Below are 72,089 nucleotides of genomic sequence, written 5' to 3'. Positions count from 1 at the left end.
ACTGACTTCATCAAGCAGAAACTGAGCCGAGGTTGAAAGGGACTGTGTAACGAACAACACCAAGGACCTGTGCAGAAACATCAAGCATCTGACCAGCAAACCAACTCATAGACTCAATGTTCTGAAAGAAGAAGCTGGCAACATTCTTACAGAGAGGAGGAGATCAACACAAGATGAAAACAGTATTGTTCTATTGTATAAACATGTTTGCATCTAGAGAAGGAATACACTTGAGGTAGAAACTGATCAGGACACATCTTGATGTGTGAAGTTGATCAAGCCATATCTCGGGACACCCGAGATAGATAACATCCAGGCAGAATTATTGAAAGAAAGTGATGCTGACGAGGAGTCACCATATCATACACAGACTCTGCAATAAGATTTGGAGAATTAAAGAATAGCCTGAAGACTGGAAAAGGGCAGTGATACAAGGGAGTGTGATAATAACTGTACCACATCTTTCATGCCAGTGGCAAGGTGCTGCTCCATATCATTGCTGAAAGAATTAGGGATCATCTAGAAAGTAAGTTACCACCGGTGCAGACAGGATTCAGGAAAGGAAGGGGAACTAGAAGTCAGATTGACTTGAGAACCTAGTAGAGAAAAACATGGAATTCCAGCAACCTTTATTTCTGTGCTTCATCGGTTACCCCATGGCTTAATTACGATTGTGTTTAGTATGGAAAATTATGAACCACCATGATAGACATGGGCATCGATCTCTACACATGTGGTGAGTTAGATTAGATCTCTGTGCAAAGGACAGAAGCCACACTAAGAACATAGTGTTGAGATAGTGACTGTTTTACATTGGCCAAGGATTACGTCATACTAAGTGATCTTCGAAGTACAAGTGAATCAGGGTATACATTAGGAATATTTGACATCAGAATTCTCAAATCCACATTAAGAAGAAGGCTGCTGGCTAAGTAATATTATCAAATATTCATAATAGCTGTACTTGATTGCGTGTATTAATGTTTATGTATCAGATCATTATAAATTAAATTTCTTTTTTGATTGAAAGACTCAGATATTGTTAACTTAATTAAACAGTGTGTTTTGTTGTGCATTCTGAAGTGAACTTGGGAAAAAGGTGTTTTGACCTTGAGTCATTAACGACTCATAACAACCCCATCAGAGATCTAGGACTACATAATAGTTGTGTGCATTTAACCCTAACCTTTCGTCCGGCATAAAAAAACGCGCGTACATGTAGTACGGCCAAACGTCTCTAGGAAATCGTAGATCCATCCTTTACGGTCATTTTAGTGATAAAATATTAACGTTTATATCGAAAAAAAATTATGAGATGCAACAACCTCCTTCGTGGTTTGTATTACAAAAAGTATCTTCGTGGCACAAGGGTTCAAACCTCTCTTGCCGCTTCGGTTGTTTGACAAAGACATTGTCCAATTTTTATTTTCTGTCTGTCGACAATTTAAGGAACCTCTAAACTCTGCTCGTCTGATTTTCTCAACTCCACACTAATCTGGTATTTGCAATCAACCTTCCTTCTTCTCTTTCACCTTTTTCTCTCTGTTTCTTTTTCTTATTTGTTTGATCCTCTGTTTAATTGCTTGTTTATTATCTTCGGGTAAGTTCTTTCTTTTCTAATTTGGCTGAATCATTTTTTTTATTCTACTAATATTTCTCACTACGCCTTTATTACTCGCTCACTCGTCCGGGTGGCACTCAACCTAAATTTTGATAGGGGTGTGCTTGATGAACTGAAATTAGGGCCAAATTATTAATTTCAAATTGTCAGAGTTTGAGGCTCAAAGAATTGGAGCAGATCCAAATGTGGGGCTTAAGGAACTGCCGGAGAGCCTGAAAAGGGGACCCTTGATCGCCGCGCATACCCGTACCACCTTCACATGTGAGTGCCCCCCCACCTTGGTCACTTGCTCCATCTTTCACTCTTGCCTATACCGGTTACATAAAAATTCACTTTTAAAATTTGATATCTCAATTTTAACACAGAATGTACATCACGAACACCAATTGATTTTAAAAGCAATAAAAGAAGGTATTCCATGCAGCCATACAACCAAGTCCGTCTCATCTTGCCGATAAAATCAACAATTTTCAAGAGCCCTTCTTCAAAGCGTTGCTCGAGTAGTGTGACACTTTTCTATAATGCAGTTCTAACGGTCTTGTAATAACAGCGTTTAACATCCTCGAGGCGATGGATTAGACTACGTTTTAGCTGCAGGGTAAAGTAGCGTGGCTTTCTCTTTGTGGAATCAGATAAAAGTGGTTAACTTTAATATGGGTTTATAGGAATCCTCAAATGTCAATGCAGTCAATTCATACCAAAAGGAGTTATTAATGAGGCAAAAACAGCTTGATATTTTATGTGTTTAATCATTTCCTCCTACGGAATTTAATATCAGATATATGCCCAATGGAAAACAAATATAATAAATGGAAGTAAACCAAACTTTCTCATATATCTATCAGTATTTAAATTAATTTTCAAATCGATCTCTTAAAAGTGTTGTTTTTCAATAACCCACAAACACACACTTTTCCATCAACCGCATCCAACTCCCTCACATACAAACACACATAGGCGACGGAAGCGGGGGGATGACACGTCCCCTAAAGGTTTTCAAGAGGAATCCCCCCTTAAAATCCTAATAAAATAAAAATAGAAGCAATATTTGCCTGCGCACCTTCTCTTTTTTACAAAAAAAACCGTCAACTTTTGGGTCAAAATAGGGCAAATTGTAAAATTATGCGCCTGCATTTTGAGCTAAAACAGTCTGAAATTGAAAATGTTTCACAAGCTTTGTGCAAAAATGTCCCAGTAAGACTAAAACAATATAATTATGTTCGCCCACCCCCAAAATTTTAATGTTTCCGCCGCCACTTCAAACACACCCAGGGATATTCAGAGGGGGCAGAGGGAATCGGGAAAAACCATGCAAAAGTAAAATATTTCAGTCAATCGTTATAGCTTCTCTCCCATGACATCTTCGGTACCGATGCGTCAGGACATCTACCTGACAATTCCGAATGATTATATTATACTACAGGAATATTCATGGCCGTTGCTTAAACGGTTTAAACGTGTAGGACAATTGCATGTATTATAACACGACAATTTCGTCGATGATGGTCTTGCCATCTAATCCGTTGACAATACTGTCCTTATTCATGTAAACTTACTACTTTTGGTAACCACATCATTGTCTTTATGGAAAAATAGATTTAGTTCTCTTACAGTGACATCTTACATTGAGCATTTAGTGACACAATAACCGATGACATTAAGATCACTGTTTAACATTGTCTTTGTCATGCTAATATCATAATCTAACCAATGGCTTGTTTTGGAATGTCATCATTTAACAGTGTCTTGTAATGTAGTCTTATCACTTCTTGCAATGTCATTGTATAATAATATATTTGTAAGTAATGTAGTTTACCCCCATCTTGCGATCTCATCGTTTTACAATGTATTTATTAGTAATGTAGTTTACCCTATCTTGCGATCCCATCGTTTAACAATGTATTTGTTAGTAATGTAGTTGACCACATCTTGCGCTCCCATCGTTTAATAATGCATTTGTTAGTAATGTAGTTGACCACATCTTGCGCTCCCATCGTTTAATAATGTATTTATTAGTAATGTAGTTGACCACATCTTGCAATCTCGTCGTTTAACAATGTATTTATTAGTAATGTAGTTGACCACATCTTGCGATCCCATCGTGTAACAATGTATGTGTTAGTAATGTAGTTTACACATCTTGCGCTCCCATCGTGTAACAATGTATTTGTTAGTAATGTAGTTTACACATCTTGCGCTCCCATCGTGTAACAATGTATTTGTTAGTAATGTAGTTTACACATCTTGCGATCCCATCGTGTAACAATGTATTTATTAGTAATGTAGTTTACACATCTTGCGCTCCCATCGTTTAACAATGTATTTATTAGTAATGTAGTTGACCACATCTTGCAATCTCGTCGTTTTACAATGCATTTGTTAGTAATGTAGTTGACCACTTCTTGCGATCCCATCGTTTAACAATGTATTTGTTAGTAATGTAGTTTACACATCTTGCGCTCCCATCGTTTAATAATGCATTTGTTAGTAATGTAGTTGACCACATCTTGCGATCCCATCGTGTAACAATGTATTTATTAGTAATGTAGTTTACACATCTTGCGCTCCCATCGTTTAATAATGCATTTGTTAGTAATGTAGTTGACCACATCTTGCGCTCCCATCGTTTAATAATGTATTTATTAGTAATGTAGTTTACACATCTTGCGCTCCCATCGTTTAATAATGCATTTGTTAGTAATGTAGTTGACCACATCTTGCGCTCCCATCGTTTAATAATGTATTTATTAGTAATGTAGTTCGACCACATCTTGCGATCCCATCGTGTAACAATGTATTTGTTAGTAATGTAGTTTACACATCTTGCGCTCCCATCGTTTAACAATGTATTTATTAGTAATGTAGTTGACCACATCTTGCAATCTCGTCGTTTTACAATGCATTTGTTAGTAATGTAGTTGACCACTTCTTGCGATCCCATCGTTTAACAATGTATTTGTTAGTAATGTAGTTTACATCTTGCGATCCCAATGTATTTATTAGTAATGTAGTTTACTACATCTTGCGATCCCTTCGTGCAACAATGTATTTATTAGTAATGTAGTTGACCACTTCTTGCGATCCCATCGTTTAACAATGTATTTGTTAGAAATGTATATAGTTTACACATCTTGCGATCCCATTGTATAACAATGTATTTATTAGTAATGTAGTTTGCCCCATCTTGCGATCCCATCGTGTAACAATGTATTTATTAGAAATGTAGTTTACACATCTTGCGATCCCATTGTATAACAATGTATTTATTAGTAATGTAGTTTGCCCCATCTTGCGATCCCATCGTGTAACAATGTATTTATTAGTAATGTAGTTTGCCCCATCTTGCGATCCCTTCGTGTAACAATGTATTTATTAGAAATGTAGTTTACACATCTTGCGATCCCATTGTATAACAATGTATTTATTAGTAATGTAGTTTGCCCCATCTTGCGATCCCATCGTGTAACAATGTATTTATTAGTAATGTAGTTTGCCCCATCTTGCGATCCCTTCGTGTAACAATGTATTTGTTAGTAATGTAGTTTACATCTTGCGATCCCATCGTGTAACAATGTATTTATTAGTAATGTAGTTTACACATCTTGCGATCCCATCGTGTAACAATGTATTTGTTAGTAATGTAGTTTACACATCTTGCGATCTCGTCTTTTAACAATGTATTTATTAGTAATGTAGTTTGCCCCATCTTGCGATCCCTTCGTGTAACAATGTATTTGTTAGTAATGTAGTTTACACATCTTGCGATCCCATCGTTTAACAATGTATTTATTAGTAATGTAGTTTACACATCTTGCGATCCCATCGTTTAACAATGTATTTATTAGTAATGTAGTTTACACATCTTGCGATCCCATCGTTTAACAATGTATTTATTAGTAATGTAGTTTACACATCTTGCGATCCCATCGTGTAACAATGTATTTATTAGTAATGTAGTTTACACATCTTGCGCTCCCATCGTTTAACAATGTATTTATTAGTAATGTAGTTGACCACATCTTGCAATCTCGTCGTTTTACAATGCATTTGTTAGTAATGTAGTTGACCACTTTTTGCGATCCCATCGTTTAACAATGTATTTGTTAGTAATGTAGTTTACACATCTTGCGATCCCAATGTATTTATTAGTAATGTAGTTTACTACATCTTGCGATCCCTTCGTGCAACAATGTATTTATTAGTAATGTAGTTGACCACTTCTTGCGATCCCATCGTTTAACAATGTATTTGTTAGAAATGTATATAGTTTACATCGTCCCATTGTATAACAATGTATTTATTAGTAATGTAGTTTGCCCCATCTTGCGATCCCATCGTGTAACAATGTATTTATTAGAAATGTAGTTTACACATCTTGCGATCCCATCGTGTAACAATGTATTTATTAGTAATGTAGTTTGCCCCATCTTGCGATCCCTTCGTGTAACAATGTATTTGTTAGTAATGTAGTTTACACATCTTGCGATCCCATCGTGTAACAATGTATTTATTAGTAATGTAGTTTACACATCTTGCGATCCCATCGTGTAACAATGTATTTGTTAGTAATGTAGTTTACACATCTTGCGATCTCGTCTTTTAACAATGTATTTATTAGTAATGTAGTTTGCCCCATCTTGCGATCCCTTCGTGTAACAATGTATTTGTTAGTAATGTAGTTTACACATCTTGCGATCCCATCATTTAACAATGTATTTATTAGTAATGTAGTTTGCCCCATCTTGCGATCCCTTCGTGTAACAATGTATTTATTAGAAATGTAGTTTACATCTTGCGATCCCATTGTATAACAATGTATTTATTAGTAATGTAGTTTGCCCCATCTTGCGATCCCATCGTGTAACAATGTATTTATTAGTAATGTAGTTGACCACATCTTGCGATCCCTTCGTGTAACAATGTATGTGTTAGTAATGTAGTTTACACATCTTGCGATCCCATCGTGTAACAATGTATTTGTTAGTAATGTAGTTTACACATCTTGCGATCCCATCGTGTAACAATGTATTTGTTAGTAATGTAGTTTACACATCTTGCGATCCCATCGTGTAACAATGTATTTGTTAGTAATGTAGTTTACACATCTTGCGATCCCATCGTGTAACAATGTATTTATTAGTAATGTAGTTTACACATCTTGCGATCCCTTCGTTTAATAATGTATTTATTAGTAATGTAGTTGACCACATCTTGCGATCCCATCGTGTAGCAATGTATTTGTTAGAAATGTAGTTTACACATCTTGCGATCCCATCGTGTAACAATGTATTTGTTAGTAATGTAGTTTACCACTTTTGCATCCTCATCGTGTAACAATGTATTTATTAGTAATGTAGTTTACCACATCTTGCGATCCCATCGTTTAACAATGTATTTATTAGTAATGTAGTTCACCACTTCTTGCGATCCCATCGTTTAACAATGTATTTGTTAGAAATGTATATAGTTTACACATCTTGCGATCCCATTGTATAACAATGTATTTATTAGTAATGTAGTTTGCCCCATCTTGCGATCCCATCGTGTAACAATGTATTTATTAGAAATGTAGTTTACACATCTTGCGATCCCATTGTATAACAATGTATTTATTAGTAATGTAGTTTGCCCCATCTTGCGATCCCATCGTGTAACAATGTATTTATTAGTAATGTAGTTTGCCCCATCTTGCGATCCCTTCGTGTAACAATGTATTTATTAGAAATGTAGTTTACACATCTTGCGATCCCATTGTATAACAATGTATTTATTAGTAATGTAGTTTGCCCCATCTTGCGATCCCATCGTGTAACAATGTATTTATTAGTAATGTAGTTTGCCCCATCTTGCGATCCCATCGTGTAACAATGTATTTGTTAGAAATGTAGTTTACACATCTTGCGATCCCATCGTGTAACAATGTATTTATTAGTAATGTAGTTTACATCTTGCGATCCCATCGTGTAACAATGTATTTGTTAGTAATGTAGTTTACACATCTTGCGATCCCATCGTTTAACAATGTATTTATTAGTAATGTAGTTTGCCCCATCTTGCGCTCCCTTCGTGTAACAATGTATTTGTTAGTAATGTAGTTTACATCTTGCGATCCCATCGTTTAACAATGTATTTATTAGTAATGTAGTTTACACATCTTGCGATCCCATCGTTTAACAATGTATTTATTAGTAATGTAGTTTACACATCTTGCGATCCCATCGTTTAACAATGTATTTATTAGTAATGTAGTTTACACATCTTGCGATCCCATCGTGTAATAATGTATTTATTAGTATGTAGTCATCTTGCGCTCCCATCGTTTAACAATGTATTTATTAGTAATGTAGTTGACCACATCTTGCAATCTCGTCGTTTTACAATGCATTTGTTAGTAATGTAGTTGACCACTTCTTGCGATCCCATCGTTTAACAATGTATTTGTTAGTAATGTAGTTTACACATCTTGCGATCCCAATGTATTTATTAGTAATGTAGTTTACTACATCTTGCGATCCCTTCGTGCAACAATGTATTTATTAGTAATGTAGTTGACCACTTCTTGCGATCCCATCGTTTAACAATGTATTTGTTAGAAATGTATATAGTTTACACATCTTGCGATCCCATTGTATAACAATGTATTTATTAGTAATGTAGTTTGCCCCATCTTGCGATCCCATCGTGTAACAATGTATTTATTAGAAATGTAGTTTACACATTTTGCGATCCCATCGTGTAACAATGTATTTATTAGTAATGTAGTTTGCCCCATCTTGCGATCCCTTCGTGTAACAATGTATTTGTTAGTAATGTAGTTTACACATCTTGCGATCCCATCGTGTAACAATGTATTTGTTAGTAATGTAGTTTACACATCTTGCGATCCCAATGTATTTATTAGTAATGTAGTTTACTACATCTTGCGATCCCTTCGTGCAACAATGTATTTATTAGTAATGTAGTTGACCACTTCTTGCGATCCCATCGTTTAACAATGTATTTGTTAGAAATGTATATAGTTTACACATCTTGCGATCCCATTGTATAACAATGTATTTATTAGTAATGTAGTTTGCCCCATCTTGCGATCCCATCGTGTAACAATGTATTTATTAGAAATGTAGTTTACACATCTTGCGATCCCATCGTGTAACAATGTATTTATTAGTAATGTAGTTTGCCCCATCTTGCGATCCCTTCGTGTAACAATGTATTTGTTAGTAATGTAGTTTACACATCTTGCGATCCCATCGTGTAACAATGTATTTATTAGTAATGTAGTTTACACATCTTGCGATCCCATCGTGTAACAATGTATTTGTTAGTAATGTAGTTTACACATCTTGCGATCTCGTCTTTTAACAATGTATTTATTAGTAATGTAGTTTGCCCCATCTTGCGATCCCTTCGTGTAACAATGTATTTGTTAGTAATGTAGTTTACACATCTTGCGATCCCATCGTTTAACAATGTATTTATTAGTAATGTAGTTTGCCCCATCTTGCGATCCCTTCGTGTAACAATGTATTTATTAGAAATGTAGTTTACACATCTTGCGATCCCATTGTATAACAATGTATTTATTAGTAATGTAGTTTGCCCCATCTTGCGATCCCATCGTGTAACAATGTATTTATTAGTAATGTAGTTGACCACATCTTGCGATCCCTTCGTGTAACAATGTATGTGTTAGTAATGTAGTTTACACATCTTGCGATCCCATCGTGTAACAATGTATTTGTTAGTAATGTAGTTTACATCTTGCGATCCCATCGTGTAACAATGTATTTGTTAGTAATGTAGTTTACACATCTTGCGATCCCATCGTGTAACAATGTATTTGTTAGTAATGTAGTTTACACATCTTGCGATCCCATCGTGTAACAATGTATTTATTAGTAATGTAGTTTACACATCTTGCGATCCCTTCGTTTAATAATGTATTTATTAGTAATGTAGTTGACCACATCTTGCGATCCCATCGTGTAGCAATGTATTTGTTAGAAATGTAGTTTACACATCTTGCGATCCCATCGTGTAACAATGTATTTGTTAGTAATGTAGTTTACCACTTTTGCATCCTCATCGTGTAACAATGTATTTATTAGTAATGTAGTTTACCACATCTTGCGATCCCATCGTTTAACAATGTATTTATTAGTAATGTAGTTCACCACTTCTTGCGATCCCATCGTTTAACAATGTATTTATTAGTAATGTAGTTCACCACTTCTTGCGATCCCATCGTGTAACAATGTATTTATTAGTAATGTAGTTAACCACTTCTTGCGATCCCATCGTTTAACAATGTATTTGTTAGAAATGTAGTTTACCACATCTTGCGAGCCCATCGTTTAACAATGTATTTGTTAGTAATGTAGTTGTTTAATTGTCATCAATTGTTTAATAATGTCAATAACGTCTTTTTGTGATCCATATATCAACAATTTACGATCTTACGATCCCTGTGTTTATTTTTGTTAGTGTGATGTACTCTGTATAAGTATAGTGGCAACTCCCCTGTAACCATGAAATATACTGCTCCAAAAAAGTATCCATAAACTTGGAAAAATAATCACAATTTCACAACTGAACCATATTGGGCTATTTAAAAAAAATAGATGCACTATTTAATCCTGCACATTATGATACCCCATTGAATCTAATGTGACTTGAATAGACGAAGTCTATTCAAGTGACAAACTGGCCTATACAAAGCGCAAAAAGATTCCAACAAGCGCAACAAAGAGACAACACAGTTTCTTCAATGATGATTTATTGACAGCAGTATTTATTTCAGTTTTTACTTCTCTGTACTTTTCATAACTTCCATTTTATTTGTCAGCTCTTTTGTTTCAGTTTTCTTTTGTTCCTTTTGTTTTAAATTAAAGGCACGCACAAATTAACCATTTACCACTTTTAATCCAGGTGTCTAGTCCGTGGAGTTTTGAATAGGCCAGTTTGTCACTTTTAAAACTGTACCTTCGTCTAATCAAATGCTTGCTTTGCTTCTTGAAGTCACATTGGATTCAATGGGGTGTCATAATGTGCCAGATTAGATGGTGCATCTATTAAAACAACAAATGATTTACCCCCAATATGGTTCAGTTTTTAAATCGTGATTATTTTTCCCAATTTTAAGGATACCTTTTGGAGCAGTATAGTTCGTTTACGTGGAATTTCTGGAAATCCCCTTGGTTTCAATAACAACATATGTCAGGACTATTATGGATTGGGAAAAATCCTCAAATAACGGAATGTAATTATTTGGGGAATGTCAGAAAAATCCCCCAGGCAGTGTTGATATGTAAATTGGTAATGTCTATAATTAGGCATGGGGACTTCCCGATTTTTTGTTATTATATAACTGAAATGTAAACATGATTTCGGGGCAGGTTTTATCAAAGACTGCTTTTTACAGTCTATGGGTTTATCAAATTGTTGTGTTGCTTAATATAATTGCAGCTACGTGCCTTCAAAAATGCCATTTCGAACCATTTAATTGTTTTGCGTAGTCAATGTGCTACTAATTCAGCAATAACGAAAGAGATTTGGAGTACACCAAAGTGCGAGTCTTTCCAAAAAAGGAATATACCCTTCTGTCGACATGCTGAAGTCTGGATTATGAAGGAACACATCTGTCAATGTAAGAGGAAGAGAGTGGATGAATACCTGTTCCTGGAGAAAGTGAGAGAATGGTAAAAGTACCACTGTTTTGGAAGTTGTCGTTTGTGCAAGGATTTTGTATGCACTATTACAAAAGTCTACAGCGGTCATGGGACCTAAATTCGGATAATAATTCTGAGAAATTAATCAGCAACAAGAACCTTTGGTGTGTATCAATTATATGAAGATTGTAATAATTAAGATCCTGAAGCAGTGATTATTATCCTTCGTGTTTTAAATAATTCATTTGTTGTGAATTATCTGTTTTTGCTGTGTATAATTTATTTCCCTGAATTTTGAAGAGGTGATTTTGCCCTCGGTTGTTTCCTACCCGTAACACTAGTAATATAGTTTTATTTTTCCGTTTAACAATGTATTTGCTTGTAATGTATAGTGTTACTGCTTCTTGCATTGTCATTGTTAACAACATATTTGATAATGTAATGTAGCTTTTAGCCCTTTAACAATATCATTGCTACTTCTCGCAATGTCATCATTGAACAATGTCTTTACTGTTATGCAGTTTTACCACTTTTGTGATGTCATCGTTTGACAATGCCTTCGCTAGTTTTACCATTTATTGCAATTTATCACTGTAAGCTATCATGGCTATAGTAATATAATTTTACAACTTCTTACGATCCCATCGTTTAACAGTGTCCTGCTATTAGTTTACCTTTCTTGTAATGTCATAGTTTAACAATGTCTTTGCTAGTAATGTAGTTTACCACATCTTGCAATGCCATCGTTTAACACATGATGTATTTACTGGTATAAAGTTTCTTGTAATGTCATCATTTAATTAATTGCTAATAGTTTTATCGCCTTTTGTGATGTCTTTGCTAGTAATATGAAGTTTACTACTTGATACGATTCCATGTTTTTACTAGTAATGTTTTTTCCACTTCTTACTATGTCATCGTTTAAAAATGTCTTTGCTAGTATAAAGTATTTTACCTGTTTCTTTTTTTTTCATATTGCTAACCCAATTTGTCAGATTAATGTGGAACAATGAAACACTGAAAAAGGTCAGTGCGTCATACTCATATCCCTTTAGTTAGTAAGTCCATGCGTTGAAATAAATTTCATTGATATATCTAACAAAATCTGAAATGCGACTTATACAACGAAAATGTGGCGTAGAACGTCATAAAGAAACGCAAAGAGGGAAATTGACCAGGAAAGATATAAATCGTTAAAACAGCAAAGTTTTCATTTTCAGGTTTTATTGTCTCATTAGGGTATATTCCATTTCCTCCCAACATGCGATATGGAGTTTTAAAACTGTATTTAGCAAGAGAATTAAAGATTGAAATTAGACTATACTAATGGACCGATGGGCGATGGAACTATATACAAGATTATGTTTTGATTTCCAAATTGCCTCGAGCAGACATCGATTCTTGTGCATTAATGACTGGTCACTATTAAATATTTCACAAAAATTCAAAAATTCTAGTTGTTCGTAAAAAGGGGGATGTCTCTGTGGTGTGGTGTGGAGGGACTAGGGAGGAGTGGTGGTGAGCTATAGCTGCGTGCCGAGTATAATATGTTTACATATTAATGTGGGAGTATGGGGGAGCATTCCGGTGGTTGGATATATGAATTTTATATCCGTTATTTGAAATGCAAGTATTCGGATATGGATTTTGTCGGTATTAGTTCTGCATGATTTTACCAAGGTTGTTTGTTTTATTGGTGTCCTATCATTATCATGTTTATATTTTACCTTAAAGACTCCCCTTATGGCGCAAATGGGCGATCCTTTGCTTTAGGGTAAATTTCACGTATACTTAAGTTGTACAGATAGCTTCCTCCTCTGAAAATCCCCACAGTAAAGGCTGCTGGGGGATTTTTACGGGAGGGAAATTTTAGTGCCTAAAATTCCAGTATGTGAGCCCATATTGCACCATAGGGCGAATATTTACGGCATGTATAAAGCAATTTAGCTCACTCACTCACCAACAACCAGAAATGCAATTTAAATACACCTTAACACTTCCTATTTTAGTCCAAATCATATTATACAACCAATGTCTAATTTATACTATATATAATTATGATATCTGAAATTATAAATAGGGATTCTAAATATAACATGTCAAATAATATGCATATATCTAATGTACCTAGTATAACGTATCTTTACCATTCCAACAGCACTGCCAAAGATCAATCGATTCTGTGACATTGTATCAGATCAATATTAAGAATCACTTTCCTTAATTTGTGGATTTTTTTAAATGCCTATATACGAGATATAATGTATCTATGAATGATTTGATGCATTGGAATCACCAACAGTAAGGAAAATGTTAGACAAGGCTCGACCACAATATAATATCTTCTTAACAATACATTCCAACAACTCAGTAGGAAATTTGAAATGGAAATACACATAATATGTCAAGGACTATATAATATATATAATATATATGATTATATTGAGTTTTGTTTTGTGTGTTAAGAGCATACTTGGCCTTCGCATAATCATCACTAAGCATTTATGAATATTATTTTTAACACAACAGGATACGCCTGTAGAATGTTGAAAACAAAAACACTTATAAGGTCCTTGATCCGATCGACTGCCTCATCCATTTTTCTTCATCAAACCAAGATTTTGGTATTAGAAGAAAGCTCTCATGTTTCTGATTGTCCCAGTAAAATTTAACGCCCGAGATACTTTTCGTTCAAATGGTGTTAGCAAAAATGGCGAGGTAAAATGTGGAAACAGATTGTTTTAATGGTAAGCCTCAATGTAAGATAGAAAACAGAACATGAAAGAAAAATCGGACCACGCCTCTTTAACCTAAATTATATAATGTTAATGAACTTGCACGACATCGACAAGAGACTATACAATCGCACGATACTTCACCCATCAACATCCGTCATTAACGGATTTAATTAATTGTTAATTTGCATTTATTATGGAGGGCATAATTAACCGTACATTTGTTGCCGAAATGAGTAACATGTAATTGAGAAAACAAATGGACATAGCTACTTCTGGCTCTAAGCCCTCGTTATAATTTTAAAATTTATGTGCGATTTCAGCGACATTTTGAAAAAATCGGACATTAAAAATCTACACTGTGAAAAATAAACGTTATATTTCACAACTATAACGCTTCACAATTCTCAATTAATTTATCTACTAGCCCCAGGGATCTTTCCCATGACCAGAAGCTTGGATACGGATAATAATGCTGGATAAATACCCAAATTATTTTGGGTTTATATAATTATAGAGCCATTTACAAGTATTTTTGACGCTTCATCTTTTCATTTAATCTATTATCCACGAACACCATCAACAAATATTTACCTTGATTTTTCATCCATTTTGAAATAATAGTTTTTCTTTAATAAAATGTATGGTTTACGAGGAAATGCATTGTTTCTTATCTTAAAGATCATAAAGATTTTTTTCATTCAAACAAACCATTTTGCTGCACGCTATTATAGCTTTTCTACATCATTATTCTACCTGTTTAATAAGTTCTATGAAATTGGAAATGCATTCTAGCTTTCATCATTCAACTAATGGGTTTTTTCTTTGGTCCAATCAAAAGAGACGATGAAGAAAGATATCATCTTTGATGTCACTTCGAGGAAGCACACCAATTCATTCATACTGTACCAATGTCTCACAACGCATGCGCCAAACACACTACTACTGTACAAAAGTGGTTGATAATTTCAAGCAACGCGAATTAGATGGTACTTTTTCTTGAACCGGCAACGCAAAGATTGTTTAGAATTTTCAACAAGAAGCATAATTATACATTGAACTTTCTCATCTAGAAAACAACACAACTATAATGGGACTTAGTAGAGAGCGTAACCAGTGAATCTCATGGGAAACTATATGGTATTCCGTGATTGAAGAACAACCTTTTTGTCTTGTATTGGGTAAAAACTGTGAGTGGTAGCAGTCACAGCAGACGACACACAACTATAGCGACGTAAAAAGGAGCGCGAATGTTAATTAAACTTTTTGGGTTGTTTCATAGTTGAGGTGATATCACGACCTATTAATAAACGAATTGTGTCTTAACGTTGTGTCAATCGCACATAGAGCAACCATCACTTTTGTCTGGCAACAAAGGAGCGAAATATTGGTTCTGCCGAAAGTGCCGTAACATTTTGTAGGTAAGTGAATTTATCTCTGTTTTTCTTTTTTTTTTCAATTCCAAAAATATTTCTTCTTTTTTGAGTTTAGGAACTTTCCGTTGAAAATAATTCTCGGATTCAACTGTTTTGATTTGATATTATAAGAATTGTTAGGAAAGTTTGTCTGAGGGGTTTGTCCAAAATAAGGAATTCCGTTCGTACCGTTCTAAAAGTTGATAGCAGATTATAATAAAGTGAAATCTTTAAAAAAAAATGTGTTCAGAGAGACTCAAGTTATCCCCTAAAAATGAAAGGTTTTTTCCCGTAGTATTCAAATCAATTTAATGCATGAGTTCGAAGTTATACTTATGTGACTTGGTGGACTATTTTAAAACCTTTGTTTGTTCCACGTGCAGGTTATTATGTTTTGATTTTGAACACATTTTACAGTGTCGCTGTAAGGGTACGCCTTTTGTATAACCCCTATTCACTTCGATTCTCATCACACTTCAGCCTTTATAAACAAATCCTGAACACTTATTTTAGGCGGAATCTTAATCTAACCAGGGGTACTACTATTGTAACTTGATTTTCTTTTGGTTGGCTATCCCCCTCCTCACCAAAAAAGGGAGAAAATAAAACAACAAAAGCGTTTGAATTCGTAAAATAATTTATGTCACTCCAACCCCACCCATTTCGCATATATTCATCATATGAAATAATAATATAATGTGACTTCTGCGTTACTGTAATGAATTGACTGTCAACTTCATGTTGTAAAGCTTATAAAGCTTGTAGCATCAAATTTTCGCAAACTAATCATCATTGAGACATGTCCTCTACAAATTAACTTGGTCGTAGGAATTGTAGCGGTCAGTCGAGTATTCAAGAAACTTTGATTACCTTATTGATAAAGACTTGTAATCTTCCTGATAAGACCTAACTTTACAAATGCAGAAATGAGATAACAGTTTTCGTCAATGTCTCAATTCCCATGACATTTCAGGGCTTGTCTTGCCTTGTTTGATATTTGTCTCTATTGTATAGTTATCACACCATAGCTTTTCATTCTTTCTCATTGTATTTTTTAAACTTTAAACTTTCAAAATTTATTGCATTTAGGAAATAAAGAATTGTAAAATTGTTATTGCTGTATGTGCGTATAAAAATGGTATAGTTTTATTCTTATTGTTGTTGTTGCTGTTGTCGTCTTTTTCATTTCGACATGCATTACATTAGCCGATATTCCCAAATGGTCTAACCAAAGTGAGTTTTAGCCCATGTGGAATTACGCATTGTACATATGAAACTATACGAGAGAACCTTCAGAAAAGGGAGATCAAAATAAATAAAGAGAGGATAACAGGCATGAGATTTGAAGATGATTTAGCTATAGTATGACATACGGTAGATGATCAGTTCAATGATCTGCAAGTAAAACATTAAGCAAAAAAATTCAAAACATTTTTACAACAAACTATACCAGTCAAAACAGTATTGAAAAGGTAAACCTCTCAACAAATGTTTTGTAAGTTTTTTCAAGCATCTATATCTCAGATTATTTGTTACATGTTCATATCGTGTAGCTACTTTATTCCTCTTTACAATCACACCACATTCGAAACAATCACCTTTGTCACGCCTGCGTACATGTCATGTGAATGTAGCGAGGTCTCGAACAGAATGTGCCAAAATTGACCATTCTATTCAGCAAGCTTTAATTCCATATCTTCACAATCTGAGACCTAATGCAATCCTCTAAGATGACAACGCTCGCCCCACAGAGTTAGGGTAGTCAACGTCTACCTACAGAATATCGAAGTAGAGACAATGGAATGGCGTCAATGGCCTGCCATCAGCCCAGACCTCAAACCGATTGAACACTTGTGGGACCAACTTGGTCGTGTTGTGCAGGCCGGAGTAGTCAATACAACCACATTGAATGACCTGCGACGAATCCTGGTTGAAGAATAGCTAAGAATGGAATGCCATCCCACAGCAACGTGTGACCAAGGCTGGTGAGCAGCATGAGGAAGAGGTGCTTGACTGCTGTGACTGCGTATGGTTTTTCCACCCGCTATTCAGGTTAGTGACTAGTGTTGTTTGAGCACAGAATAATGCGAGGGTTGACAAACAGAAGGCCTTAACTCAAAAAATGCATTTTGGAGAAAAATGAGTAAAATAATATTTTGCATTGAGATGTGACCAAGTATTATTGTGCTATAGATGCAATAGGAAGTTGAATTGAGTTAAGGCTTATGATTTTAAGAATCTGTGGTATTACAGATTATTTTGGTACCAAAATCTCAAAATGGCCAAAAGTGAGTTACATTCTGTTTGATACCCTACTACATTCACAAGACGCGTACTCAGCCGTGAAAAGGGTGATTGTTTGTGGTGTCATAGCAAAGGGGAATAAAGTATCTATCCAAATGATATGCAACACGATATGAACGTGTCACAAATAATCTGAGATATAGATGCTTGAAAACACTTTCCAAACTTTTGTTGAAATAAACTGCTCAAAAAAAGTATCGTTACACTTAAAAATGTCGCCATGTTTTAAAAACCAAAACCCGAGATTCATTGCTTCTTGCATGTCCCCGTTTTCCCTTGAATGGGATGACTTCTGTAGTGCTTGATACGAATCCAGATCAACTATTGAATTTGATCCTCATTAAACATTGATCAGATTTTTATTTAATAATTGTCTCTGCTTTTCTACGATTAGTTGACCATGGGGCAGTCACAAGGATTTTGATTTAAATGAAAAGGTGCACGCAATAAAGCAAGCACCGCATTGGATACTCATCCAGAAATCTACGCCGGATCCTTTGTATACTGCGACTTTACCATTCAAATGCTTGTATTTTTTTTCTACGAGGCGATATTTTAGAGTGTAACGCCTTTTTGTGAGTTTATTACGATCAAACAGTGAAGATGGATGACAAAACCAAATAATACCACTTGCGAATATTTCATAAACAAATATTTTTTGAAACAATTTAAAGATCACCTGTCAGACATACCGCTGTTTATGTTCTATTATAATATTTTTCGTCAGGCAACGCAAATATCAAAAAACTGGATTTTAGAGTCAAGTATTTTGTCGCGTCATAGTGTTTCCTATGTAAAAGCAAAATATTACCAGGAATTTTCTTGTTTATAGCTGATAATTAAATGTCAATACTGTTATTATGCATACTATCTTCTGATTGTCAAAAATGATAGCTGTTTAAACGTCGTGCAATTAATAAACTATTACCATATAAGGATGGTAATTATCGTTGGAAAATGTAATAAATAATTCATTCCATGTACTTCAAATGCATTTTACTTTTATCATGTTTATTGGAATTTTGTTATATACATAAATGACTTGTTAGCTCACGAGTCGAGATTTTATGTCTGCGCTCTAATGAATAAATCGAATCAACATGCAATCAACCTATTTGCTCACAACAGCTGGATTCAGATTTTTATAAAACTACGTAAATTAATTTTAAATGCAACAACATTAGTCGGTCAACTGATCGTGGCCGTTCAGTCTGTAAAGATCACTGGGCACGCGCTAGATGTCAAAAGACAGTTTTTGTCTACTACGCAGACAATGGGCAGTCTAGTCTACTATTCGATACTCCAAAACTCTTTTCAAGGCTACAAAACATTCAGTGAATGCTGAGGGGCAGTACACTTTTCAGAGCCACCGCTTATTCAGTATACTTTCGTCAAAGCCATCAACATATGAGTGGACAAAAGGCAGACCGCTTGAGCGGATCTTTTTAGAGCCACGTGAAAGGGGCACACAAAGCCACCGTCTCATATCGAAAGATTTGGCAACAAAACGATTCCCTTATAACACAGTTTCCACCTCGATACACCTGAGCACACACATTTGTCCAAGCACAATAGCCTAGCAATTCCTTGTCTCTACACAGTCTGTGCTCACACTACACGGTTAAGTACATAGCATCATAAGAGCAGTGTGAACTTCTATATAGCTGGTGGAACATACTGCATCTGTGATTGGTTTTTGTGTAAACCGAAATGTCCCCTTCATCCAATCAGATTTTTTTTTATATCGAACGAAAGCTATCACTTCCCGCTAAAAACAAATTTTCATTACGTAATTCAATGTTTAAGGCGAATGTGGTAAATCTGTTGAAACAGCCTATTTACGCAAACATTTTGACCCAGATGTAGGTTTTAAAAGTCAAAACCCTGGTTGATCCTTACAATATTTTGCAAATCTTATGGCATTAAATGAAAGAGCACACTTATATTGTCCATATACTGGATTCATTGGACCTTATAAGGAGTGCGATAAATGATGATCATTAATACACATGTAGATGTAAGAATATGACTGTTAATTGTTAAGGGGACTGATTTAGATCGTGAAGATTAGTGACGTAATTTTTCGTTTGTTGCACATTTTTGAAGTGTATCAACACCTTCAAAGTTTCATTTATGGATTTTCAAATTCTGTGTACAAAAACCCTATTTTTTCCAATAAGCAAGATTTCCAAAGGTTTCACTGGGTTTCATTTGTTTGTACCGCACTCTCTGTCGTTGCTACGGGCAGACAGATGACAAAAGGCTATTCACGGTACAATATTACTGCATCTTGCATAATACGGAAACTACCAGTTTGTTGTACTTCATGAACTACTGTTGTATGCTATAAATGTTTCTAACCAGCATTCGTGATATTTGTATTTTGCATGCTGGTCTTTGTATACAGTGTTAAATTGCTCCTTAAAACTTCTGAATTTCATATGACTAAAATATATATGCCACAGAAATTACTGCTGTAGTACAGTTGAATAAACTTTTTGAAGACCGATGTGCTAGTCCAACCAACATTGGCCAACATCTTTGAACTGCTATAAAGATAACTACAGCTACTGTGACTCAAGATCGACGAATGTAGGCGTGCAGAAACGAATAGCCGGGCAGATTGAAATGGATACAAAAAAGAGTAGTATACAATATATTTGATACCAAGAATAAGTACCATAATTACCATAATTCTGGAATAAGTACCATAATTCTTTCTTTAGAGTTTTCAACACACCACTTCAAAAATATTAGGAAATCGGCTCGCGGTAAATTTATGAAATGACATGGCGTCTGCCAAAAAAGCGCATGAGTTGAAATGCAACATCACATATGCAAGCATATTTACATAATTTCCTATGACCTTACACAAGTGATCATAGAGTTTGTCCTTTGTTTCACAACAACCATGGCAGACTCCTCCCATTTCTGCGAAATATTGCAAAATATCCATCATCCCTTAAGTTGACCATTTGCCAAACACGGTGAGAAATAGTGCAAAGTGTAAAACATCTCTGTAAGTGTTCTTTAGCGACAAAATCTGGTTGAAAAGCTGGTCTGTCAAAACATGTCATAAGTTTACTACAGATTTGACTTTGTTTTTGTAATTGAATGGCTGAACCGAATAGCCCAGGACAGGACCCAGGGTTGTGTTCACTTATGATATGGAAATACAAGTATTTGTCCTTTTACATTTAAAGAACGTAGCCAGTAGTCTACTTTTAAGGACCTATATCTGAACCTTCTGATAAATTTAAATGACAGAAATACGGCTGTACAAACTCTGTACTTTTTATGTTCCTCCGTCATAATAAGAACGGGGCTAAGACGAGCAGTTCGGACAGTTTTATATGAAGATTGAGTGACTACACAGATCACATTTTGAAAGGCTAACAAATTGACACTAAGAAGCTAGAGTATTTATAATAAATATATACCTTCAAATATTTGTTATAACTTCGGATGATTCCTATAGGAATTTCAACATAAAGTAATCAGTTGCTAAAATAACAATATTTTATGTTATAGTATAATATTATGTATTTACTTAAAAACGCAAATTATTTGTTGTCTATTGTGAAAAAAGTTATTGTAACACGTGTTTCATAGCAAGGAGTAATAATAATTTCATCCTTTATATCTAAAAATTGAAAGCGCGCTGAGATGAAGACCAATTTGATTAAGTCATAATATTTGACACGGAGAGAACTAGCCAATCTTCTGTCAATTCATTTGAACATTTTGCCCTCGTGTTGGCGCAATAAATTCATCAAAACTAATCATTTCGTCACTCACACAGGTGGGTACCTTTATTAATCGTCATCTCCAAACGCTTCTGATCACTAAACTGTTTGCATTATATATTTAACTTTTTATCAAAATTACATCACCTCCTTTATTAACCATGTGTACGTTAAAATAGTTTTACTACTAGGGTCGTAAGTTTATTTTTTACCATCACATCATAAGGATATGACATGCGAAGATGATTTTAGCAATGTGAGAATCATTTTTGTCATGTGACGAAGACGATACATCATCTCCGTCACTCTACAGATAATAGAGAGATTGCGAAATTTACGTGAAATGCGATACGGGAACGCCAACCGCATGCTACATTAGTCGAAAACTAGTTAGTATGCCCTCTAGAGGGTGAAATCCATTGTGAATTGGTCAGTCGTGGAATTCCCGTAAGGTGGTTACGTTGCGGTTGGTAGCAAAAAATGACGTTCCAAAATGACAAAAACACGCATTACAAAATGCAGCAAAATGTTATGTTTGTCGTGTTATGAAGCGAATGAAAGTATCCAAATAGAGCGATTAGAGTCCGACATGCAATAACATCCATTTTAGGGGTTACAATTTGACCTAGTATAGACAAGAAAAAGTGAATAAATTTCGATTTTTTTTTGACGCGGATTCGAACGGGCAGATTGCCTATTCATTTGTGTGTGGAGAATGCCGTCCAAAAGGCATCTTGCGAAGAGGCGTTTTAGGCAAGATCGTGTCGTCTTACGACATAATGCGGTATGAATTGTCTGTTTTGGACGGGGGACAGCAGTTCGTGTAACGTCATTTTTTGCCATTGCTATTTCGTTGCATTAAACAGCTGTCAAAGTGTTTTTGCTTATGGATACTAACACCAAAATGTTTTTAAAATATGATAATGCATATGTTTTTGGTTTTAGTTTTAGTTAAAACATTTTCATAACATATCAATGTCGGATTATATAAAAATCATGAAAACTCTTTTTTAAAACGTGTTATACTGAAAAGAAATAATACAACATTTTAAACCAAAATTCGAAATGCTATAGTAAAATATCATTTGCCAAACATTGTGTGTACTTAAGTCTATTATTTTAAAAGGTTTTGCAGCAAGTGTTGAACAAAATGTTTTTTTAATGTTATTAAACCCTTTTATACCCTTGACCCTCACATACCCTTTAACCCGACATTTCCCGTTTTCTGTAATATATTTGTGTTTGCTGGGGGTAGTAATTGAACTAGGCATGTTAAATTATCTATTTTCATTTTGCTTTAATAAGTAAACAGGGTACTATTTATATGATAATGGGGTTTGTTTCTCGTTGTTCGAATAATATACACCATGGCGACTTCTGAGGAATCCAACACCAAAATCTGTTTAGTTTATTTAGACAAATAGCATACACGTGTGAACAATAGGTCGATCATTTCCCAATGAGCCCGCAAACTCAAATATCGCTAATCTGGACTGATTGCTTAGAGCAATAGATACAGCCAGTCGTATTTGCATAGCAATACCGAAGAAAGTGGGTTCGATGAGAATCAATTCTTATCTTCTCTGGTTCGATGCATTCAAGGTGAATCAATGGGTGCTTCCTATATCTTAAGATATATTTGTCTCAGCATAGCGCCAACATGAGCTTATTACAACTGCGTTTAGATATAGTGTATAGTCTCCGGTCAGACTGTATGAGGCTATCACGAACATACTAGGAACGACGAGCGTTAGGACCGACACAAACTGGCTGTGTAGGAGACTAGTTTGGATGTGAACGGCACTATGGCGTTCTACCGCACAATGTCGTAATACGTAACCCGTATGGCGTTAGCAGTGAACGCCTCTTCACAATCTCTCTAATGCCCTGTTTTTACCTTAAAACGAACGGTCACGACAGCTCAGCGAGAGATGTATCTGTTTCTTCCAGGAAAGTAGTTTGACATAAATAAAGATTTTAATAATGATTTCATTTTATTTTCTAAACACTGACATTTTTTATTTTCGTTATGTTCATGATCTTTGTCTTTATATGTTTACGCGATTAGATCTTTCTGCTTATCCGTAGCAAATCCATTGAATATAAAGATTCTAACTGAATAACAGATAGTCGACCTAATTAGTTTACCTCAAGGGTAGAACCCATCGATCAAACTACATGTATCTATGGGACAACATGTATCAATTTGGGTTTTTTTCGGTCAATCATTTTTTCGGTCACTTGATTAAAAACTTGTCTCTTTTTCTTTCTTCCTTTCAAAAATTTTCACTTGGTAATCCATTTATGATCAAATTATTCCGACTGTCTGGATACCTTTTCGTTTCTTCGTTCTTTCATTAATTTAATTTAGTACATCTCTTTTGCAATTGAAAAAGTAGATAGTTTCACGTCATATATGTCAGATAAATAACTGTTATTGCGTCAGAAGTATTATAGCCTAAAAATAAAAAGTAAAAACGAAATCTTCGTGCTATTAATGTATACACACGCGTTAAACTTTAAAGATATCAAACTTTTCAATATTTGATTGACTTAGTTGTGTTGTAATCCCTTCATAAAAATATTGGTCTTACAGCTTCTTACATGACACTATCGTGTTGAATTTCTAAATACGTGCGATGGTTCCCTACATAGGTATTTTAAACCATTAGGAAGTGGCGATAAAAGTCATCCGTGCTTCAACAGAGATTATTTTAAAATGTGGCAAAAGATGATTTTTATCGTCACATTTGTGTATCATTTGATGATTGAATTCAGCGGAGTAACCATTCACCTCTTTTCTACACATGTGCCGATTTGAAAGCCGACAATTTGTGCCATTAATATTCATGAATGTGTACAACTGACGTACAGTTTACAAAATTATATGACTTGATATAAGTAGGTTTATGGTTTCATTGACATGATTGATATCCGACTGCAGGTTTGCTTATAACTCAAAAAGGCTTTTGGATTACCAAATTCATTCAATTTATAAATGCAACACCTATAAAAGCAGATGGTCGGAACAAGCCGTGCATTGAAATGTTTGAGTCTGTTTTGTGTGCTGGCGACCACTCAAACACAAGTTTGTGTTACGTCTGAAGTCTGAACTAAAGGTATAACACTTTCTCAGGTATAGGCGCTCACACATGACTTTCTTTACTTGTTGTTGCTATTGTCATTGATTCGTCAAATTAAGCGCCAACAATCCAAAGAAAAATATACATATTAATATAAACCTGCAACAAAATATGAAGTGCTCACCATCTTGCCTAAAAACAACATATCTGACGGCAGTAGTTGGAATTACTGTCTCCCTTCATTCTCTATCATTGAACGTTTGTGACAAAATCACATACACCTTGCAATCATTTCACGCTAAAATTAAAATGATTTTGAACAACAACAACAACAACAACAACAACAATGTATACAGCGCCTATATACAAAAGGTCAATTGTTCAAATGCGCTGAAAGGCAGACACAAGAAATCAAGTCTGATATAGGCTTGTTGGAACAGATATCAAATATGTCGCTTTTTATAAAATACAAAGAATAACAGGTTGTTTCGTTGTGAGTCATTGTTATCAAATTCACTTCAGGTAAAGTACATAATATGTTCAAAAATAAACGTCACGATTTTGACATTGTCCATACTTAGATACTGTGAGAATAAGCACAAATAATTGACAACTGAATAATAATTGTATGAAAAATAAATGAATGTATAGCAACTGTTATAAAGGCAGACACAAGTATCAAACAGTCTAGGTGTAGTTGATGTCAGTGTCAAAATCAAAATATTTGGTTAACGTGTTCACACCATGAAGCTGTTGGTTATAGGCCGATTTATTCAAGATTCACAATGACACCTTTTTTACGGCCGTAACCACATTTTGTATAATTATGCTCTGACATATAAAAAGCATCTTTACGATTGGAAAAGAGATTATAATTTTAATTTAAACAGTAATTGGGTAAAGTTGTGTGTGCAATTGATGCAATATCTTAGCTGCATATTTTGACACCTCTTTAGATCTGCAGTGAACTCTTGAAGCAAAGCGAATTATGAAACTAACAACAAACAGAAAAGGTTCCAACAAGCGGAAGAATACGGCATAACACACTGTTTTAGTTCTTTTGTTTCAGTTCTTTCGTTTCCTTCAGTATTTGTGTGTGACCACCATTATTTTACACAGCGATATCGCATGTTCCTAACCTACGAAGATGGTGTCGGACTTGCTCTTATTTACCATGTTTTTACCTTCCTCATTAGGATGTTGCAAAGTTCTCCCGGGAATGATCTAAACAGTACTCCTTGAAGGTCAGTTTAGCCTCTCTATACCCGCTTGGTCTTGACTTTGTCATTAGTGATGTGGTATCCCCTCTTTACTCGCAGAAAAGACCGGTGAAAAGAAAACTTGAAGCAAAGACATATATACGGCTTCAATAAAGATTGGCTGATGTTTTTTGTTTTCACTTCTTTGTCATTTTGAAAATTCGACCTACGCCCATTTAAATGCCTGTTATTCTGCTTCTAGGTCGCAGTGGATCCAAAGAGAGATCAAAATGTGCAAAATAAGTAACATTGCACCAAATGTAAACACACACTTTTCTTAAGTGTTGGTTTAAAATATACGGGTTCTTTTCCAAGTGTAAAGATGCTTTTTATGCGCAGTATACTTTACGCATCTGCAACTGTCGCCACTAAGCACCAAAATGTACTGAAATTCGTAATGAGAAACTATTTCTTGAACCGTCAGTGGTTGTGTGTTTTAGTAACTCGAGGTTACCCGACCCAATACAGATAAGACAGGCTGTCTTCTTCATGTTTTTGATCTATTACGATTCAAACATTATTTTAATAGACGAGATATGAAGCTAAATGAGAATCATGCACGTATCCACTCATACCGAAGAGCGATTTGTTTCATATACATGTTTTATAGGATATGATCTACATGTAGTCTTATTGCCTAATTAAACCCTGGCCTGCATCAATGCAGTGTGGTCATTGTAAACATCCCTTATTGGGAAAGTTACCGTCATTAATCCCTTTTCCTGCCCCAACTTCTTTATTTGTTTTCAGTTCTTTGCATTAATATCCCCAAAACCTTTAAAAAAAAGTTGAATCACTTGTTTTACAAATTCATTTGGAATGGGGGTAACGATAGAGTCAAGGGGGACATTTTATGTAATGATTTCGAACATGGTGGGCTTCGCATGTTTGATCCTCTTGTGTTTTCTCAGGCTCAAAAATTTATTTGGATTAAGCACTTGCTTGACCCTTTAGTTTGGTTCTTTTTCGGGCATTTTCATGCTTTTCACAGGAGTTTTTTTGTGGCTTACATCTCTGTCGTGTGTCTTTTTCCCCACCAGTCCCAAGTATAGGGAATAATAATAATAAAAAACATTCTTGTTTTGTTTGTTTTGGTTTTTTTGGGGGGAGGGATCAAAGTGAGTCATTGTTATCAAATTCACTTCAGAATTCAAGTATAAAACTAAACCTTAGTAAAGTTGAACAAGAAGTAACAAGCCATATTCATATTAAAAAATAAACGTCAAAATTTTGACATTGTCCATACTTAGATAGTGTGAGAATAAGCACATAAATTTAGAACAGAATAATATTGCACGAAAAATAAATGAATGTATAGCAACTGTTATAAAGGCAGACACAAGTATCAAACAGTCTAGGTGTGGTTGATGTCAGTGTCAAAATCAAAATATTTGGTTAACGTGTTCACACCATGAAGCTGTTGGTTATAGGCAGATTTTTTCACGATTCACAATGACACCTTTTTTACGGCCGTAACCACATTTTGTATAATTATGCTCTGACATATAAAAAGCATCTTTACGATTGGAAAAGAGATTATAATTTTAATTTAAACAGTAATTGGGTAAAGTTGTGTGTGCAATCGATGCAATATCTTAGCTGCACATTTTGATACCTCTTTAGATCTGCAGTGAACTCTTGAATCATATCAAAGTTATAAGTATTTTAAATGGCGAAGGGTCGAATTATGAAACTGACATACAATCTGGTCTATACAAAGAGAAAAGGTTCCAACAAGCGGAAGAATAAGGCATAACACACTTTGTTTTAGTTTATTTAATTCTTTTGTTTCAGTTCTTTCGTTTCCTTCAGTATTTGTGTGTGATCACCATTATTTTTCACAGCGATATCGCATGTTCCTGAATCGTCTGATTTGTCCTTGATCAGCTGATTCCACTGCCTGAGAAGAATGCGGCGCAAACCTACGGTGTCGGAATTGATATTCTTATTTACCATATTACCTTCCTCTTTAGGATGTTCCAAAGTTCTCCTCGGGAATGATCTAAACAGTACTCCTTGAACTTGAAGGTCAGTTTAGCCTCTCTATACCCGCTTGGTCTTGACTTTGTCATCAGTGATCCGGCCGGGTTGTGGTGATGCCGATTTTCGTTGATGCTGAGCAGTAAATCCTCTTCCAATAACGATCAAATCGGTTTTCAAATCCCCTCTTCACTTGCAGAAAAGAAAACTTGAAGCAAAGACATATGCTTCAATAAAGATTGACTGAAAAAACGGTGTTTATTTTTTCACTTTTTTTTTTTTTCATTTTGTCTCTTTGTATTGGCCAGATTGTCATTTTGAAAAATTCGACCTACGTCCATTTAAATGCCTGTTATTCTGCTTCTAGGTCGCAGTAGATCCAAAGGGAAATCAAACTGTGCAAAGTAAGACATTGCATCAAATGAAAACACACATTTTCCTCAATTGTTGGGTTTAAAATATATGGGTTCTTTTCCAAGTGTAAAGATGCTTTTTATGCGCAGTATACTTTACGCATCTGCAACTGTCGCCACTAAGCACCAAAACGTACTAAAATTCGTAATGAGAAACTTTTTCTTGAACCGTCAGTGGTTGTGTCTTTAGTAACTCGACCCAATACAGAAGACAGACTGTCTTCTTCATGTTCTTGATCTAGAAGAGAAATTAAGCTAAATGAGAAGCATGCATGTATCCACTGATACCGTATAGTGATTCGTTTCATACATTTATTACAGGATATAGTCTGATTGCATAATTAAACCATGGCCTGCTTCAATGCAGTGTGGTCAACCATTGTAAACATTCGTGTGGTTTTTTTTGGTGTTTTTTTTTTTGGTGGGGTCCAAGTATTTTACATGTTGGTGGGCATCATGTTTGCTCTATGTTATAGTGATGAATGTGCATGAAGCGCGATTTATTTTTTTAATTGTACACTATTGGTTCAAAATGAAGGTGAAATTTTGCTGAAGGGTATTTAAGTTCTCCAATCCCTCACCACATTATGGTAGTGGCCCAAAAGCTCACTGATTCGTAAGACCATGTTGTTTCGTTGGCTAACTAACACGAATTCCATCTACCTAGCATATGCTTGAGCCAACCGTGAAATAATTGTAAGATGGTGTTACAAAAAACAGAAAAGTGGTAGCCTCCATTCAGTCTGTCATGACCATAATTATATTAAAGTAGTAAGTATGCTGGTACAATTTATTTCAATGATTTTCCCTACTGCATTCCAATAAAAGAAATCAACTCATTATGTTCTCATGGAATACAAATCAACAATATCGAAGCTAACCATTACTCCCACAGAAAGTCGCTGCCTATAATGTTGCGATCTTGTGATGCTATAGATATCAATTAGCATGATTAGGTTGAATCTGACGACCTCGTTTGAAACTTCCGTATGTTTGATTCAAAGCGTCACTCAACTGCAGTGATTCCACATTAAAATCCGCGTGACTAACTATTACAGTCACAAAGTTATCACGCACTTGGCATTTACACAGCGTCCATCCGATCCAAACACACACCGATACATATTCGGTTGACACTATGTGATCTGCTGAGCCTAGATTATGTGATGATGATGATGATATACTAGCTTAATGGATTTGAATTACATTTTTGTGTTTCAGGTTCTCTGGATAGATCCGTGGATTTGACCTTGGAGCAGCTTGACATTTTTGCGCATCATTTAGAAAACTTCTTCTCAAGCATTCCATAAGGAATCACATTTGTGCATCACCAACAAATAACAACCAAAGACTAAAATGTACAGACACATATTGCTGTCAACTTTAATCATTCTACTTATTGCTGTTTTGGCATCAGAAGCAGTGAACTATTGGCAAGTTAGAAATGGTGTCAACACTGTCAAACAACGTGATAGCAACAAAGCACTACCAATGAGACATTTTTGGGCTCGAGGTGGAAATCACAGGGAACTTGGAGTGGACCGCGGAAATGAAGACTACATCAACCCATTTGTAAGAAGGCAACTTGAAGCACCCAATGCACCTCAAGATTTTGGTTTAAAATACAGGTAGGAGAAGCATCTTTTAAACTTTTAACTCGTATCGTCCGGTTTGTTTTCTGCTATAGGACGTAATCAAAGCACACAATCGCCTAGTACCCACTATCTCCAACTCTCTCTCTCTCATAATTAACCACCCCATACAATATGCATACAAATACAAGCTCTCATACATACAACACAAACAAATAAACAAATACCACATATATACATAACACTAACAAATACAAACACCTTATACATATATAACACAAACAAATTCAAACTCCCAATACAACAACATAAACAAATACAAGCGCTCATACATACAACACAAATACATACAAACACCCCATACATATAACACAAACAAATACAAACACCCAAAACATTCAACACAAACAAATACAAACACCCCATACATACAACACAAACAAATACAAACACACATACATACAACACAAACACATACATATAACACAAACAAAAACCAAACACCCCATACAAAAACAACACAAACAAATGCAAGCACCCCACAAATGCAAGCACCCCATACATACAACACAAACAGATACAAACACACCATACATATAACACAAACAAATACAAACACCCCATACATACAAAATAAACAAATACAAACACCACATACATACAAAATAAACAAATACAAACACCACATACATACAACACAAACACATACATATAACACCATACATATAACACAAACAAATACAAACACCCATACATACAACTCAAACAAATACAAACACCCCATACATATAACACAAACAGAAACAAACACCCCATACATACAACACAACACAAACACCCCATACATACAACACAAACAAAAACAACAATACATACAACACCAACAAATACAAACACCCCATACAAACAAATACAAAACCCCATACATACAACAAAAACAAAACACAAACAAGCTACACATACAACATAAAAAAATACAAACAAGTTATACATACGAGTACAATGCAAACAAACTTGTCCGTGTCTTGACCCTCACTGATGTCATGGTAAGACAGGAAGGAACTTGTAATATAATAAAATAACAGCTGTCAATCTTTCATGTCAAAAATAATAAAAATTTAGAAATTTGACGTCTTCATTCTCGAATTAATGTCAACCCAAAGATAAGTCCCACCTTTGCAATGACATGACATTGTTTGTTCGCTTTAACCATATGCATTTTAACAGTACTTTTGAAGACTATTACCGATATTATTTATATTCAAAGCATAATGGAAAAAAGAAAAGAGAACAGTAAATGAACTACAGTTTGTCAACCCTGAAGTACAAACTGACAACACTGGCAGTCGCGTATACAGCGCGTAAACAGTGCGCAGTGATGCGTCTCTGCTGAGGTATGCGTGTCTTCAAAGTCGGCACAATGTGTGCGTCCGCGTCGGTTCTTTGTACTTCAGAGTAGACTGATCGTACCAACACAAGAACAATTATAGAAATCCATGCGGACAAAATGGTTATCTGTTGATCTTTCCATTCAACCATATCCATTATTGATTTTCAACAATTCTTATGGATTTCTCCTTGCACTTCATTTGCGATGTAGTTCATATATATTATTTCTTGCAAATAATATTTATTTGTTTAAATTTATAAAAGCAGAAAACGCGCCAATTGTAACGCAGTCGATACCGATTGACAGACTAATGTTTCTTTTTATCATTCTGTCTTATGCATAATCATGATAATTAATGAACAGATAGTGATTTACCAACGGTGTCCGTTCTCATGCAGGGCTTTCGAATATTAACACTAAAAGAAGAATTACCTTGTTCTCAAAGATATCATTCAAGTTAACGTTGTCATGGTTATCAGGGCTTTCGAATATTAACACTAAAAGAAGAATTACCTTGTTTTCAAAGATATCATCCAAGTTAACTTTGTCATGGTTATCAGGGCTTTCGAATATTAACACTAAAGGAAGAATTATCTTGTTTTCAAAGATATCATTCAAGTTAACTTAAACTTTGCCATGGTTATCAGGGCTTGCGGATATTAATACTAAAAGAAAAGAAGAATTACCTTGTTTTCAAAGATATCATGCAAGTTAACTTTGTCATGGTTATCAGGGCTTTCGAATATTAACACTAAAAGAAGAATTACCTTGTTTTCAAAGATATCATCCAAGTTAACTTTGTCATGGTTATCAGGGCTTTCGAATATTAACACTAAAGGAAGAATTATCTTGTTTTCAAAGATATCATTCAAGTTAACTTAAACTTTGTCATGGTTATCAGGGCTTGCGGATATTAATACTAAAAGAAAAGAAGAATTACCTTGTTTTCAAAGATATCATTCAAGTTAACTTTGTCATGGTTATCATGGCTTTCGAATATTAAAACTAAAAGAAGAATTACCTTGTTCTCAAAGATATCATTCAAGTGTTGGCAGATAAACAAGCAAAGTAGATTTAAACTAACTGTCATTCAACACAAACAGATATTGAGATATTTACCTCAATATTTCGATGTGTACAACACACATCCTCACCAGGAGGGGCTCCATTGATGAACTGATGGAGTTGAATGTCCTGCTCTCGACCTTTGATGTCCTTATCATGGCTTTCGAATATTAACACTAACAGAAGAATTACCTTGTTCTCAAAGATATCATTCAAGTAAACTTTGTCATGGTTATCAGGGCTTTCGAATATTAACACTAAAAGAAGAATTACCTTGTTCTCAAAGATATCATTCAAGTAAACTTTGTCATGGCTATCAGGGCTTTCGAATATTAACACTAAAAGACGAATTACCTTGTTCTCAAAGATATCATTCAAGTAAACTTTGTCATGGTTATCAGGGCTTTCGAATATTAACACTAAAAGAAGAATTACCTTGTTCTCAAAGATATCATTCAAGTAAACTTTGTCATGGTTATCAGGGCTTCCAAATATTAACACTAAAAGAAAAATGACCTTGTTCTGAAAGATATCATTCAAGTTAACTTTCTCATGGTTATCAGGGTTTCAAATATTAAAACTAAAAGATGAATTTACCTTGTTCTCACAGATATCATTCAAGTTAACTTTGTCATGGTTATCAGGGTTTTCGAATATTAACACTAAAAGACGAATTACCTTGTTTTCAAAGATAACATTCAAGTTAACTTTGTCATCGTTATCAGGGCTTCCAAATATTAAAACTAAAAGAAAAATGACCTTGTTCTGAAAGATATCATTCAAGTTAACTTTGTCATGGTTATCAGGGCTTTCGAATATTAACACTAAAAGAAGAATTACCTTGTTCTCACAGATATCATCAAGTTAACTTTGTCATGGTTATCAGGGTTTTCGAATATTAACACTAAAAGAAGAATTACCTTGTTTTCATAGATATCATCAAGTTAAAATTGTCATGGTTATCAGGGTTTCAAATATTAAAACTAAAAGATGAATTTACCTTGTTCTCACATATATCATTCAAGTTAACTTTGTCATGGTTATCAGGGCTTTCGAATATTAACACTAAAAGAAGAATTACCTTGTTCTCACAGATATCATTCAAGTTAACTTTGTCATGGTTATCAGGGTTTCAAATATTAACACTAAAAGAAGAATTACCTTGTTCTCACAGATATCATCAAGTTAACTTTGTCATGGTTATCAGGGTTTTCGAATATTAACACTAAAAGAAGAATTATCTTGTTCTCAAAGATATCATTCAAGTTAACTTTGTCATGGTTATCATGGCTTCCGAATATTAATACTAAAAGAAGAATGACCTTGTTCTGAAAGATATCATTAAAGTTAACTTTGTTATGGTTATCAGGGCTTTCGAATAATATTATTAACACTAAAAGACAAATTACCTTGTTCTCAAAGATTATCATTCAAGTTTAAACTCTGTCATGGTTATCAGGGTTTCCGAATATTAACACTAAAAGAAGAATTACCTTTATCCGTGGATGTTGTACTCGTATTCGCGTATAAACCACTGCATAGATTAATGAGAGTTGATGCTTCTTCTTATTGTACCTTATACCACTCATTTTGTTGTTTGTTCTTTGAATAAAAAGTATGAAGTCAAAAAACGAAGATGCATGCATGTAATTTAGCTCAATTTATTAAGCAGTCAAGTTTAACTTATAGTTCAATCGATAAGGCGTTCGACTATGGTGCGAGAGGTTGCGGGTTCGAACCCTTGTGGTGCCTAGTAGTACGCTCTCGTGGAAAAATTGAGTTAGTTTGAAATTCCCTTGGACAAGCAATTTACTGCTAATTGTCTCGTTATAACCCGTACGAAACTCGGGGAGCTGATCCTGGTTGCGAAGGTTATTGTGGAATGTCTAGGGTGTGCGCTCTTGAAGCAGCAAAGTCCAAGAATTGTTGTTATAAATGGTTTGTGGAATGATGTGGGGCCGAAGTGGTCAGCGACAAGTGTGCTGAGGCTTGTGGATCAACGTCTAGGCGTTGTGCATGTGCGTAGCGCACTATAAATCACTGCGCTTATTTTTTAAATTGAAAATGACATGGAAATTATGATGGTGACGAAAACTATGTCTCTGACAATTTTCCACCCGTTAATGAGGTTTTGTAATGTGCTACTATTTGCTGAAGCTCTACTATGGCAAAATATTGACCAAACTTTACGGGGCAGTATACTATCAATCCGATATACATGCCTTTTACATATAAAGTATTTTCCGACAATTCTCATTCGAACAACCATGTCAGCCATGCAACTATCCACCCTTATTCTCACGATTCATTATTCCTGAAGCATATATATTTTCAAAAGATTCACTATCTTGCAGATTCATTCCGCAAGTTTGTAACCATTCAGGCTCAATATTAATTATTTCGAATGTATACAACTTCCTGTATTACAAATTACCATCCTTCCGTATTAAACTTTTGAAACAATTTGTAAATTTGTTTTGAAGATTTCACTCAGTTCACGTGTACTTATTTAGGAAAAATTGAAATAGCAAAAATTAGAAAAAGAAGTCGCGCTTAACAAAATATAGGATTTTATTAACGTGGCTAATGACAATGCAAGCATAGATAATGTTTGAATAATAATTACGGATTCAACGATATTGTTAATTGGGCTATTCCAGAAAATAAATGCACACCCCCATAGATGAGTAACTTTTCAATAAAAGAAATGTCCGGATTTCCAAGTCTGCTTTCTAAAAAACAACTGGAATTCCATTTGCCAATGTCACTTGAAAAAGCTTGGAAATCCAATTAAGTGAATGAAAAATCACGGAAATGTCCAAATGAAGTCTCAAATTGTGGATTTCTGATTTTGAACTATTTTTCTGCTAGATTTTTTGCCGTTGGACGCTTTAAAATCTGGATTTCCAACAGTCACGACTGGACAAAAGTCCGAAAGTCCGAACTCCTCTACAGGGGTGTGCATCTATTTTCTGGAATAGCCCATTACAGGAAGCTATACTGTAGAAGACAGAATAACCAGCATCCTATATTATTACAATACCCTCGTAAGGTATGAGACAACCAAGTTTCCTCAAATTTTGCTGATATTATATAAAAAAATATGCAGAAACGCGCGTAAAATCACAAGATACAATATGACAAAGCTAGTGCGAGTCATTAGCTAAAGGTATACACTAAGTAGTTTAATGCTATTCGCTAAGTCTGCCTTCAATAAAACAAGAGATGTACCAAGATGATTAGACTCGTTTGTCAAATTATGAATTAGCTTCGACGAAGACACATTAATGAAGCATTAATCAAAGCTATTCCTACGCACGTAGTCCCACATTTTTGCTATTCAATCAATCTTTATTATAAAAACATATAAAGAAGGAACATATAAGCCCAGGACACGAGCTGGAAAACCCAACTCAGGCAGGGTTAGACAAAACAACATAAAAAAAACCGGTTAAATGTAATATAGAGTACATATTTATATATATATTATTATTAATTAAGTAGGCCTAATTATAAATTACAATAACATAATTATGTGATGCGGCACATCAAAAGGGGGAACTTAACAGGTGAAGTCAATTTTGAGTTCAGTATTTCTGCTTCAAAAGCATCGTGCAAGCTTTTTAAAATGACACTTCATTAATATTTTTGCTAAAATTGATAAAGGCATTCATATTTTATATTATATAAGTGTTAAAACATCCCAAAGTCTTGTTATTTTGCTTATTTTTCGGTCTATCTTAATCTAAATCTTGAAAAGCATTTTGCCGCAAAGTCACCCCTTTTTATGTGCTGCATTAAATCTAGTTTATCGATGCGTCAAATTGTCTTTCTCCGTCGTTTCATCTTTGAATTTCTGCAAGCTCAAGAGTATACATGGTATAAGGGAATGAATTCCAGCCATGTTGTTTAACTGTAAATGTTATTAACAAAATAAAGTTAGCATTCCGCCCTGAATTCAGACAAAGGTAGCTTATCAGATTAAAATCAGATCGAATGTTACAATTCCGGAAGCTTCCGGATGCATGTATAATCAATATTGTTCGAGGAGTGAGGTTGTAGTCTGGTTTTGTTCTATTTTTATATCAGGCGAGAACCTGCATCATCGGACGAAAAAGGAATTTCACTTCTTGCAATGATTCGATTGAAAAAGCAATTTTAGTGAAAGTTTTGAAAATCCATCATTTCAAAAAAAGAATTATTTCTATGAAAAGGGCTAGTTGATTCAGAAACGCACCACCTTCAGAATCCGTCTTAAATCTCGCCTCTTCCCAGATTGTAGTTTTCTGTCTTCCAGTATTTTATCTGCTGTTTCCTTGTCTATACTTAAAGGCGCTCTATATAAATCCCATTTTGTATGTTTATGTTTTATTTAAGAACAACACGTCTTTAAGGGGTTGTTTGGAATGACAGGTGAGTCAGGGGTCAAAAACAAAATTTTTACCTTTTTGACCTCAGCACATGTGTATGTATGATCTGCCATACAAAAATTAAAAAAGCAATACCTCAAAGTATCATTTTTTAATGTTTTTTTTTATAATCACGCTTTTCTACAAATTTCATCTGTTTGTATTGGGGGCGTGTCTGTTGCCAGGTAGGCCTACATGACAGCATAGACACACGTTACAACCTTGAATAATAATACAGAATGACGTTATATTCTTCTTAACCTATCTTAGAACTGCCTATTATTTCAATTGTTATACTGTTCTGGTTGGTTTATTGCATATACTGTATAGAAATTATGCAATATGACGTCGAGCATGACAGAGTCATCTTCATTCAAATAAAATTCAGGTACCCGTAAGGTACCACGGAGCAATTCGCACGATAATACAATAAAACAGATGAAAGGTATGAATGGTTGTGGAATCGAATTGCAGACCTGTCCCTCTGTCACCTTAGAACTGCATCTCGTAGGCAATGGTAGGTAATAAACCAACCGGAACGATATAACAATTGAAATAACAGCATGTCTTGGTCTCAATTCAAGATGTGCAATTTGGACACACCTACTCGTTGGCTGATTTATACTTCAACAGTTCCTCAAAGTGATATCAGAAAAGCCACTATCTCATTGTTCATTGGCCCGCAGTATGCATCGCCCCGGGCACTCAACTTTAGAATTGATGGGTATATGTGCCTACATTTTGTACAAGCGTCGCGAAGTAGGCGCATATCAGTACAAAACGTTGGGGTTTTTTATAAAAAAAGGGTCAATTATGTACAATCAAAATGAAAAAGGGGTCATTGGGTATAATATTTTGAAAACTGAAGGTGCCTGGTCATCGGGTATAGTAGGCTTCAAAAGAGGGGCATATATTGACAGGCACATACCGTCACCTCTAAAGTTGATGCCCCCGGGTGCTCGCATTATATTTTGTTCATGGCTCGGCTTTTAAAACTCCCACACATCACAATAAGGCTATTGAAAAGTGTATAGAATAGCTAATGATAGACTGGTCCCTGCGATTAGTCGCGGACCCGAGCGACAATATAGTAAACACATCGAGTTTATAACACAAGTGACAGTAGTCGTGAATTATGGAGGGTTTCATTGAACTTCTACCAGCAAAATATGGAATAATACTAACACAAGACACCAATCGAGATGATGATACCAGCCATAATGGAAGGCTTGTATTTGACCTTCTTATGAATCCAATTTCGTGGCGAGAAGTTAAAAAGGTAATGTATATTTCAAGAAAGTTGGGTTCAAAAATTCCGTATCAGCTCGTATCATCAATTCCGTAAATATGGCGTATAGAGGCACAACTTGACAATAAACTGAACTATTTAAACGTAAAGGACGCACTGGATACACATAAATTTGTGTTTCCTTGCTGGCGGAATAGTTGTAAAACTCTTTTTTGTTTTTTTGTTGGACAATTTATGAATTATGATTGGCAAAATAGCGAAAGGAAATAGACTTTTCCAACCATGTAAAACTACACTGGGTTGTTGACATGGTCGACATACATTAAGACATACGCATGTTCCTAAAGTAGGAGGTAAGTACTATAATTAATTGTTTAAAGTGCTCAACATACCAGCAAAAAGTCATAGGGTCATCAGAGTACAGGGACTTTGTGAAATACTGGGTACAAAAATAAAGTGCGTGAGCCGATATGCAACATCAAATATAAAAGCCGATTTACATAATTTCCCATGACCTTACAGAAGTGATCGTGCTCAAATATAAAACTATAGAGTTTGGTCCTTGATATGCACCATCAATTGTGTACTTGTGATCAATATTGCTAGGCAAACAATCACAGCAAACATGCCAAAATCCTCCCATTTCTCCTCCATTTACACACATATAAACCCATCCCTTAACCCACTCGCTACTTGAACAACAGTGCTAGTACCAAACCATGCCTGCCATGCAGCTTAAAACAATAATTTCATTCCATCATATAATGCATAATTGCTTCTATCCCAGATGACATTAAGTCCTAGCCTAAACACAACGTTACCCATACGACGTACCTTAAACCAGAGAAGATGAGTTCTTTTCTATTCTCACACTCATAGAAATGACTTGTTCGCCTTGTTGGTGCAATTCAAAAGTAGTAAGTTTGGACAACTCAAAAATAGTGTAAAAGTTGCCAAAACAAAATTTATTTTAGTTATCCGAACTTTAAAAATGCTGAAAAAGCTCAAAAAGTTCCGTCAACTAATCAACTTTGTTGGCATTACTTAAAAAGTTGACGTAAGTCGTTGCGTCAACTTTTTAAGTAATGCCAACTTCTGAATTCAAGTTCAAAGAACCAATTAGTTGAGTTATTGTAACTCAACATGTAAGTTGATGTAACTCGTTCATATTAAGTTACTGGTACTTATTGTTTTGAGTTATTCCAATTTGGTACTTTGTTACTTAATTCACGTAATTGGATCATTTTCTGCACAATTAGCAGTATTCAAATATTTATTTTTGTAATCAGTGCAAAATGTTGTATACTATAGCACACCTCATGAAAATTATGCTAACCTAGGCTACTTTCATTTTCTGAGTTGTAACAACTCAATAAAGTAAATGCAAATGAGTGCGACCAACATAATGATATCGAGTCAGCTTTACTCAAAATTGTACGCGTTGGCATTACTCGGAAAGTTGACGCAACGACTTAAGTCAACTTACTATGTAATGCCAACGAACAATTTCTATGAGTGCATCTTCTCTGCTTAAACTTAAACAAACTTCGCAATGTCACTTTATTTTTTAATACTCCATCTACCATCGGGGTGACCACATACATGTATTACAAGTTGTCATGATATAGTCAGAGGCCATACATATTCCAGATGATGGGTCAACGATTAAAATACAAAATTAGATTAGATGATCTTGTGCAGTCATAGTTGTTTATGTTAACCTTGTGGTATTCGGCTGTCGTGAACAAGCTCACTAGGTAGGTTATGCTACAGGCAATGTTTGCCTAAATGAGATATTAGTATTACCATCGACTTGACTGAATGAGATATTAGTATTACCATCGATCTAACTGAAAACGGGTGAAATATGACATATTGTTTAAGGCACTTGTAACCAATTATAGATCTGGTACAATATAATTTCGTAAGCATATTTGATTTTCTATGGTTAAAAGAATCTAAACTCCTCAACAAAAGGTTGGAAAGATTTTTTCCAAGTAACTATATCTCATATTATTTATGACATGTTCATATCGTGTTGCATATCAATGGTGGCTACTTTATTCCACATTTAAAACAATCAGCTTTTTCACTACTGAGTATACACGTCTTGTGAATGTATTGGGGTCTCAAACTGAATGTGTGAATTGACCATTATGCTGTGCCTAGCCTCAAACAACACTAGTCACTACCTCAAAAGCGGGTGGAAAAACCATATGCGACCACAATAACAGGCGCATCCTTCTCTTACTGCTCACCTGTCTGGTCACACGTTGCTGTGGTTGTATTGGCTCTTCTGGCACGCAAAGTACAACCAAGCTGGTCCTACAAGTGTTCAATCGGTTGCGGGGGCGAGCGTTGTCATCTTGGAGGATTGCATTAGGTCCCAGATTGAGAAGATATGGGATTATATCTTGCTGCACAGAATAATGGTCAGTTTGGCACATTCTGTTAGAGACTCCACTACATTCACAAGACGTGTATTCAGGCGTGAAAAAGGTAATTGTTTCAAATGTGGTGTCATTGTAAAGGGGAATAAAGTAGCACGATATGAACATGTCATAAAACAATACAGAAGCTTGAAAAAACTTTCCAAACTTTTGCTGAGGAGTTTATTTACCTTAGTCAGTCGATACTAGACGCGGACGTAAGAATGACAACATACACAATGATATAAATACATAAATTTCTTGTCATCTAACAGTAAAAATGTTAAGAGGTAGTAACCATCACGATAAAGTGCTTTATCAAAGGGAAACTACGCTGATGATCGATCATAATAAATCACTTTATTTATTTTTCTGTTTTAGATTCAGAAAGAGGCCTGACTGGAACTGGGATGATTTAATCTAATTTATATTGCCTTATAACTACAATTTATAATTCCAAGGTACGTGCTATAGTATAAAAAGTTCACTTCTCTTCAAACGCATGTAATTCTTTGTAAGTAATTTCTTCTAAATAAGTTTCTACCGCATGTTTGCAGAGGGAAAGAAGATCCCGACTTTCAAAAAATGACTTCACCAAATGATTCTGAAGCCCCTAAACAACAAAGACTCTGTTATCATCACTACTGGCATAAGATGGAAAAAGCTAAAAAGACAAAATTATTATCATTAAATAGTAATTCTCTTCATGATTGGTAGATAATACGTGTATTGCATTTATAATGGAAGAGTGCATTAATTGGCAAATGCTGTATTAAAGTAGGATCTACGAATATCTTGCATGTATTGGGTTGAGTTCTTTGGCATGTTGCATCTAATCATTTACTTAATGTTTACTTGCTCTGCACGTATACATAATAAGGGTATATAAATGCATCTTTTACTAGTTTAATGCATTATGATGCATCTAGACAAACCTGATGACAATATGGCAAACAGGATGTCTAACAAACAATTCGGTAAGGGATGCAATAAGTCATCTTCTCTTGTGTTGATGACGTTACCAAACTTCTGGTTCCTTTTGCACAAAAGTGGCGTAATGACCGAGGGCAGGGGAAACCTTCTCTTCTGACTCGAAATATGGGTATAACATTAACAACATTTTGTTATTTATAACGTCTTTTTGGCATCTTTATCTTACAAAAATTAATATAATTTTTAGCATTGAATTTGCAATTTTTCAAGTGCTGCTCGCGAATTCATATACTTCTCTGTTTAAAATAGCAGATAAAACTGATGGATATAATAATTCTTAAATAGATCTTTTCTCAAATTTTTGTTGGCGCAAGTTAATCTGGTATAGAATATTAGGCCTATCATAAAGCACATGATTTCTGCGATGGTATTTGTCTGAGCCGCAGCAGAGACAATTTCCCCAAAGTGGCGACTGTTTTATTTGAAGTTATTTATCTCATTTAATTATTAGATCAATTATTTAAAAATAAAACGCACTTGGATGAATATGGTAAAGCGGTTCTTAATATTAGGAAAAATACTTCTTGAAGAAATCTGAAATGAAATGTACAGCCAAAGCATTCCAGGACTCGCTTGTTTTAATGACGTAAATAATGTTTTATAAGTGTCTTCAAGGAAATTCGAACACGATTAACTAGAGGAATTTGGTGTATATGCAAGAGAGTGTTTACCAATATCTAGTTATTTGCTGTATAGATACTTAGCTAGTCGCCCAAAGCGTGAAATCACTTAATTCTACCTCTAAGAACCTCTCGAAGATGTGAAATGTCGCAATATGAATATACCGCTGTGATTATGCCTTTTCCTTTTCTTGATTGAGGGGAAATCGGGGCCTTTCACAGTACTTCATTTAAGAACATACAATCACATCATATATAGGTTTTACTTAATTAAACCCAAAAATAATTTACTAAGTAGGAATTCTTGATGATGTACAGTATTTCCTACTAGTTCTTTACATATTATCTCATCGTATAAATGGAATAAGATTTTCTGTATAATGGGATATGATAGACAATTTATTTTACAAGGACGGGAATTGTTTACATTTTGAGGAGAAAATCAAGTTATGATGAATAATAATGGTAATAAAATATTAATACCACTTTGAATGTCATAATAACAAAATCAATATACAAATAACAATATGGTTTAATATCATAATCTTCATATAAATACAGAAAATACAAACATGATAAAATGTAAGTAATGATAACATTAAACTACAGCTTTGGCTTTAGCCTTATCGTTGTACTATATATTGCCGAATACCATAACTATACTAAACCGTCCACATCCCTTTGCGTTATTCTGTCTACAGAGGGCGTCGTTACTTTTTTTACAATGAAAACAGACCATGTAGACAATCTAGTCAATGTGACAATATCCCAGTTTGGATCGGCTATGTATTTTCCAGGTGTATATTAACCGTTTGTCCTTACAAACAAATTAAAAAACAGTCATGGAGTTCATCAGTGTCCTACCCAAACGGATTTAGAATGAAAAAATATTGTTTGGTGACATATTACAAATGTAAGTTATGTTTCTTTTCCTCCGATCCTAATGTCAATGAATAAAACAGTTTTCAACATCTTCACTTCAAATGATTACAATCAAAATTCTGTTGTGTATTTTTTACTTCTATAAATGAAACTTATTTACTTTGTCCATGTAACACTGACAGCAGCATTTCAGTGTTTTCACCTTTTAAAGAAAACAAATCATAAAACATTATAAATATTTAAAGTGTTAGCCTCTCGTAATAATACTGTATATTATACTTTTCTCGCTACACTTTATTGGGTCATCAATGCAGGAATTTCTTATTAACTCATCTCATTTGATGGAAGTAATTATATTATTTGTTATCAAGCTTCTTTCCTTTTTAAAAAAATATTATGTGTACAAGTATTATAGCTTCCGCATCGCATCGAATAACACCGGAGGCCGAAACGTCATTATGTAATGTGAACAGTGTTATTTTATAGTTGTAATAATAATTTCGACATCTGAAGAAGATTCCATTTTGAATTAGTATGCGCCTCAAAGTGAACCTGTTGACATACATAGAGAGGCTATTAACAGGTTTGGCGAGTTATTTCAGATGCTATAGCGTGATCCGGGAGCGTGATGCGTAATATTCGATTGTCATTATTGCAAGAAGCAATACTGAATTTGAAATTCACCATTTGGTGAAGTGTTGGTACCCAGATAACAAGGCTTTATTGGCCCAATATTGTTTTAATAGCATCTTATTCAATGATGGAGTGGTGGGCCTGGGTCAATCGCTACTCAGTAAAAATCCGCCCGGCATGGGCGTGTCTGTCAAATACGAGAAAACGAAAAGAGCGATTAATTGAGGCAGGATACTCGGATCCAGATACTACACCCTTGCAGAACAATAGCTACTATGTTAAGAAATTCAAACTTAAACGATGTGTGGATGAAGCTTTCAAACTTACACCTTTTATGGGTACACACCTGTAAATTCTTGCTCAATGACTAACTGTAGAAAAATGCTCCTTCTCAAACCTCATTTTCTTGATGTCAGATCTTCTCTGTACTTTAATTAAAAAAAAACTTACACTTTCTTCAAGTTTAATAGCTTGTGTGCCAGCTAACGTGGTTCTGAAATAGAACACATTTTATCGAATGTATCTGTTTTTCTAAGGTATTTCGTCACTTTGCCACTTTTCCATTTTCGAAATACTGATATTTTGTCCGGAAGATATCAACCTTTTGTAATCTCAATGGTTTTAATATATCGTTTATTTTTGTCTTATCTTGAATTGACATTTGGTTATTCTTTGTTTAATGATCAGCTTTATTTCAAATTTAAATTTCTGGCAAAATTAGTGACGTTCAAATCACAAAGCTTGAAATCTTCGTTAAGCCATTTTAATTCGAATAATGCTTCTCCATCGAGGCACTAGAGAATTCATTAATCTTTCCGTACTTGAACAGAGTTACACGCTTCTCCTCGAGTGCAATATGGAGGGAGAAAGAACCCATGCAGGACCATCTAAACTGTATCAAAACGATACACATCTGTTTTAAACAGTTAGGGGTCGTTCTATATTTATACAGTGGCATGAGAAATTTATTTTTCATTTAACACATAGCATTCCCTTTCGTAGTCCAAACAAATATTTCAGATTCTCTCCTCAAGGACTCACCCAATTTTCAGATTCCCCTAAAATCTACCAAAATATTAATCGGTACATTATTGACAAAACAAGCAATATAAATATCGTTAGATTCAGGGCTGTCAACTCTCACGCATTGGCCGTGAGTCTCACGCATTCGGTCACTTTCTCACGGTCTCACGCCAAGGTAGTAAAATCTCACGCCTAGGTAGTAAATCTCACGCAAAGAGCTGAAAAATTAGTAAAATCTCACGCATCGTCATGAATAATTTGTTGTTCCTACTCGGCAAAGCCTCGTTGAATGGAACAGTCCATATTTTTACCATTGTACTCATGAACTTTCAATATTTGTATAATGACAAAAATATCACAATAGCAAACATTTTTTCCCACGAAAGTACAATTTAGGACCAAATTTAAATGATGTCTATACACCGCCTACCAACCAATAGCATTTTTGTCTAAGTCATATTTTGTAATTTTGAGAACAAAGTACAACATATGGTTCAAGCATGCATTTAAACATATTTATTCACCAATCTTTGCATAAGAATAAATAATAATGACACAAATGAAAGGGAATAATCCGAAATAATTAGGGTGATTACGTAACTGATGCATGCTTGGACCCCGGGCTTGGACCACATTTTGTTCTAAAAATTACAAAAAATGGCAATTAGCGTAGCAGGCTGACGATATATAAAATATTTTTAATTTATCAAAGGGACATTTAAAATATTAAAGGGGCAAACAAAAAAGTGTGTAATGGTGAATCCAACGTGATGAGGACACATAATACATCAAGGATCAATAAATGATACAAGAGGATACCTTGAATATGAACAACTGGAAAGAAAAAGAGCAAGGAACGCCAACTCCACGTGGGGAAACAAGTGCACTAGAACAAGTGATGAAAATCACTGTGCACATACACATAAGTTCGATGGCCAAAAATTGCCAATTCCAGAGCCCACATAAGTATCAGGAAAACAGTACATCAAGTACACTGGAAGTGATGAAAATCATTGTGGACGTAGCAGACAAACAAAACCAAACAAACAGTTTTTTGTCTGTTTTTTTTTCTTCTTCTTTTTTTTTGTATTCAGAATGCAATAATTATGTCTGATGTGCTCTCATGTCCCACAAAAATATTGTGCAAACGTTGCTATCCTATCCACACTATCGAGATATTTTATCTCGATGGTCACACGCTATGATTATACCGTTGGGTGAGGACAAAATGTTGATTCAGCTATCAACTAGAGCATTTTGACCAAATAACTCTTTTTAAATACACTTTTTAATCTAGTGGCATTTTTCAAACTGGTTTTGTTACGCAATGTATGAGAGATAGTTAAGCAATTGCATTTTTAGTCACACAATTCACTAAAATACACGTTATCGTCACACTTTTCAAGACAAAAATATGTAGAGATATCGAAGTGTGTGTTTTCATAAATCTCCTTCCCTATCCCCTGAAAATCGTTTTTACGCCGATATTATGCATACTTTGGTATCTATCATAAGATTGCATCTGCCGACATCCGACCCATTGACTCACCGTTGAAAGAAACACCAGACATTACATAACTGCCTGGGTAATGACTTTTCCACTATGGGAATTATTTTTATTGCATGCATTTCTTTAAGACGTTTTGAGAAACAATACGTATAAGTTTGTATCTAAAACATCGCGATATAAACTGAGCTCAAAAAGAAACTTATAATTTTTTACAACTTGTGAATCACAAGGTCATATCTTAAAATACTGTCAATCAAAATGAACCAAAATTACACACAGGATTACCTTAATACTCTACTCAAAACACATGTCAGTAACCAAGCAGTTGTCCAACTGACACAACAGCAAAATGCACTGTCATGGGACAGCTTCCTGGACTTCCTTCACTTTCACAGCCCAACATTTCGCACCCAGGACAAAAAATCTGTGAGAATGCACACAAGATCCTTGCACAGATGATAAAACGGTGCTGCTTTCTGCTTTTCATACACTTTTTTCATGAAACAGGGCTGGGCTGTGAATGTGGTCCAGGAAGCTGTCCCATGTCAGTGAATTTTGCTGTTGTGTCAGTTGGATAACTGCTTGGTTACTGACATGTGTTAAGAGTAGAGTATTGAAGTAAATCTGTGTGTAATTTTGGTTCAATTTGATGGACAGGATTTCAAGATATGACCTTGTGAAAAATTATAAGTTTCTTTTTGAGCTCAGTTTAGAAAGCATTACAAGATATAGAGAAGTAATATTTTACAAAATAAGATTGATTTATTTCATGTGAATATCTCGCATGACCATGCAACGTGTGCGTAAGATATCAATTCAGGGATTTATATGCAAACTATTTCCGGCAACATATCACGTAAATGACCAATTCTGTCCTATAACCACGATAATATTGGTAAAGATTTCTAGCACAAAATATTCAATTAGTCCGATCAGCCTCGCGTTACGTTTATAGAATATCATAAATAATACCGGGGTACACATAAAAAGGAGTCTGTAAGGCGATAGCAAAAAGTAAAATAAATATTGAATATTTGATACTGAATTGCAATACGATTGAGGCTAATATACTGCATGTAATTTGATAATGAGTATGAATAATCCAACAGCACTTGGAATGCTAAAAAGTGACAAGCATGACTTGATAGCTCAATCACTTTACCTTTTTATATTTTACTTTAGGATATCAGAATGATCGTTTAAGGTGTCGCTAATGCTGTCCGCCTTTTTTGAATGGTTTAAACAACTTCTTAAAATTCAATGAATACTGAAAGCTAACGAATTACGATGAAGTAAATATGGTCAATTCTTGTGTTTAAGACGTTTTCTTCGTTGTTCTTGAGTATCTCTCTTGCTCATGTTCTAACTCTTGTCATGCTGATTACGTCCACAAGTACTGCTGTGGTCCTCGGCTGTGGTCCTCAAGAGATTTCGCCATCCATTCATCCCTATCTCTTGCCATTGATGTGGCAGCTGACATACTTCCATCGGTCCATTTCTTGATATCTTCAGCCCATGATTTAGTTGGACGTCTTTTTCGTCTGCACCCTTCCACTATTCCTTGAACAATCTGCTTTTCAATGACATCCTTTTTGTGACCGAAGTAGCGAAGCTTACTTTCTCTGATGATACTTCTCAAATATCCCGAGCTCGATATCAAATCTGTTCCAATTCTTTCACAACACCCAGTTGTTAACCCTGCTATCTTTCCATAACACTCTGAGAAGTCGCCTGTATGGTGAAATTTCTATTATTTTAGTTAATCACATTGTTACGAGTCGTTCAGAGGATGATTTAAGCACTTCCCAGCAAGTCTTGCGGTTAGCACAGCTGTATGTGTGAGTGAACATGACACCACTGCCCGCCCACTGCATACACACGTGCATGGTGAAATTTGAATTTTGACAGATAAATTTACAATAAAAACACCTTGAAAAGGTTGGTCGATTTCACATTTTATGTTATCTACAGAAGGTGTGAATTATTCTTCATGCATACATCACTTTAGATCTGAAATCGACCACGTAATAATGACACACGGGCAATTCTAAAACAACATCTTTTGCACAGAGTTCAATGGGATTTGAAAAGTAAAGTGGCAGTTGAAACTCTAGTGATAACACTTTTACAGTGCATGATGGGGCTTCCTTAAATCATCCTCTGCGAGTCGTTAATGACTCAATGCACACAAACCACACTTTATTTAAGTTAAGAATATCTGAATCGTCAATCAAAAGTAAAGTATGGTTTATAGCGATCTGATAATATAAACATAAATACGTGCACTTTATAATCAATCTAATACATATATTATGAATGTTATTTAACCAGTAGCCTTCTTCTTGTTGTTGATTACTAAGTTCTGTTGTACTTGATATATATCCTGAATCACTTGTCTTGCGAAGATCACAGTTCAGCGAAGTCCACTGAAAACCTTTATATCCTTTGCATAAAGTTCTCGCACAGATGACAATCTTCAAAATGGTGCTCTTTTCACCTTTCACACAAATGGTAAAACAGGCCTGCCTTGCATGCAGTCCCCCTGTTTCCACTTACATTGACAGATGTGTTGTTTCATAAACCAAAAACTTCAGCAAGTCGACAGAAGAATATATTCCTTTATTAGAAGAGGTATGTACTTTAACACTCTAGATCTTCTCCGTTATTACTGGATAGTAGTACATTGACTACATAAGATATGTCTGGTTCGCCATTACATTTCCTTAGGCATATGGACTCTAAGTACATTAACTAGCCCACAACAACACTGTTATAATCTGTGCCAAAAATCATATACATTTTCTTATATACCAAACACCAAAAATGTCCCATTATATTAATAACCCATTACTTCATTCACAAGTATCATGTATTACAAATACTACTACTAGGGCGAATGGTTTTCCCGAAACACAATGGCTCTCCACCCCATAGGTTTCTGTCCTGCATCGCTATCTTCTACCTCCAGTCCCTCCACTCCTGTGACTTTCTTGAGGCTGTCAATGTATATAGGTAAGAGCTGATCTCCCAGGCTTCTTTCTCCCATGCTTCGGTATATTCAGCTGACTATAGTTTGGATGATGGGTCTTCACTCCTATAGAGCAATGTCAATGTCTTGTTCTTCTCTCCCTGATTTTATCACTTATTTTTGGGAGATCACCATAATACATCACTTGTAATGTACTGCTTCCAGTGCACATTAAGAACCGTTCTAAGCATGCGGGTGTAGCAACCATCTAACTGTTTTGCAATTATTTGTATTTTTTTTTTAATTCCTAAGCCTAATTATAAATATTAACCTTTCACATTATAACACTTCTTGGGGTATTCCCAAAATGATGTGATATCAATTTTACATTCTCGGGGATTCCCCATCCATATAGTCTTGACTTTGTTTATTGTGATTACATGGGAAAAGAGATTCCCAAGTTTCTAGACTATCCCATAGTCGAATTTTATTTAAAATATGTTATTATTAGACATGATGAACCCATTCCGTTGAACTCAAAATTATACTGATGTTTATTAAAATTAAAGTATTCAATAGTAAAATGGTCATCATGGTCAAAAAATATCAGATGATTAGTGACAATAAAAGTAATTGAATGCAACATTATCTTGCATATTATAATGGCTCACTTTAATACTGAACAAGTCTGATTTTGGAATCTACCAGTTTATTGATAGCGAACCCCGAAAAACTTGGGAAGCTAACAAACTGAGGGAGTGCGGTGACTGAAAAGATCAGATACAGATGTGAAAATCTATCGGTTGCACACAAATCAATATAAATCAGAGTTTTATGCTTAAATGTAATAGCCAGAGTATGCAAAATGGGCAAGTGAACTATGGAGAAGTCTACCAAGTTTCATGCTATAGCTTTAAAATAAGATAAATGATCAAATTAAATTACTCTGGGCACTTCACAACATGATGGCTCAGGTCCATATGTATATATATCAATGTCAATAACTGTGGACAGACGAGTATATGTTTATCTGAGACTGCTGATTTTGACTCAAACGATATTTACACAGCCGTGACGTTAGTCACGGCTGTGTCTTTTTTCTTACAGGTTCTTTCTTCTTTCTTCTTTCTTTCTTTCTTTCTTTCTGCCGACCATTACATTTGCTCTAGCACTTACATGCTTACACCGATTTTGACCTAACTTTGTCACAACCATCATTGACCATGCCCCTACATGTCATATGAAACTCGTGGGGTCAAAGGTCACGCAGGGGTCATAAGGGTCAAAAACGTGATTTCAACTCAAAATGCTTCTTCTCTCACAGATTACGTAGGACAGTGACACCACTTGCACACATGCATTGTTATTATCTTGTGTCTATGGGGTCCTCACAGATTTGGGGTCAAAGGTCATTAAGGGGTCACTTCCGGTATAAAACGAAAAAACTTCAAATTTTTTTATTTGCTAAGAGAAACATAGGACAGTAACGGTATGTTCACACATAAATTGTAGTTACCCTGTGTATATGTGGTATTTTTTAATTTAGGGTCAAAGGTCATTAAGGGGCCACTTCCGGTATAAAACGAAATACCTTTAAAATGCTTCTTATCCCACAAATTACGTAGGACAGTGACACCACTTGCACACATGAATTATTATTACCCAGTGTCGATGGGGTCCTCACAGATTTGGGGTCAAAGGTCATTAAGGGGTCACTTCCGGTATAAAACGAAAAACCTTCAAAAATTTTATTTGCTAAGAAAAACATAGGACAGTAACGGTATGTTCACACATGAATTGTGGTTACCCAATTCATATGTGGTATTTTTTTATTTCGGGTCAAAGGTCATTAAGGGGTCACTTCCGGCCTGAAACGAAAAACCTTCAAAATGCCCTTCTGCCACAAATAACATAGCAAAGTGGTGCCACGTGCACCCATGCATTAACATTAGCCAATCTCTATGGGGTTTTCATATATTTTGGGGTCAAAGGTCATTGGGGGTTACAACACGGCTGTGTTCGTGGTCTTAGACCACAGCTAAGTCTAGTTAATATTCAAATCCATTTAAAACCTCTCTCATAATTTCCTCAGAGCAGACATTGAAGAAACTTGGTGATGGTATATCTATACTGCACCAAAAAAGTATCCTTTATACACATGGAAGAAAAATCCTAATTTTAAAACTGAACCATATTTGGGGAAATTTATTTGATTAATAGATGCACTATCTAATCCGGCACATTATGACACCCCATTAAATCCAATGTGACTTCACGAAGCAAAGCTACAAGCATTATTTTGTATTAACTACCATAGCGAGGTTAACTACCATAGCGAGGTAGAAAATGTACAAACTCTGTATTCGCTGTCGAAGTGACGTAATAAATCGGATTAACTACCATAGCAATGGATGAATATTACAAGTTTGACTATATCGCCCTGCACTACAAGCAGGTTGCACTCATCACCAGTGTATGTCTGCAATCATAGATTTAATGCAATACCGCTCTTTTCAAAGATACTTATCTTACAGGTGCGAGTGATCAGAATGATACGGTTCAATGCATAGGTACCGCGTGAACGTTGTAGTGCAAGGCGATATAGTCAAAAATTGTATTCATCCATTGCTATGGTAGTTAATCCGACTATTACGTCACTTCGACAGCGAATATCCATGTTATATAAATTATAATGTCAAGAAGTAAAACATTGAAGTATTGGTTACTATACATACTTGTATTAGCTGGATTATATCACTTTTTACAATACTGATGTGAAATTTAACAACCTGAATGCGGCCTGAGCATCAAAATAGGGATGGATTAAGACAAAATATAAAGTCAAGTTTCAACCTAACTATTCAAATATGATTCATAGTCTGTATGATGTTATTGGAAATGCCCCCCAGGTTCCTATGTATCTTTTGCATGTTGAGAGTGTTAAAATACAGCATGATAAGGCAAAATAAACAAAATATAGATTTACTTAGTTTATTCAGGTATGTTGAATTAAACATTGCAGACGGATAGGAAATAAATCGCCTACAGACTATGATGAACGTAATGTTGTGGTTCATAACAATGGTAAAATCCAAGAGAATAATTCACAACAGTATTAAAAACTACAATGAATGATTCTTTTAAGAATGCAATTATTACACTATTGTTATCTTATAGAGAGCGCAATAATAATGTTGGGAACTTACACAATCGTATACTCACAAAGAACCAATCAAATTAAAGCTATATTTACATCATGGTAAATTTTTGAAACAGTTGTTTCTTCCCTTACCCATTTCAAACAATTTCGATCTTGAACAAACCTCGCGCATGTTAAGTCTAAAAGACTAAACATAGGATTATCTATTCATATTTAGAAAAGACACTTTCCGTCTATATGCTGGATGCTGGATTCTTAGATTTACATTGAAAATATGAACCCCTTACAAATTAGTCCCAGAACAACATGTTCCTTTGACATTATATGTGGTGATCTAATGTGAAACTATACACATCAAATCACATTTCTATCAGAATTGAAGTGCTCAAAATAATTTGGATCCACTGAAGAGTTTGATCACCTCTTGGCTTGGGATAAAGAATTTTTAACGTATCAATTTGAATTAAACAGACTCATCCCGCAGTAAAGGATAGGGCGCGTATATGCCTGATGAATTGTACTGACCTTAGCTGACCTTTTGGACTTCCTGATCCAGCCAAACTGCCAGTGTAGTCACTGGACTAGGAGGGTATTATTATTATGCAATACTCCCAGGACTGAAAATGTCATGACAACTATTATCACATCTAAAGCTACGAGGCTACCGGTATAGGCTTATGTCTATTTCCATGGCTACTAATTAGCGACTCAATAATAGCTCTTTGGGTATTTTACACCATTCATCTTTACTGAATTTAAACCATCATTGTCTGACATCGAATAATCAAGTGGACTTGCAAGCGGGCTTGCAAGCCAAACAAAAGTCCCCGAATTTTCTTTGTGTTTGCGTTACAGCATGTAAGTCATATATGAAATGAGATATTCTGTAATATCATAATGCCCATATGCTGTTGAGCCCATGAAGAGCGGAACAAGAAATAGCGTCAGTACACATATCTCGAATAACGTAGTGTCTTTATTTTTGTTTAATTCTCATTACAGATTTAAATCTGGTACCGACCAAGAACAAGACAACCTCGTTGACGCAATTGATCCATTCGCATCATAGAAAATCTACTCTTTAGCTTACTCAAAGTCTGCACGGAACAAACCTAAGTACGAGAACAGATCAGCATAATTGGGGACATAACAAAAACACTACACATGGCTGAAAAAGTATCTGATAAGTTTGTCTTAAATATGAGTTTCTTCGCCATGTCAATTATTAAGGAAGACCGTTCCATTGCTCATTGCTGATCCTTTTAGATCTAGACTCTATCGCGTCGTGTATAGCCCGTGATTTAACTCAGCAGTACTGCGTCACCTCGGGTTCGTCACCCGAATACGAATATTGCACACACATTTTAAAAACCAAATTGAGGCCATTTTGCCTTCGATATCCCGTAGCCTGGACCATTGCTGTGCATTTATCCATGTCAAGTTTCATATCAAAGCTAAAAGGTGTGTCCTGCAATTATTGTATTAGGCTGACAACTTCTTATACGATGTATTTTGTCGATAATTTTGTTGAGATGTGTTACGACTGATAAAACCGATAAGAACATAAAAAAAACCAATTTACCACAACAGATAGGCTATACAGCAAACACATTTTGCATTTTGTGTTCATTAGATAAATTGTGTATGACATGTATTTTTAATTTTCTTTTCAAACTCGAGTAATGTGAGGCAGCTTTATGCAATTATAAAATGTTGTGAAATATCAGTCGTTTTGGACAGTTTTGTCAGCTTTGGTCAAATTTCTTCTGTGACATTTTGATACAGCCTGTATTCATTATTAACAAAGCTTACAACCTAGAGATACAAAACGAAGACAGAAACGTACAGTAAAAAACAAGACACGGTAACAGTGGCTCAGTTCAAATTTGTTGTAATGGCTTTATATCCGAAACTTATGTATATTGTCCAGTCACAAGGATTGGTTGACAGTTATTGCTGAGTTACCAGTTTGATCGGCAGGTGTATTGACAATTTACGACACATAAGCGGCTTAGGCCAGCGTTTTGATTTCGTATTGTATCTATTGTTTGAGTGACAAAACGTTGAGCAGATACTGATCAGGCTGTTTTAGTATTGTTAATTACCAATACGCCTTTCAATCACACCTGGTGTCCCACCAATACCTGTTAATCAATCCTTGTAACTGGACAATAATCATTTGCAAACATTTTCGGATTAGCTATTGTCATGCATGACAAATGATTTGAGCCGAATCAGTGTCTTGGTCTTGACTATCAAGAATGATACCAGATCAATAAAAATATGCAAAGAAAAAAAGAAGAATGATACCAGATAATCTCAAACACTTAATCTATATTGCTCATTTGTTGATGTTTTATCTCTATATTCGATGTCGGACCAAAATATACTAGTTTCGACTGAGTTGTTAGATTTTGCTTAATTGTGGGTGTGTGTGTATGTAATCGTTAATTTTAGTAAAATGAAGACGAGATTATAAGATGGTTATACATGTTGATTGCCTTAATGATTGGAATAATGATGGAACTCAAGAAAGAAGATGCAGTGAGCGCGCTAAAATCATATAATATTTCATTGGTTATTGTAGAAGTAACAACTCGCATAGATATACGCTGGTATGCACTTCATATAGCCTACTGCTGACGAATAAGCAGCCTAAAGCAGGCCATGTATCGAGATCCGGCATGTAATAAATACGTTTTAATTTATGGAGTATAATCAAGCATAATATGATATCAATGGGTAATTCCTAAACTCTTGTTCTATAAATGTACATAATACTTTTAAATGTATAATTCCAAAAATGTACTTAACTTTTGATATCATATCATAGTTTGCAAATCGATTTTTGTAATTATATAAGGTAGTTTGTTCTGTTGGAGTTATAACAATAATACCATATATTTTATTATTGATATTGTTCTCTCTTAAGTTTAGTCTTTCACGGACTGTTATATTAGTGACAAAACTTTGGGATTTGAAAAATTCAACTTAAAAGATAAAAGAATTATTATATTTAGTCCTAAGGACTTGTATTGATGTTCCTAAATGTTTTGTCACTCTTAGAATAAGAATAAAATCTCTAGGACTTGACAAATATGACTTTGGAATAAATTAAGAGTGTCGAATTTGATAGTAAGTAGAATAATACAGTATTTTAAGAGTACACCGTCGGTCACTATGCGAGTCATAGCCACGTCTGATGAATCTAACCACTATCACACAGTGACAGGCTGCACCGGTATTGTGACAACCGACGACGTCCTCGTTAAAATACTCTAACTTATTATGAATTCCAGTCGAAAAAGCCTATCTACTTAATAGTAACTAGAATATAAATATATTAAATGAAACATTATTAATTACAACTGACATAGTAATGACTCCAAAGGGGTTTGAAAGGAAATGAGGTTGGGGATGTGCGGCAGATTCGGGGTGCATTTTCAGCCATTTCGTTTAGACTTTGGGGCATTTTCAGCTATTTTGGTTTATTGATGGCCCTCAATTTCATTTAAAAAAATTGGTTTAAGAAAGGGTGTTTCATCGTTTTTAACAAGCTTTTAATTTTGGGTGTTTTAGACAAATTTGGTTTAAAGTCGGGTAATTTTGTGGAGTCTCAGCCGCACATATTAATAATAATAATAATGATAATAATGATAATAATATCATAATAATAATAATAATAATAATAATAATAATAATAATAATAATAATAATAATAATAATAATAACAATAATAATAAAATAATGTATATGATAAAATAATCAAAGAACACAGCAAGACTTGAAGTTCAAATTTTAAAAGTGTCTGTATTTTGTGAGACTCTTGCAAAATATAGACTGGTTGAGCTCTGTATTTTGTCAATGAATAAGCGTGTCATGTCAACATAACCGGATCATCTGAGTGTAAACTTAACACGGTGATAGAATTCAAATTTCCGGATTGGGTTAGTGACAGCTTTCTGATCTAAACCGCCACGTATACATAGCATAAATTATGTGTATATAGCATGGTGAGTCTTAATTTAAGAATAATCTTGTTTGATTTTGTATAGATAACAATTATTTGTGTATTATTTATTGTCAAAGTGTGTATTTATTTCCAAAGGTGTAAATATGGCATTTGTATGCTGCGTGCTATTTTATTTCAATCTCATGGTCTGCATTAGAAATGTATTATTCTGTGGATTTGAAAGATTTTTCGTGATATTAAAATGGAACAATGACAGTAATAAAAATTTATTTAAAATACGAAGATTTTGGAAAATCTTAACAATATAAATTTTGTTTCATCACTTAATCTATCATATATACCTTCTACTAGTATCCCTGTGAATGTTAAGTTCACAACTTGTTCCACATTTCACTGAGAATAAAACTTCTTCTGTCTTTATATTTAATTTAAATTCGGATGTGCAATATTTAATTAATCAATGTGTTTCTTTCGTGCAATATGTTCAACCATGAGAAAAATAAGAGAAAAACAAAAATAATAATAAAGTAAAAATGTGTGTTCGTGTTCAACGTTTGTTGTGCGCTTTTTTGATGGTTAATCACTATTGACACCCCTGTTGTCTTGCGTTCATATAAAGTAGTTTTTAAAGTACTTTAATATTTTTTATGATACGGAGTTGAAACTTAGCAGAATGCACAATGCTGTTCATTTTCTGCATGTAACCTTTTTGGGACACTTAGCATCATGCAAAATGTGCAGGTTGTTTTCGAATATGTTAATAATGTCACAAAAAATCCGATTTTCTAGTATTTGTATTCAATCTGTGTAAACAGTGTACACAAGTTTAGGTGTTGCAAGTACGTCACTCTTACTAGCTATTAAAAACATTGAAAGTACATCTTACATATTTGCTAAGTGTTCGATGAATGATGGTGTGAAAATTCAGTTTCAATGAAAATTACTATTTCATTTTTGCTTCGATTAGATACCTTGTGTCCCCCATGTCTATCATATCTATGCTAGCCTGAAGCCTAAAGCCCCGAGAATCAGTTTTGAAGCTTTTGAAGTACATTTGGCTCAATTTGGTGTCTTCAGGTTAGTCATAATAGAATTTAATTCAAATCATATGCTGACAATTTGCTTTTTTAACAATCCAATACATGTATAGACCTTTGGCATATCATCAGTTCTTGGCATATCATCAATTTATCTAATGACGTGGGTGCATAAAACATGTGTAAAGGCTCAGATTGCATAAAATAAAGTTATTTCGACGTGTGTGCACAAAAGGTTCAAATCTACCATTCATTCTTACTGGGTTCTTGTTATGTGAACGTGAGATTTCGCCCATTTCAAGGTAGTTCTTAATTTATACAAGTTCAATGACTGCAACTTGTGTTATAAAATGATATATTTTTCTTTATTGTTTGAAATTATCATTATGTGACGAAACAAAACACGTCCATATTTCTATATTATGGTTCTATATTATTTTGAATATATATCACACATGTACAAATGACAACTTTGTAAATATAATGTAAGAAAATGGTTTCAGATCACTTTTGTTTAGGGTGCACATTAAAACCGTTATATCAAATTTGCTTGTGTCACTGAATCTTATTTATTTGTTTGTGAATGTTTTACTATAACCGACAAGTTGTAATATTTTTCAGGTTTCGATGGTATTCCTAGAAGATATAGTTTTGAAAATTAATTTCGAGAGTTTTTAGGTCCATTTGTAACGTTTACAAATGTACACCGGGTCGCTTACACCTAATGGAATCAGCCAAATTCTGAGTGTTATTTCTGTTTTAGTTTTGCTCCATGAGATCGGCTTAAGGCGGGTCAGAGGCAAATATCGAGACAAATAAAGGTGACACACAAGAGGAGTGATATGAGTTCTATAAGACACCCCACTGAGGCTTGATATAAGTGGTGTCATTTCCGATCCATGTGCATGATTTTTCTCGGGGGGGACACCCAAAACATTCGTTTTGATATGTTATTGACAATAATTCAAGAATCGCATGGAAATGTCAAACCAATCATTGGCTCATTTCCTATAAGATCAATGTATTTAAGAATTGCAGTGCAGTTTTTTTTAATAAAATGGTCCAAATTTGACAAATATGGCTCATGCCATTCCATCCGCCTTAAATGGATAGAAATTCAAAACATTCCTGACAGCTATACAATCATAAAAAATATGATGTATTGTTGGTCGAAGCAGCAACAAAAAAATGTAGTTCACATCATCTTGCGAATGATAGTGAGCTTTAGCAAAAATTGCATTGCTCAATTCATAGCGAGCGTGCAGAAGAATTCAAATATCACAGATATACTTTGGTAGGTCCTGTGGTTCTTGAGTTACGTTGTAAAGAGGGCTGAAACAACAACACTTTTGTAAAACGCACACAACTCATTAACAACAATAAATTAAGCAAGTTTTCAAAGTATATGATTTGTAGAATGAACTTTTGCAAACACCAAAGTGTTATTTTTCAATAATATATTGATTCAGATAATGAAAATCGATTTTTTGGTTGCTTCGACCAACAATACCTCGTATACCCTTAAGAATATTTTGTAAAGACAAAAATAAACATCGATGGACTTCACCAGGCACCCTAGAATAAGGGACTTATACGTTGTCCTCATAATTGTATGCTATCTGTCCAAGCGGTCAGAAATATTGATATTGATATATTTTTGTGATACCATCCACCACTCCACCAACACCACTTCTCCCTACGCCATACATAAATTCTGCTAGACCCATTTCCCTAAAATAAAATTATCAAAAAATTACACTTGGCAGAGGTGGCTGGTAAAGACAGTGCATCCTAAGATTAGCGCAAGGCATTTGGTCGCTTCTCGTTGGTTGCAGTTGGAAGGGGCATTAGTCCGATTCCGATAAGGTTCGTTATCAACCCTAATCATTAAACTAACCGCAACCATAACCTAAAACACACAAAACGTTAGTACAGGAAATCTAAAAGAGAGACTATTTAAATGATTGCAGCATGCAGAGTGACAAAATTAAGAAACAACTTGCTCCGAACATGCCGGGGGTTGTTCCAATCAATAGCGGCTGAGTAAACGTAAAAGAAACTGCCTTTCGAGGAATTGGACTTGTGAGAATACCAGAATTGGCTATTTCAAAAAATAAATGCACGCCCCATATAATAGAGGAGTAACTTTAAATTAAAAGAAATGTCTGGATTTCAAACTTTGCTTTCTGAAAACAACTGGAATTTCAGTTACCAATGTTACTGGGAAAAGCTTGGAAATGCAATTAAATGAAATTTAATGCAAAATTACGGATTCTCCAAAATGAGCCTCTAACATTGAGGATTCAGATTTTGAACTATTTTTTGCTGGATTTGTTTTGACTTTGAACACATTAAAGTCTGGATTTCCAACAATCATAACTGGTCAAAATATCTGGAAATACGTAACTCCTCTATAGGGGAGTGTTCATCTATTTTCTGAATAGCCCAATCCCGGCCAGGATTGGTGGTTACGAATGAAAAGTGCATGTGGAACAACAGGGCAAATTGATGACTGATTTTGGCAGCTGGTTGGGAGTAAAAGAGCCTTTATGTACTCCACACTTAGATTCATTGTGTATATCAGACATATTGCCACCAACACTAACACAAAACTTGCGGTATGACAGGTAGGATACTTGAATGCTGTCCCTTGATACCATAGTCACTTTCATACAGAATGTTGCGATCAATTGTATCAAAGGCAGCAGACAAACCAAACAAAACAGCAAGGTTTTCATCTGAGGCTTTCTTTTTTGTCATTCTTGACTACGAGAAATGCAGTCTCTGTTCCATACTTACATTTAGCAGACTTACATTTGCAAGCCTATAGATCAATTCTAAAGGTTAATTGTCTGGTTATTAATAGCTTTATTTATACATAAGACGTGAAAATCTCAGAGGTAGCTCAAAAACTAAGGAGAATCCCTTAGTACATCAACAAAAATTAAAGTTAAGAATAAAAATGATAAACTATACACGAACCAAGACCAGGACATCGAGGAAAGACAAGAAGTAAAACACAAACATAACCGAACGTAAGTACAGGAAATCTAAAAGGGACTGGTTTTTTGCAGACTGACAGACATGACAGAAGAAACAACTTGCTCCGGAGGTTGTTCCAAACAATAGTGGTTGAGCAATTCGGGGAATTGGACTTGTGGGATGACCGGGAATGTCCGGCCAGGATTGACGGTGAGCGAATGAGTACGGGAACATCGGGTCAAATTGATGAGTGATTTTGGCAACTGGTTGAGAGTACATTATGGAAATTCTAGGTCAGATTAGATAGCCTTTAGGTACTCCAAATTTAGATTCATTGTGTATTTCAGACACAATTACTATTATTACCAACACAAACAGAAAACTTGCGGTCTGTCATGTAGGATGTTGTCCCCTTGATACCAAAGTCACTTTCCAGTATACAGGGGGTAACAATAAAATTTGTACAATTTTGAAAATAAAATGAGACAAGTATGCCGCTTAATTTTTGGTTTGATATTTATATGTCTATCAAGATAATTTCTTTAGCCACCAGCTAAGCTTTATTCCAATAAAATCGACGGTATACAAGTGAAGATATGGCCAATTATGTAACCTAGTCTTAAAACCGCTTGGGCCACTTTTGTCTAAGTGTTACAAAAGTGACTGAATAGAGTTGAACCATGGACCAGTTGGACGATGCTCTTATACAATGGGGTATTCGAAGTGGTAGAAATGATTACATAATAGAATATCTCCTTGAGGTTTTTGAAAGTCACAACTCAGCACTGACATAACAACCCCATTTACTAGAAATCGTGGTTGCAGCTCAACAACTTCAACCAATTCACGTTTGAAGAGCATATTTTTATGGTTGTGACTTTCGGTAGCACAAACCATAAGATTGTTTATAGCTCATTTTCCAAACTCACGTCTTCCATCAAGGCATACAATTGCATAAAACTGAGAAGAATGTAGAATTTGTTAACAGACATGCTGGCAATAGTGCCCCCCGAACAGCTAGAAGCCCGGCTGAACTTGATTTCAAAATCTTATTGTTTTGTACTTATGGATCCAAAAACTGTTCTCAGTTTTACATATGATATCTTAGGGATATGAGAAATTACTTTATTTATAAAATAATTTGAACGAAATTTCATGACTTCATTAATAGATTTTAAAGAAATATCATATTATTATTAAGTTCGTGTTAATTATATTAAGAAACACTAATTATAATTCGTTTGTGGCAGTTCTTTGATGTTTATTGCACGATAAGCATTGATAAGCATATCTACGTGGTTCAAACTTGATATGCGCAAACATGGCAAAAGTGGCCCAACACGTTTTCTGGACGATTTAATTAATCGGACATAACTTTTGAACCCAAGCTAGTAAAGAAACCAACTAAACGGCTCCTTTTAGCCAAGATATTACTAATTGCATTGCATATAACATTTCTGTCATAACTCTTTTAGTTTTTCCCTGAGAAGTCAAATTTTATTGTTACACCCTGTACGTATCAAAGCAGGGAAGTGAGATAGGTCTCACATCCCTGATCAAAAAGCAGCAAAAACATAAAGCATTACTACGAAAACAGCAATAGTCAATATATGGACAAATCACTGGGTACTTTTAAACGTTGACATTATGAATTTATGAATTGACACTGCATAATGCTGTTTTGTCATGTTCGTGAAGCAGGAACTGAATTCGTGTAAGTGGAAATTGTCGCTTTTGTTGCAACTACACTCAAAGAAATGATTTGTTCGCCTTGTTGGAGTAAGTTTGGACAACTCAAAAATAGTGTAAAAGTTGCCAAAACAAAATTTATTTTAGTTATCCGAACTTAAAAAATGCTGAAAAAGCTCAAAAAGTTCCGTCAACTAATCAACTTTGTTGGCATTACCTAAAAGTTGATGTAAGTCGTTGCGTCAACTTTTTAAGTAATGCAAACTTCTGAATTCAAGTTCAGGGAACTTAGAAAAATAAACAAGGTTCAAAGAACCAATTAGTTGAGTTAACTCAACATGTAAGTTGATGTAACTCGTTCATATTAAGTTACTGGTACTTATTGTTTTGAGTTATCCCAATTTGGTACTTTGTTACTTAATTCACGTAATTGGATCATTTTCTGCACAATTAGCAGTATTCAAATATTTAGTTTTGTAATCAGTGCAAAATTTTGTATACTATACCTCTAGAAAATTATGCTAACCTAGGCTAGTTTCATTTTCTGAGTTGTAACAACTCAATAAAGTGCAAAGGAGTGCGACCAACATAATGATATCGAGTCAGCGTTACTCAAAATTGTACGTTGGCATTACTCGGAAAGTTGACGCAACGACTTACATAAACTTACTGAGTAATGCCAACGAACAATTTCTATGAGTGTACAAATATTTATTTCAAGTGTTTCGCCAAGTTGTTTTACGCTATAGTATGATGTCGCGTGCTATATGAGACGAAAGATGCACGACAGCGGCTAAAAACAATAGGCTTTATTCTCTGATTAATGGATGGTTCATGATTAGCATTGTCATTCAAAAGCAAGAACAAAAGCAATACTATTTAAGCACCTTTGCTAAATTAACCCACGACAAAAGAAAATTAAGTTTCAACGACAAGAGAAATTTAAATTTCCTTTCTTTAAATAGGGTTTTGAGAACAAAAATATTCAAGTTGAGCAGGAGAACGTATTTTGTAACAACAGATAAAGTACACGAACTTCAAATTCACACATGATATGCATGTTAGGGCAGTTTACGCCTATCCGCAAAACGATACGTCAACTGCTTATAAAATGAAATACATTGATTTTAAAACCCAATGAGTTTATCAAGTAACAGCATTCCAAAGTTTAAAAACCGCAACTTCGTGCTAACACAGTTAGGTTTCCTGTATTCTTAACCCATTTTGAAGACATGGGTATACCTGGGTATAGACCGCAAAAATGGTCAACCCCTTGAATTTGATACACGAATAAATTTTACTTTGCTATATCATGAATAATGTATCCTGGGCGTGGAAATCGGATTATATATGTACATACCTTCAGGCATACCCGTTGGGTGCTTTATTTATTCCACTGTCTCTGTGACAATTTCGTAAAAAGCATACCAAACTGTATATTTACGCCAGGAAGTAATTATTATTTTCATTTGAGCGGACTTGGCTGTCTAGGCATGAAAAGGTGACGTCAATAGTTAGTTGGGCACTTTATTTGATCTCATTACTGAAGTCATGGAAGTCGTCATTTTTTCCTTCTTGTTCTAGCCCCTGCTCCTCTATGATCTATTCACTATCGTCCTCGTCCTCAATGTTAGTACCAATCACAGGTTTACAACAGTTTAACATGCATTGAACTCTTATGTTCTTTTTATGACTCCTAATGTTTCGATGGCAAAAGTTAATTTAGCAACAGATTTACTCCAGATAATAATTGCCGAACTAATTTTTCATCATTTGCTTTAGCCTATGGAGTAACAGAAAATTTGATTAGGTATTCGAGTAAGCACAATTTGGGATCGCATACAGATTTTCAAGAGTATATATTTTGTTAAAGCTCTAACGGTGTTTTTATGTTCTCAATAGGCACACACACACACACACACACGCACACAGTGAATTGAAGAGAACAATAAAAAAATAATTCATGAAATGAAAAATTTGCATAAATGTAAAACTTTTCCGAGATAACTATGATATTTTAATGCCATGGGACGCACAGAGCGCCTCGATTTACTGGAATTGGGAGTAGCACCATATTTATTTTTAAATCAGGAAGATGATTCTAGAGATGCATATCATTAACAGTTTAAGATTGAAGTAAAATGGTAAAATGTGATTGTTGAAATTCTGGGTAAAAAAAAAAGATATCGTTTTCTGTACAATATCCTTCTTTTATAGTTAATTTGGTGATTCATAAAGCCTGTGGATTTCACAGACAAGTTGATCAGGTTCCAAAGATGTATTGCTTTTGTTGCGGCATTCTTAGTATAAGCTACCATCATTTTTTTTCAAAATTAATAAAAATCTTAGTTTATCGTCAAAAATATTGGGTTTTCAAATCGAAAACCTTGGATTTTTCGTTGAAACACTTGGCTTTTTGACTGCAAAGCTTGGATTTTCAATTGCAAAAACTTGGACATTGAGCATTCCACAGACACGCGTGAGTTCCTCAATTTACTGGAATTGGAGTATTTATTTTTAAATCAGTAAATATGACTCTGGAGATGGATTCTGGTTCAACTATGAGATTTCGTTTCTGTACAATATCCTTGATAGTTTATTCGGTGATTTATAAAGCCTGTGGATTTCACAAACAAGCTCCCAAGGCATATTGCTTAGTCCATTTAATCAGAGATCCTAAAATTAGGATCTGTGATTTAATCCAACACCTCCAAAGGAAAGACGTATCAGTTGTCCCTGGTGAGTTTTATATACTTCATTCATCAGAGCTCATAAATATGCCCTGGCATATGAACGCACACTCTGGCTAAAAGAATTGCAACATCGCTGAAAAAAAAGAATACATCGGTAAACTGTAAGTTGAACATTCATCCAACATCCTGTCGATTTCACATAGCGTACTAGATGACAATTTCTTTACATGAAATAAGTAAGTAAGATCAGGTTCATCAATGGCCGGATCAATGTGGATGAAAGGTGTTAAAACATGCAGTGAAACACAGATTGAACCCTTGTGTTATTTTTTATGACTCCTCCTGTTTCGATGGCAAAGCAAAGTTAATTTAGCAACAGATAATAAATTGTCGAACTAATTTTTCATAAGTTGCTTTAGCCTATGACAGAATATTGAATAGGTATTCGAATAAGCACAATTTGGGATCGCATACAAATTCTAAAGTGGGTTTTTTTAATGTATGTTTTCAATAGGCACATATATACAAACACGCGCAGACAGTGAATATTGAAGAGACTCGTTTAAAGAACAATCAAGATGGACGGAATGGATAATTTGCTAAAAGTCTTTCGAGATAACTCCCGTATTTTGATGCAATGGGAGGCATATTCCTCGATTTACTGGAATTGATATAGTACCATATTGATTTTTGAATCAGGAAGATGACTCTGGATAGAGATGCATATCATTAACATCTTTAAGATTGGCGTAAAATGGTAAAATTTGATTGTTGAAATTCTGGAGGAAAGTATTGCAACATCGCTGAAAAAAGAATAAATCGGCATACCGTAAGTTGAACATTCATCCATTATCCTGTCGATTTCACATTACGTACTAGATGACAATTTCTTTACATGAAATAAGTAAGATCAGGTTCATCAATGGCCGGATCAATGTGGATGAAAGGTGTTAAAACATGCAGTGAAACACAAATTGAACCCTTATGTTATTTTAGGAACTGTTTATGACTCCTCATGTTTCGATGACAAAGCAAAGTTAATTTGGCAACAGATTAAATCCAGATAATAGCCGAATACAGAATTTCAAGAGTATTTGTTAAAGTTCTAAAAAGTGGGGTTTTTTTATGTATGTTTTCAATAGGCACATACAAACACGCGCAGACAGTGAATTGAAGAGAAAGAACAATCAAGATGCACGGAATGGATAATTTGCTAAAAGTCTTTCGAGATAACTCCCGTATTTTGATGCAATGGGAGGCATATATTTCCTCGATTTATTGATTACTGGAATTGGTAGTACCATATTGATTTTTAAATCAGGAAGATGACTCTGGATAGAGATGCATATATTAACATCTTTAAGATTGGCATAAAATGGTAAAATTTGATTGTTGAAATTCTGGAGGAAAGTATTGCAACATCGCTGAAAAAAGAATAAATCGGCATACCGTAAGTTGAACATTCATCCAACATCCTGTCGATTTCACATTTTCGGACTAGATGACCATTTCTTTACATGAAATAAGTAAGATCGGGTTAATCAATGGCCGGATCAGTGGAGGATGGAAGGTGTCACCTGTGGCGACTATTCCCGTGCTTACAATGGCGGAATAATGGAAATCCATTGGAGGCGAAGGATGGATTCTCCATAAAATGTCTAGTTGCCTTTACGATGGTCGCCAAATGGTTCCATTAGTTTCCGCAAGCTATCAGGAAAATGGTTAACGAATAAGAGGGTTGCAGGGAAGTGGTACTAGGACGAAAATAACAACAGTCAATGGGCGACGTCTGCGTCGCATTTATACATTATAGTCACCGATACGTTTCCAAATATTTTATTATGCGTGAAAACGTTTGGAAATGACTCAAAAATCAAATTTTCTGTTATGATAGACATGTATATGAAGAGCTTGTTTCCAAACCATGTAAAGTAAACAGGCACATGTTTCCCATTTATTTGTGTGATACAATCACAAATACTTTGACAGGTTTGACATTAGCAACAATGAGTTGTGCCATCAATAAGCCATTATTTACCACAGCAATGCTGCTTTAACAATATGCAGACTATTGTTCTTATTTGGGAACCAAAGGCCTCACACATTATTGTTACTGTGCATCCATCCACTGTTTGCTTCGTAATGGTGCATCCAACTGAAATTACTATACCTATAGCATCACAACCCATTGCAACTCGCACAGGTAAATCAGAAACATATGTTTGTAGACTTAACATGGTTTGGAAACAAGCTCTTCATATATAGAGACTGTTGGGAAATAAGTTTTTCATCACTTGACATTTGGTGTTCAGAAGAGAACGTTTAGCCGTATGTCTTATGTGCAGACACACAACTTATAATTATGGTTTTGACAATTTTATGGCGCTCCAATTATTTTTCTGACTGGCCCACATGTGGTATATTACTAGTAGTTCCTCTGACCACAGATATTGGTTCCAATATCTGTGCTCCGACAATGTGTCTCAATGAGTTTTGAAACATACTCGTATTGACCATAAAAACATAATACCGTATCTCAACACGCGATATTCAAAATTCCCAAGACGTCGTTGCACTAGACAATTTCGGAGCGGGAATTGTGAATATCGCGTGTTGAGAGCAGGCTGTTATTATTCCTTTTTATGGTCAATATGAGTTTGTAAAACCATGTGAATTGTGCTTGATAATTATTTTCCTAACATAAGGCACAATGTGATTGCTGGCGACATCCATTAACAATAGTGGAATTTTATGCTTTCGTACTACTACGGACTAATTTGCATGGACGCCGGGGGGGGCACTTGTATTTCAAGGCGGACACCATGCTCGTTTAAAAAAACAAGTAAAAATGGTTGTTTTTTAGCATTGGGCAAGTACAGTGCTGTACCTGTTTAGGGTGTCAAAAACGCCAAAAATCAGGAAAAAGAGTATATATCTGTATAAATATATACTTTGATATATACTTTGATGTGTAAAACCTATTTCACCGATGAGTAATCAGAAAGTAAAAGAGTGATTTATATTAACAATAGTGCAGTTACTGCATATTGTATCCCTGAAGAGTAATGCATATCATTTTGTAATATTTCAAGTCCTATTTTCATGAGATTTCGCAATCATTTCACACAGTCCTACCTACGTTTGATTTGCATCAATACTGTGTACCAGCTCTTACACTTGACCAATCATTTCCTTCCTTTGATTTTGGAGATAATTAATGTCATTTGTTATAACTGCTTTTTCATTTTCGACAGTCGACATTTTGCAGAATAATTTACGTCCCTTCAAGTTGGAAATTGGAACGAAATATTGAACATGACAAATATTTGTACTCATAAATGGAAGTCGCCGAGCACATTGCCAGACATTTTATTATTCATGAAAACGTTTAGACTTCGTACACTCGATAACATTTTTTCTGTTGGCAGACATGTACATGCAACCAGAGGGAGACTATTGGGTCAAGTTTTCCATCACTTGGTATTTGGTGTTCAGAGGAGAACGTTTAGCCGTCTGTCTTGTGTACACACCCACTCCTATAATTATGGTGTTAAACATTTTTTATGGTGACCCAAATATTCTTCTGACTGTCCCACGTGTGGTGTATTAGCATGATTAGACGAGTCAATTTAAGTAGAATAATGGGCGCACCTAGACAAAATTGGAACACCAATGTTTTTGCTTGCTAGTGACTCTAAACACCCTCCTGAACAACATATCCAAAAATAGACTTCTCCGTAGTCCACTTGCCCCACAATATTCGACTTATTGCATTTAAGCTTAAAAGCTGATTTAATTAATTTGTGCACAATTGATAGATTTTCACATCTGATCTTTAGTTCAGTCACCGTACTCCCTCTGTTTATTAGCTTCCAATTTTTTAATCGGGCCTTCGCGAATAAACTTGTAGATTCCAAAATCAGAATTGTTCAATATTAAAGTGAGCCATTATTCAAGATATGTTGCATTCAATAACATAAGTATACTTACTTTTACTGTCACTAATTATATAAACACTTTATGACCATTTTACTATTAATTATAATACACATCAGTATAATTTTGAGCTCCAACAGGATGCGTCATCATGATTAATAATAACACATTTTTATTTAAATCAAAATTCGACTATGGCATAGTCTAATCCAAAAAGGACAAAAAAGGACATAGATTCTGAAATCAGCATAACATTGATTTAATTCTCTGCGCTCTGTTATAGCATGGAATCGCCATCATGGTTTTGGAAGACAAAAACATTAATTTGAGAAGAAAACAATCATCATTCATTATCATTAATATTTGCGAATATAAAACCTACAATTATAATGGGTGAAGCTTATGAAGGCAATTTGGAGATAACAAATCTACAAAATGAATCCGCATCGGAAATTCTACATTTCTTGCAGTTGATGCGACAAAAATGAGACAAACACAATTAGAAAAGAACCTATTGGCGCTCTGTATTCTGGAAAAACTGAAAAAAAAAAAAAAAAAAAATCAGAATTTGGTAAATTTATTGTAATTTTGAAGTGAAATAATCCAAAATTATTGTGTTTTGGTTTCTTTTTCGTCAAATCGGTATATTTTCGGGTGTTTTCGAAATCCCAGCTAGCCGCACATCCCTACTCAATTCAAAATCAAGCACTCCGGGAGCTGGCGATGATCAGACCGGCTCCACCGATTTTTGTTGCGTGAAAATTTGTGAAGCTCTGTAAGGTATAAGCAGTTAATTTTATATTTCGAGTATTGCACATTCTGACATTATTTTTTTCATGTAAAATTTCATGAAATGTATCGGTTTCCTTCTTATTTCTTAATGATTTTATCGATAAAATGAAAAGTGGGTTTCTTATAACATCCTTCCTTCCTAGCTCTCTTACTTCCTTCCTTTCATATGCATTCTGCCATTTGGAATTTTCAGATACATTGATTTAACAAAAATTGTTTCCTGTAACCCAATCGTGTTTGGAAAAACGTAACTTCCGACATTTTCGTGCAAAAAGGTTCTTTTTGTTTCAAAATAGTCTTCTGATATAGTTTATCTGTAACAAGCAAAATGAATTAACAAGCTAAAAATAAATCAATGTGTAGTTTTATAATATTAGTCAAAAATATTATACATTTTTCAAAAATACAGAATCAATGAAAAGCAACCCTCAATGGTGCACAAACGTATATTATAATTTTCGTATTTCATAATAGGCTATAGACAATTGATAAGTGCAATTTGACACATATTGTGATCTGCGTTTTTTAGGCCACCCGACCCGCATGAAACTGAAAATAACTTTGAATGGAAACATATTGTAACGTAAATCATGTAAATAAATAAAAAATAAATAAATAAATAAATTTAAAAAAAAAAAATAAAAAATAAATAAAAAAAAAATAAAATAAAAAATAAAAAATAAATAAATAATATTAATTAATTATTTATTTAATTAATTAATAATTATTAATTAATTAATTAATTAAATCGGGCATTCGTACGTTAAACGAAACAGTATAAGAAATGTTGGATCTTGCTAAAATGCAGTTTAATTAGCTCGTCTAATGAAACATAATATTATCTCGCGACTGAAATTGCCTTCCGTAGTTAAGTCACGTGATAGTTTCGCTGCCAGGCCCTCGGCGCAAGGTTGGCGCTAAGAGCTCATTCTTCGTCAGTTTATCATTCAGAGTGGACGTAACAATTTTTCCCACCCACCACTCCCTTTATGTCAGGGTTGATCTGATTAAAATTGATCAAAATAGTGGACAGGGCGTAAAAATGAGTATCGCAAGAGTGAAACAAATCATATAAAGGTCTCGTCTTTAAGTCAAAATGTAATTAAGAATGAAATGAAATCAGAATATGTTGCATGTCACGGTTCTTTGTATTGCATAATAGTATGACTATATGGGTGTACGTGTGCGAGTAGTTCACTTCAGCTTCAGTTTCTATCTCAGCAACATGTTCTATTCCGTTACGCAGCTGTAATATTTATTCTCATTGAAATAGTGTGGTGAAGTTTGGTTTCTTCCTCAGAAGCATTAGTAAAATTGATTTAATTTGTGTCATTTTGAGTCTGGAAGGAGAAAGGAAAACATAATTGGTTGAGAGCCCTCGGGTTAGAATAATTATACTGATGTTCTTTCCGTGCGTAAAAGTATGACTAAGGTGTGAGAGTGCGTGAGTAGATCATTCCAGGTTCAGTTCTAATTCTGCAACACGTTTTATGCTGTGGCGCAGTTATAAATATTCAAATACCGTTGTAAAATAGTGTGGTTAAGTTGCTTCTTCTCAGAAGCATTAGTAAAATTGTTAAAATTTATGCCATTTCAGTCTTGGGCGGTATTTGGTTGATGAATGTTGTGTATGGCGGGAAGGAAGGAATCAACACCAGGTTGGCATGGGGTAGCTAGACAGGGGCCAAGTACTATGCCCTCAGATTTTTCTTGTTCAACAAAATATAAGTAAAAAGGAAATATTGTGATCGAGTTTTTATGAGGTTGCGCAGCCGGCTAGTTATTGCGTTGAATTCTAGGGTAGGCTGTCCTATTCTATTTAGAGTAGACATCATATGTATACGATATCATAAACTTTCAAAGCATGGTAATGTGGGTCAAGGAATCTGGGACAGTTTTTTGGATCATTTTTCTAAAATGATCAATTTAATGTACATAATTATACATATATTACATTAATAAATTCTATTTAGTCTTTCCAATCTTCGTGGGTATTTGCCTACTAGAAGATTTGGCGTTGGTTTCTGCTGATGCCCACCATGTAATCTAAATATGAATATAATATGAAAATGAGAAAGGGGTCAGCCATTTAATTTCTTTTGATATATGTAAGTCCGCGGCTTGTTATATTGTCATCGTTAGATGCAGTCTTTATATTCTTCCATTGTTAGATGTAGTCTTTATATTTTCTCTATCGTTAGATAGTGCATTCCCTGTGTGTTAAGGGAACTTTTGGGTTATAGGCGCAACTGGCTTTCGAAGTAGTTGTTTGGGAGGCTCGGTCGGGTAATTACCGCGAGCGAAAAAGTTGACCATAAATCAATAAATATTAGCTGGCTGATTCAATGAATTTTCTCAAAGCATTGCATGAATAAATTATGCGTTTTTTCTGAATGACTGACAAGATGTCCAAAAATTGGTGTAAGGCGTTTCTTTATTTCAGTGTCTAGGGATAATGTCCAACCATTGTGTGCGGATAAAGTAATCCCCCTTATCGCTTCTGTTTTGGACATTTTTAAAGCAATAATTTATACAATAATAGTGAAAACTTGTCAACGAATGGTTTCAATTTGGGCCTTTTATTTAACACATTTTCTGATTTTTAATACTAAAATTGTATACAATAATAGTGCCAAAATGGTCCACCAAATGGCTTCAGTTGGGCCTTCAGTTTGCAAAAGTTTCTCACTTCTGAACGGGGAACATCCCCCTCAGACACCCAACTTTTCATTTCTGCTTTGGACACCCAACACTATGATGTTCAAAGCTACAATAATTTATACAATAACTGGCGTATGCTCTTGCATATAAATCACACATACAATAATCAATGATCTTAA

General features: G+C 34.8%; 1 long non-coding RNA gene across 1 annotated transcript; it reads left to right on the top strand.

Moving 5' to 3' along the window:
• The first annotated feature begins 14,939 nt into the window (after positions 1–14,939).
• LOC140155859 (uncharacterized) lies at positions 14,940–56,396 on the top strand. The gene is made up of 4 exons (XR_011859437.1): positions 14,940–15,445; positions 29,446–29,852; positions 40,740–40,819; positions 53,150–56,396. It is a non-coding gene; the product is annotated as an uncharacterized lncRNA (long non-coding RNA).
• The last annotated feature ends 15,693 nt before the right edge of the window (positions 56,397–72,089 follow it).

The sequence above is a fragment of the Amphiura filiformis genome, chromosome 6 (genome assembly GCF_039555335.1).
Source record: "Amphiura filiformis chromosome 6, Afil_fr2py, whole genome shotgun sequence".
Classification (NCBI taxonomy): domain Eukaryota; kingdom Metazoa; phylum Echinodermata; class Ophiuroidea; order Amphilepidida; family Amphiuridae; genus Amphiura; species Amphiura filiformis.
The sequence above is the reverse complement of the archived record's forward strand: the minus strand, read 5'-3'. Positions and strand labels throughout refer to the sequence as shown.